At 39.0% G+C, this 72089-nt stretch overlaps 1 protein-coding gene and 1 long non-coding RNA gene across 2 annotated transcripts; both read left to right on the forward strand.

Annotated features, from left to right (window-relative positions):
- Positions 1-18295: 18295 nt before the first annotated feature.
- LOC139733260 (uncharacterized) lies at positions 18296-19597 on the forward strand. The gene has a single exon (XM_071644100.1). It carries the CDS (start codon positions 18296-18298, stop codon positions 19595-19597), a length of 1302 nt encoding a protein of 433 aa, XP_071500201.1.
- A 4749-nt stretch (positions 19598-24346) lies between these two features.
- On the forward strand, positions 24347-27939 carry LOC139733280 (uncharacterized). The gene is made up of 3 exons (XR_011711070.1): positions 24347-25085; positions 26230-26295; positions 27657-27939. It is a non-coding gene; the product is annotated as an uncharacterized lncRNA (long non-coding RNA).
- Positions 27940-72089: the final 44150 nt, after the last annotated feature.

Genomic DNA, 72089 nt, shown 5'->3' on the forward strand with positions numbered 1-72089 from the left:
GTGCAAAATGATATTCTACGTCCGAGGACGCATCTGACCCGATATTCGGCTTGTCCTCGGACGTTCGAAAAGTATGAAGTTGACACACATAACACTCCCGTCGATGCAGCAACGTGTGTGAAAGAAAAAGTTAAGAGCGCCCCCTGTGAACACACAGATCCTGGCGATCGCGCACGCGATTAAGCAGTGCTGCAGCTAGCTAGCGCTAGGGCGCTAGCGCGCGCTTCGCTAGCGATCAGCGATAGCGCTAGCGTGTAGCGCGCGGTAGTACGGTATACTGTAGGTGAAGTATGAGCAGCATGCACCGTATGGATCCGGATCGTAATGTGTGAAAAGAGGTTTGAGCTCGCCTTCGAGGACCGCTTATCAAATGTCAACGATGTCAATGGTAAGAAAACTAGCGGTACCGTCCGCAGATCTATTCATTCTTTTATGTTTTAATGTCAAGTTTAAGATCATAGTCATGGTGACAGAAACCACGATAATGTTGGTGTCCACTTGTTCCTTTGCACTCACGCACCTGTGTACAACATGAATGAAGCCTGAGGCTGAGGCTGAAGCTGTGAACGCCTGCTGCTAGTCTAAAATGTAATGGACGACGAACGACGTTACCAGCAGTTCACAAAGGAGACTCGATCCACTGCTTCGAAAATAATTAATTTAAAATTGTGGGTATTAGTCAATGGAAAAGGGGTGATGATAATCACGTAATTTACGGGTAACTCAGGGAGTCATTGGCATTGGTATGCTGAGCTGTGCAAATTTAAGTGACATGCGGCCCTCTATATTTGGAGATAGAAATCACCAAGATAATCAGCAAATTCTTGGAACATAGGTCTATATATAATTTTTTGGCATGTACACCTGTAATGATAAAATATCCTATATCCTATTTTCAGTCCATACCTTCAATTGGATCTAAATTACCATGATCAAGTGAATTTTTAACAATATTTTTCTGATCACTGCTCTTGTTCCTCTATATTAGAATTCTGATAGAACGTCTAGATCTAGAGAACGCTACTTTTCTATTGTGAGCAATTTGCACTATGCTAGACCTGAGTGCTAGGTTATCTGATGATAACCTGGCATGAGTGTTAGTGTGCTACAGTGCTTGTGGCACAGCTCTGTAGACTGGAGTTAGACTAGGCCTACAGTACAGTCTGTTTTTACACTTATGATATAAAGACTATAGGCTAGATCAGGGGAAAAATACAGGAGGGTAAAGGCGATTTGCCCCAAAATGTGAAAAATAGCCCTTGTAAGTTGCAAAAGAGCCCCCATAAATTGCTATTAGATTCAATAGAGAATTTAATTTGGAATGAACAGAGGTAGGAAAAAATAGCCCCTCGTACAGAAAAAAGAGGGTTTTTTTCCCCTGGATTAGATATGAATAGATATTTATCAAAGATATGTTTATGTTTTAGATTCTAGAGAAAAAGTGAAAAGAAAAGAAAAGAAAAGAAATGAAATGATATATTACTTTACATATAAGTATGCAGCTGGATGTTCATGTACAGCATTTCATAATCCCCTATTGACAGAGTATTCCAGGACGAAAAAAGCGGCGTGTCCGCATCTCACCCAGTCTTATGGCGGAGCATTGGTGTAAGCTGGGAAAAGATCAAGAAGGTTTCAGGAAGGTTTTTCTCAACGACGACATAGGTACACGTAGATTATCTCTTTGTAGTTTAAGGAGTGGTAGTATTGAACTGGTCAATGAAGAGGTTTCAAATTTTACTGTTTCCCTGCCAACCTGTACCATATATGAAACACTTTATGTGCTACTTGTGTCAAGGGCTACTTAAGGAGGGTAATCTTTCTCTGTGTATACCCACAGGGGATCATCCTTTGTGGGGGGGGGGGGGATGTTGAATGTCAAGCAATCTGCACGTTTATGCCTGAGGTGCATGTATTAGACTGTCCAGGTGACCTACTTTTTGCTATCTAAACAAAGTGCAATTGCACTCATTCACCGACATTGTTCGGGGGGGGGGGGGGGGGATGTACATTGGGTTTGTGGGACTTTGCATTCCTAACTCCTCTGGGATGAATTAACAACAACAACAAAGATTACTGTACTAAAAAAGCACTTTTACTTTAGGATGGTATTGTATAAGGCCTCTTGTCTTCCCCTAATAAAAAGGTTACAAAAAGAGCTAGAAATTGACAGATAAGATAGTATATATGTACGTGTATCAAAAGGCTTATCTTGCAAGAAAGCATCATACATGTAAGTCCCTGTATTTATTTAGAAATCTCAGTGGAGTCAATGACAACATTATCCACTGGAGTTGGCTAAGTCTTTAGATATGGTAAAGTTCTTATGTTATCACAGTATGAATGGTCTCAAGAGAGGTTTCAAATTTTACTGTTTCCCTGGCAACCAGTACCATATGTGAAACACTTTATATGCTACTTGTTAGAAACCGGAATGGTAAATTTGTAAAGGATGAATCACTAAGGACTGTCCAGGGAGGCAGAAATTTCTCCTTGCCAAGGGCAGCGGGCTGTACAAGCGAGGCAAATGATAATGACCACATAACGATTTAATACATGCAAGGCCATACACAGAATTTTTTTTTTTTTTTTTTTTTGGGGGGGGGGGGGGAGCAAAACACATACAAACTTTGAAAACCTGAAAACGAGGGAGCGAAGTGACTGAGCTGGTCACAAGGGTGCTTTTGCATTTTTAACAGTGAAATTTGGTGCACACTTTTGATGGATTGTCTGAAAATTTTCAGTAGAAACAAATGTCAGTTTTCAAAATTTCTGGGGGCAACACCCACCCCCACCTCATTTCTGTGTATGGCCATGATTGCTTGAAACAGTATTGTTGAAAACTTTGTTTGCCATAAGTTTTATAAAAATATAAATGTGTTTTAAATGTAGTTTTCCTTCTCCATTTCTAGGACATGGACTTGTGACCACAAGACCATTTCTTAAGGGAGATTTCCTGCTTGAATATCGTGGAGCTCTGTCCATTGCTAATGACGAAGATGAAGAGAATGTGGATTACATTTTCCATTTTTCTCACAGAAATACGGAGTATCGGTCAGTAATTTGAAATAGTATATTGACTCTTATATGTTCAGTGTATGCTGGTTGATATTTGCATGCTGTAAAATTTATTATTTTAGTGTTTTGGATAGGTCAATTCTCAACAGAGCAAATAAATGCAATCCGTTAGCTACCTACCCAAAACAAGAAGAGCAAAATCCCCCCCCCCCCATCACCAATCTGAAAGGGAAGATTTGATGCCATGAAATAGTTTACTAATTTATTTTACTAATTTAATTGCACTGTAAACAGATTTTCACTAGTTCATGGATAAATGTTAAGCACCTTATCAAAAGTCAGAGCCCATTTGGAACATGTTTTGTTAGTGTCTCTCCTGCACAGCGTCTTGCTCAAGCTCCCAAAGCTCTATGGACAGACAATAGGGGATCGGGAAAGCCGATGTAAGTAAAAGAAGAAGACGATTAAAGACGCAAGACGAGACTTTTGATAAGGTTCCTGATTCAGACATACAGACTGTGTTTCCTAAAGTGCTATGATTACTCGAAATATGGATATGAAGAATTATTCTTTATTCCCTTTATTTTGATGTGTATTGTCTGTCATATGGTACAAAGCTAACGAATGTCCTGTTTGTTTAAATGTTGTTGTTTTTTAGGCCTCTGTAGATGAAGTCTTGAGGGAGCATTAAAACATTGCACCTTTTTATCCTTCTGTCCATCTGTCCTTCCGTCTCCAAATTGGGTTTCCATGGGATATCGGTCTGATTTCAATAATTGTTGGTTTGGGGGAGACGAAACTAACATACAAAGGTCACACTTCATTATATTTACAAATTGGTCAAATGTGGTTTTCCATCCACAAAACTGATTAAATGATTGATGGATATTAGTATTTTTTGGTACATGTATATCACTTGTTGTTTTATAATGACCCCCCCCCCCCCCCCCACGAAGTCTGGAGAGTGAATTAACTTTTGCACCTGTTAGTCCGTCCATCCCCCAAATTGGTTTCCACCCGATAACTTGAAAAATATTGGACAGATTTGAATAATTTTTGTTGTGTAGGTACATCACACTAAAATACAGGTCGTTTGAATTTGGAGTCGGCAGGTCGCAACTCATTCTTTATGCGCATTGGTTTCCACACAATAAATTGACAAATCTTGGACAGATTTAAGTAATTTTTGGTTTGTAAAATATCACACTGAAATACAGGTCAAGTTCGAATTCAAAGTTGGCAGGTCAAAGGTCACAGGTCATAATATATGCAAATTTGTTTCCATGCAATAACTTGAAAAATATTGGGCAGATTTAAGTAATTTGGAGTATAGGTAGAGCACACTAAAACAGGTCAATTTCTAAATTCAGAGTTTGCAGGTCAGAGGTCTGAGGCCAGAGGTCACAGTCCTATATATGCAAATTGATCAACATTTTTGATGAACTTTTTCACACCAAAGAACTAAGAAATGCTTACTAATCACATTAACTTGGGCATCCGTGTCCTATGGACACAGCACAGCTTTTCTAGTTAATTTTTCATTTTAGTGCAGTGATTTACCATTTGGGACAGATAGGGGAGTTGAAAACTTCCAGTACTGTATATAAAGTTCCTGTTCTGGTAGGGGAATCTACACCCTACAAGCAATGCTTCTATGTAGATTCCTCATATTTCACATGTTTTATTGTCTTATAAGCTGTACGTGACAATTCATCCAGGCTTTTGTATTGTGATGTTTATGTTTTATGTATTTGTTGAAATGTGGAATATGGAACAATAAAAAACAAACAAACAAATGTTCACTCTCTCCAGGATTGATGCATCAGATAGCAATTCTTGCCTGGCAAGGTGGGTCAACGATGAACACATCCGTCCAAATAGCATCATGAAAAAGGTCACATTTGATGATAGCTTCCCCCATCTGTGCCTGTTTGCTTTGGTGGACCTTAAAGAAGGTGTTGAACTGACATACGACTATGGAGTAGAGAATTTACCGTGGCGACAGGTAAGTGAATATATATGTTTTTGTTGCTTATTCTAGTGTATGCACTTGTTAAAAGGTGGACCTTAAATGTGAAAAACTTGCTTATAAAGTAACCTAACATTAGTAGACCTTTGACATTCAAGGTAATTCCATTGTAAAAGAAAAAAAACCCTGCTGAACTTACGTAATACAGGTGGTCCTTACAGTGTGTAAATGACTAAACTTAGCTATAAAAAAAGGATCTCACTTTGATAGACAGGTCCACATTTCAGAATAAACCCTCAGAAAACGTCCTTTAGGAATATTCTGTTAAGTGGTAATTTATCAATTGTTTCAAAAAATTCCAGGGTGCTTAATGAAAAAAAAATTGTTTGCCAAACTTGATTCTCAAGTCTTCCTCCCCAATTGTCCCCCCCCCCCCCAAAAAAAAAAAAAACACAAAATGGCGACAATTTTCTGCATAAATAAAACAGTGGAGAATTAAAAAAGCGAGAGGAAGAGAAATAAGCAACTCAGCAATATAATGCCCTCAATCGTACAAGTATTTTAGGAGAGAAATAATAAATTTGACCAGTTGATATTTAAGAATATGACCGTCTTATTTGTGCAACTATGAAACTATCAAGACAATAATGAAATGTTTTATGCCTTTTCCCATGAATTGCAGTCCACTCTGGCCAAGGACACCCCAGTAAATAGAGGAAACAGCAGAAAAGATGCTCATGAAGAATCTGTGGTAAGTAATACCTGCAAAGGGTTTCTTTAGGGATCCTCAATAAATATGCTGATAGCTCAGCTATGATATGTCCTCGTTTGAATATGATAATAATTTCTGTGTCAAATTTGCAGTGTTATGTCCTCATACATTTATTGAAACAAGTTCATTGTTGTATTTGCAGTGTAATATTCTCACACATTTTTGCAAACAAGTTGTGTGTTCTTTAGTGTATCAGGGGGAGGGGCATGTCTATACCATTGCCAGCACACTGCACCAAAAGTGCAATGGAGAGAAAGAAAAAGAAGAGAAATTAGCATAGGGAGCAACGTAATGTCCTCATTCATAAATGTAAACAATTTCTGTGTAAAATTTGCAGTGTAATGTCCTCATACATTTATTGAAACAAGTTCAATGTTGCATTTGCAGTGTAATATTCTCACTCATTTATTTCTCTCCGAAACTACTTTGTTCTTTAGTGTAAAGGGAGGGGGGAGGGGGAGGGGGGAGGGGGAGGGAGAAGGGGTATGTCTACACCCTTGCCAGCACACTGCACCAATAATGCAGTAGAGAGAAAGAAAAAGAAGAGAAAAGAAGAGAAATTAGCATAGGGAGCAATGTTGTGTCCTCGTTCATATATGTAAACAATTTCTGTGTCAAATTTGCAGACCTGTGTAATGTCCTCATACATCTATTGAAATAAGTTCAATGTTGCATTTGCAGTGTAATATTCTCACACATTTATGCAAACAAGTGCTGTGTTCTTTAGTGTATAGGGGAGGGGGAGGGGGTATGTCTACACCCTTGCCAGCACACTGCTTCAAAAATGCAGGAGAGAGAAAGAAAAAGAAGAGAAAAGAAGAGAAATTAGCATAGGAAGCAATGTAATGTCCTCATTCATATGGCAATAAACAATTTCTGTGGAGTGTAATATCCTCATACATTTATTGAAACAAGTTCAATGTTGCATTTGCAGTGTAATAATCTCACATATTTATGCAAACAAGTGCTGTGTTCTGAAGTGTATCGCGGTGGGGGGGGGGGGGGGGGAGGAGGGGGAGGGGCATGTCTACACCATTGCCAGCACACTGCACCAAAAATGCAATAGAGAGAAAGAAAAAGAAGAGATATTAGCATAGGAAGCAATATAATGTCCTCATTCATATATGTAAACAATTTCTGTGTCAAATTTGCAGTTTTATGTCATCATACATTTATTGAAACAAGTTCAATGCTGCATTTGCAGTGTAATATTCTCACTCATTTATTTCTCTCCTAAACTACTTTGTTCTTTAGTGTATAGGGATGGGGGAGGGGGAGGGGGAGGTGTATGTCTACACCCTTGCCAGCACACTGCACCAAAAATGCAATAGAGAGAAAGAATAAGAAGAGAAAAGAAGAGAAATTAGCATAGGGAGCATTGTTGTGTCCTCGTTCATATATGTAAACAATATCTGTGTTAAATTTGCAGTGTAATGTCCTCATACATTTATTGAAACAAGGTCAATGTTGCATTTGCAGTGTAATATCTTCACACATTTATGCAAACAAGCGCTGTGTCCTTTATTGTATATGTGACGGGTAGGGGGGTATGTCTACACATTTTCCAGCACACTGCACCAAAAATGCAGTAGAGAGAAAGAAAAAGAAGAGAAAAGAAGAGAAATTAGCATAAGAAGCAATGTAATGTCCTCATTCATATATATAAACAATTTCTGCGCAGTGTAATGTCCTCATACATTTATTGAAACAAGTTCAATGTTGCATTTGCAGTGTAATATTCTCACACATTTATTTCTCTCATAAACTACTTTGTTCTTTAGTGTATATGCAGTAGAGAGAAAGAAAAAGAAGAGGGGGAGGAAGCAATGTATGTCTACACCCTTGCCAGCACACTGCACCAAAAATGCAGTAGAGAGAAAGAAAAAGAAGAGAAAAAGAAGAGAAATAGCACAGGAAGCAATGTAATGTCCTCATTCTTATATATAAACAATTTCTTGGATGAATTTGCTGTTGTGATGTCCTCATATAGTTCTATATTTCAATGATGAAATGTTTTATGTCTTTTTCTTATGAATTGCAGTCCACTCTGGCTAAGGAAACCCCAGTAAATGGAGGAAACAGCGGAAAAGATGCTCATGAAGATATGGAAGAATCTGTGGTAAGTAATACCTGTAAAGGGTTTCTATAGGGATCCTCAATAAATATGCTGATAGCTCAGCTATGGTATGTCCTCGTTTGAATATGATAACAATTTCTGTGTCAAATTTGCAGTGTTATGTCCTCATACATTTATTGAAACAAGTTCATTGTTGTATTTGCAGTGTAATATTCTCACACATTTTTGCAAACAAGTTGTGTGTTCTTTAATGTATCAGGGGGAGGGGCATGTCTACACCATTGTCAGCACACTGCACCAAAAGTGCAATAGAGAGAAAGACAAAGAAGAGAAATTAGCATAGGAAGCAATGTAATGTCCTCATTCATGTAAACAATTTCTGTGTCAAATTTGCAGTGTAATGTCCTTATACATTTATTGAAACAAGTTCAATGTTGCATTTGCAGTGTAATATTCTCACTCATTTATTTCTCTCATAAACTACTTTGTTCTTTAGTGTATAGGGATGGGGGAGGGGGAGGGGGAGGTGTATGTCTACACCCTTGCCAGCACACTGCACCAAAAATGCAATAGAGAGAAAGAATAAGAAGAGAAAAGAAGAGAAATTAGCATAGGGAGCAATGTTGTGTCCTCGTTCATATATGTAAACAATTTCTGTGTTGAATTTGCAGTGTAATGTCCTCATACATTTATTGAAACAAGGTCAATATTGCATTTGCAGTGTAATATCTTCACACATTTATGCAAACAAGCGCTGTGTCCTTTATTGTATATGTGAGGGGTAGGGGGGTATGTCTACACATTTTCCAGCACACTGCACCAAAAATGCAGTAGAGAGAAAAAGAAGAGAAAAGAAGAGAAATTAGCATAGGAAGCAATGTAATGTCCTCATTCATATATATAAACAATTTCTGTGCAGTGTAATGTCCTCATACATTTATTGAAACAAGTTCAATGTTGCATTTGCAGTGTAATATTCTCACACATTTATTTCTCTCCTAAACTACTTTGTTCTTTAGTGTATAAGGGAGGGGGGAGGTGTATGTCTACACCCTTGCCAGCACACTGCACCAATAATGCAGTAGAGAGAAAGCAAAAGAAGAGAAAAAGAAGAGAAATAGCACAGGAAGCAATGTAATGTCCTCATTCTTATATATAAACAATTTCTTGGATGAATTTGCTGTTGTGATGTCCTCATATAGTTCTATATTTCAATGATGAAATGTTTTATGTCTTTTTCTTATGAATTGCAGTCCACTCTGGCTAAGGAAACCCCAGTAAATGGAGGAAACAGTGGAAAAGATGCTCATGAAGATATGGAAGAATCTGTGGTAAGTAATACCTGCAAAGGGTTTCTATAGGGATCCTCAATAAATATGCTGATAGCTCAGCTATGGTATGTCCTCGTTTGAATATGATAACAATTTCTGTGTCAAATTTGCAGTGTTATGTCCTCATACATTTATTGAAACAAGTTCATTGTTGTATTTGCAGTGTAATATTCTCACACATTTTTGCAAACAAGTTGTGTGTTCTTTAGTGTATCAGGGGGAGGGGCATGTCTACACCATTGCCAGCACACTGGACCAAAAATGCAATAGAGAGAAAGATAAAGAAGAGAAATTAGCATAGGAAGCAATGTAATGTCCTCATTCATGTAAACAATTTCTGTGTCAAATTTGCAGTGTAATGTCCTCATACATTTATTGAAACAAGTTCAATGTTGCATTTGCAGTGTAATATTCTCACTCATTTATTTCTCTCCGAAACTACTTTGTTCTTTAGTCTATAAGGATGGGGGAGGGGGAGGGGGAGGTGTATGTCTACACCCTTGCCAGCACACTGCACCAAAAATGCAATAGAGAGAAAGAATAAGAAGAGAAAAGAAGAGAAATTAGCATAGGGAGCAATGTTGTATCCTCGTTCATATATGTAAACAATTTCTGTGGTAAATTTGCAGTGTAATGTCCTCATACATTTATTGAAACAAGGTCAATGTTGCATTTGCAGTGTAATATCTTCACACATTCATGCAAACAAGCGCTGTGTCCTTTATTGTATATGTGAGGGGTAGGGGGGTATGTCTACATATTTTCCAGCACACTGCACCAAAAATGCAGTAGAGAGAAAGAAAAAGAAGAGAAAAGAAGAGAAATTAGCCTAGGAAGCAATGTTGTGTCCTCATTCATATATATAAACAATTTCTGTGCAGTGTAATGTCCTCATACATTTATTGAAACAAGTTCATTGTTGTATTTGCAGTGTAATATTCTCACACATTTATTTCTCTCATAAACTACTTTGTTCTTTAGTGTATAAGGGAGGGGGGGGGAGGGGTATGTCTACACCCTTGCCAGCACACTGCACCAAAAATGCAGTAGAGAGAAAGAAAAAGAAGAGAAAAAGAAGAGAAATAGCACAGGAAGCAATGTAATGTCCTCATTCTTATATATAAACAATTTCTTCGATGAATTTGCTGTTGTAATGTCCTCATATAGTTCTATATTTCAATGATGAAATGTTTTATGTCTTTTTCTTATGAATTGCAGTCCACTCTGGCTAAGGAAACCCCAGTAAATGGAGGAAACAGCGGAAAAGATGCTCATGAAGATATGGAAGAATCTGTGGTAAATAATACCTGTAAAGGGTTTCTATAGGGATCCTCAATAAATATGCTGATAGCTCAGCTATGGTATGTCCTCGTTTGAATATGATAACAATTTCTGTGTCAAATTTGCAGTGTTATGTCCTCATACATTTATTGAAACAAGTTCATTGTTGTATTTGCAGTGTAATATTCTCACACATTTTTGCAAACAAGTTGTGTGTTCTTTAATGTATCAGGGGGAGGGGCATGTCTACACCATTGCCAGCACACTGCACTAAAAGTGCAATAGAGAGAAAGAAAAAGAAGAGAAATTAGCATAGGAAGCAATGTAATGTCCTCATTCATATATATATACAATTTCTGTGCAGTGTAATGTCCTCATACATTTATTGAAACAAGTTCAATGTTGCATTTGCAGTGTAATATTCTCACACATTTATTTCTCTCCTAAACTACTTTGTTCTTTAGTGTATAAGGGGGGGGGGGGGGGGGAGGTGTATGTCTACACCCTTGCCAGCACACTGCACCAATAATGCAGTAGAGAGAAAGCAAAAGAAGAGAAAAAGAAGAGAAATAGCACAGGAAGCAATGTAATGTCCTCATTCTTATATATAAACAATTTCTTGGATGAATTTGCTGTTGTGATGTCCTCATATAGTTCTATATTTCAATGATGAAATGTTTTATGTCTTTTTCTTATGAATTGCAGTCCACTCTGGCTAAGGAAACCCCAGTAAATGGAGGAAACAGTGGAAAAGATGCTCATGAAGATATGGAAGAATCTGTGGTAAGTAATACCTGCAAAGGGTTTCTATAGGGATCCTCAATAAATATGCTGATAGCTCAGCTATGGTATGTCCTCGTTTGAATATGATAACAATTTCTGTGTCAAATTTGCAGTGTTATGTCCTCATACATTTATTGAAACAAGTTCATTGTTGTATTTGCAGTGTAATATTCTCACACATTTTTGCAAACAAGTTGTGTGTTCTTTAGTGTATCAGGGGGAGGGGCATGTCTACACCATTGCCAGCACACTGGACCAAAAATGCAATAGAGAGAAAGACAAAGAAGAGAAATTAGCATAGGAAGCAATGTAATGTCCTCATTCATGTAAACAATTTCTGTGTCAAATTTGCAGTGTAATGTCCTCATACATTTATTGAAACAAGTTCAATGTTGCATTTGCAGTGTAATATTCTCACTCATTTATTTCTCTCCGAAACTACTTTGTTCTTTAGTCTATAAGGATGGGGGAGGGGGAGGGGGAGGTGTATGTCTACACCCTTGCCAGCACACTGCACCAAAAATGCAATAGAGAGAAAGAATAAGAAGAGAAAAGAAGAGAAATTAGCATAGGGAGCAATGTTGTGTCCTCGTTCATATATGTAAACAATTTCTGTGGTAAATTTGCAGTGTAATGTCCTCATACATTTATTGAAACAAGGTCAATGTTGCATTTGCAGTGTAATATCTTCACACATTTATGCAAACAAGCGCTGTGTCCTTTATTGTATATGTGAGGGGTAGGGGGGTATGTCTACATATTTTCCAGCACACTGCACCAAAATGCAGTAGAGAGAAAGAAAAAGAAGAGAAAAGAAGAGAAATAGCACAGGAAGCAATGTAATGTCCTCATTCTTATATATAAACAATTTCTTGGATGAATTTGCTGTTGTGATGTCCTCATATAGTTCTATATTTCAATGATGAAATGTTTTATGTCTTTTTCTTATGAATTGCAGTCCACTCTGGCTAAGGAAACCCCAGTAAATGGAGGAAACAGCGGAAAAGATGCTCATGAAGATATGGAAGAATCTGTGGTAAGTAATACCTGCAAAGGGTTTCTATAGGGATCCTCAATGAAAATGCTGATAGCTCAGCTATGGTATGTCCTCGTTTGAATATGATAACAATTTCTGTGTCAAATTTGCAGTGTTATGTCCTCATACATTTATTGAAACAAGTTCATTGTTGTATTTGCAGTGTAATATTCTCACACATTTTTGCAAACAAGTTGTGTGTTCTGTAGTGCATCAGGGGTAGGGGGATGTCTATACCATTGCCAGCACACTGCACCAAAAATGCAGTAGAGAGGAAGAAAAAGAAGAGAAAAGAAGAGAAATTAGCATAGGAAGCAATGTAATGTCCTCATTCATATATATAAACAATTTCTTCGATGAATTTGCTGGTTTAATGTCCTCATATAGTTCTGTATTTCATTGATGAAATGTTTCATGTCTTTTTCCCATGAATTGCAGTCCACTCTGGCTAAGGAAACCCCAGTAAATGGAGGAAACAGCGGAAAAGATGCTCATGAAGATATGGAAGAATCTGTGGTAAGTAATACCTGCAAAGGGTTTCTATAGGGATCCTCAATGAATATGCTGATAGCTCAGCTATGATATGTCCTCGTTTGAATATGATAACAATTTCTGTGTCAAATTTGCAGTGTTATGTCCTCATACATTTATTGGAACAAGTTCAATGTTGTATTTGCAGTGTGATATTCTCACGCATTTTTGCAAACAAGTTGTGTGTTCTGTCGTGATTCAGGGGGAGGGGGATGTCTACACCATTGCTAGCACACTGCACCAAAAATGCAGTAGAGAGTAAGACAAAGAAGAGAAATTAGCATAGGAAGCAATGTAGTGTCCTCATTCATATATGTAAACAATTTCTGTGTCAAATTTGCAGTGTAATGTCCTCATACATTTATTGCGACAAGTTCAATGTTGCATTTGCATCGTAATATTCTCACATATTTATTTCTCTCCTAAACAACTTTGTTCTTTCATGGATAGGAGGGGGAGGGGGAGGTGTATGTCTACACCCTTGCCAGCACACTGCACCAAAAATGCAATAGAGAGAAAGAAAAAGAAGAGAAAAGAAGAGAAATTAGTTTAGGAAGCAATGTACTGTCCTCATTCATATATGTAAACAATTTCTGTGTTAAATTTGCAGTGTAATGTCCTCATACATTTATTTCTCTCCTAAACTACTTTGTTCTTTAGTGTATAGGAGGGGGGAGGGGGAGGGGTATGTCTACACCCTTGCCAGCACACTGCACCAAAAGTGCAGTAGAGAGAAAGAAAAAGAAGAGAAACTAGCATAGGAAGCAATGTAGTGTCCTCATTCTTATATATAAACAATGTTTGGATGAATTTGCTGTTGTAATGTCCTCATATAGTTCTGTATTTCAATGATTAAATGTTTCATGTCTTTTTCCAATAAATTGCAGTCCACTCTGGCTAAGGAAACCCCAGTAAATGGAAGAAACAGCAAAAAAGATGCTCATGAAGATATGGAAGAATCTGTGGTAATTAATACCTGCAAAGTGTTTCTATAGGGATCCTCAATAAATATGCTGATAGCTCAGCTATGATATGTCCTCGTTTGAATATGATAACAATTTCTGTGTCAAATTTGCAGTGTTATGTCCTCATACATTTATTGGTACAAGTTCATTGTTGTATTTGCAGTGTAATATTCTCACACATTTTTGCAAACAAGTTGTGTGTTCTTTAATGTATCAGGGGGAGGGGCATGTCTACACCATTGCCAGCACACTGGACCAAAAATGCAATAGAGAGAAAGACAAAGAAGAGAAATTAGCATAGGAAGCAATGTAGTGTCCTCATTCATATATGTAAACAATTTCTGTGTCAAATTTGCAGTGTAATGTCCTCATACATTTATTGAAACAAGTTCATTGCTGTATTTGCAGTGTAATATTCTCACACATTTTTGCAAACAAGCCGTGTGTTCTGTAGTGCATCAGGGGAGGGGCATGTCTACACCCTTGCCAGCACACTGCTCCAAAAATGCAGTAGAGAGAAAGAAAAAAAAAGAGAAAAAAAAGAGAAATGAGCATAGCAAGCAATGTAATGTCCTCATTCACATATATAAACAATTTCTGTGTCAAATTTGCGGTGTAATGTCCTCATACATTTATTGAGACAAGTTCAATGTTTCATTTGCAGTGTAATATTCTCACACATTTATTTCTCTCCTAAACTACTTTGTTCTTTAGTGTATAGGGCAGGGGGAGGGGGAGGGGGAGGGGGAGGGGGAGGTGTATGTCTACACGCTTGCCAGCACACTGTACCAAAAATGCAGTAGAGAGAAAGAAAAAAAAAAAGAGAAAAGAAGAGAAATTAGCATAGCAAGCAATGTTATGTCCTCATTTATATATATAAACAGTTTCTGTGTCAAATTTGAAGTGTAATGTCGTCACACATTTATTGAAACAAGGTCAATGTTGCATTCGCAGTGTAATATTCTCACACATTTATTTCTCTCCTAAACTACTTTGTTCTTTAGTGTATAATGGAGGGGGGAGGTGTATGTCTACACCCTTGCCAGCACACTGCACCAATAATGCAGTAGAGAGAAAGCAAAAGAAGAGAAACGAAGAGAAATTAGCATAGAGAGCAATGTTGTGTCCTCGTTCATGTATGTAAACAATTTCTGTGTTAAATTTGCAGTATATTGTCCTCATACATTTATTGGAGCAAGTTCAATGTTGCATTTGCAGTGTAATATTCTCACACATTTATTTCTCTCCTAAACTACTTTGTTCTTTAGTGTATTGGGAGGGGGGAGGGGGAGGTGTATGTCTACACCCTTGCCAGCACACTGCACCAAAAATGCAGTAGAGAGAAAGAAAAAGAAGAGAAAAGAAGAGAAATTAGCATAGCAAGCATTGTAATGTCCTCGTTTATATATGCAAACAATTTCTGTGTCAAATTTGCAGTATAATGTCCTCATACATTTATTGAAACAAGTTCAATGTTGCATTTGCAGTGTAATAATCTCACACATTTATGCAAACAAGTGCTGTGTTCTGAAGTGTATCGCGGTGGGGGTGGGGAGGGGGAGGGGGAGGGGCATGTCTACACCATTGCCAGCACACTGCACCAAAAATGCAATAGAGAGAAAGAAAAAGAAGAGAAATTAGCATAGGAAGCAATGTTATGTCCTCCTCATATATGTAAACAATTTTGTGTCAAATTTGCAGTGTAATGTCCTCTTACATTTATTGACACAAGTTCACCGTGCATTCGTGATGTAATATTCTCACACATTTATTTCTCTCCTGAACTACTTTGTTCTTTGGTGTATAGGGAGGGGGGAGGGGGAGGGGGAGGTGTATGTCTACACCCTTGCCAGCACACTGCACCACAATGCAGTAGAGAGAAAGAAAAAAGAAGAGAAAAGAAAAGAAATTAGCATAGGAAGCAATGTAATGTCCTCATTCATGTGTAGACAGTTATTGTGTCAAATGTGCAGTGTAATGTCCTCATACGTTTATTGAAACAAGTTCAATGTTGCATTTGCAGTGTAATATTCTCACACATTTATTTCTCTCCTAAAATACTTTGTTCTTTAGTGTATAGGAGGGGGGGGGAAGGGTGTGTCTACACCCTTGCCAGCACACTGCACCAAAAATGAAGTAGAGAAAAAGAAAAAGAAAAGAAAAGAAGAGGAATTAGCATAGGAAGTAATGTAATGTCCTCATTCTTATATATAAACAATTTCTTTGATGAATTTGCTGTTGTGATGTCCTCATATAGTTCTATATTTCAATGATGAAATGTTTTATGTCTTTTTCTTATGAATTGCAGTCCACTCTGGCTAAGGAAACCCCAGTAAATGGAGGAAACAGCGGAAAAGATGCTCATGAAGATATGGAAGAATCTGTGGTAAGTAATACCTGCAAAGGGTTTCTATAGGGATCCTCAATGAATATGCTGATAGCTCAGCTATGATATGTCCTCGTTTGAATATGCAAACAATTTCTGTGTCAAATTTGCAGTGTTATGTCCTCGTACATTTATTGAAACAAGTTCATTGTTATATTTGCAGTGTAATATTCTCACACATTTTTGCAAACAAGTTGTGTGTTCTTTAGTGATTCAGGGGAGGGGTATGTCTACACCATTGCCAGCACACTGGACCAAAAATGCAATAGAGAAAAAGAAAAAGAAGAGAAATTAAGAGAAATTAGCATAGGAAGTAATGTAACGTCCTCATTCTTATATATAAACAATTTCTTTGATGAATTTGCTGTTGAAATATTTTATGTCTTTTTCCCATGTATTGCAGTCCACTCTGGCCAAGGAAACTCCAGTAAACGGAGGAAACAGCGAAAAAGATGCTCATGAAGATATGGAAGAATCTGTGGTAAGTAATACAGTCAAACCTTGTTATAAAGAGCACTGATCTAACAAACTCTTGTTATAACAAGGTATTTTTTCTGGTCCCAACTCTTTGTATTCTATTGTATTTTATGCCCTGATATAACAAAGTTTTGAGAGAAAGAAGTAATTTCTCTGGTCCCAAGCACCTTGTTATAACGATGTTCCACTGTACCTTCAAAGGGTTCCTATAGGGATCCTCAATAAATATGCTCAAATTGCTTACGTTGTAGTAGTGATACATGTATGTCCTCGTTTTAATATGTAAACAATTTCTGTGTCAAAATCCATCCATAGAGATGATGCAGAAAATACCAAAGTTTAGGTATGAAACATATTTAGGGTTGACCATAAGTATGTGGCATTGAAAGTAAATTGAGACTTCTCAGACTTTCATGACATTTCTTCTGTTCCCCAATGTTAATTAAACATGTAAATAATTTGTTTCCCTCCCTGTTTTCTTTTCATTAAAATTTACTTTTCCCAGGGTTTGGTTTCTTTCAATTGTTAGATAACTAAGTGTGGTCTATCAGTAGATTCTAGTTCCGTGGGGGGGGGGGGGGGGGGGGGGGGGGGGGAGGGGGTGCTGTAAAAGAAAGAAGCAAATATTTAAAGATTGATGTGTGTTGTGTCTGGTATCATGTCATAAAGTGACTTATAGAGATGACTCTTTATGGGGGGTATTAATAGAAATAGGTGATAATTATGAGGAGACATTCCTCAGCTATTTTCAGATCCAGCTTTGCTTGGCAAAATATTTCATTTTGATTATTGCATTTGCATTTACTTTGTGTTTTATTTGTTTCCATAGGAAGAAATAGATGATGATGATGATGATGCTGACCCAACATGGGTGAATCCAAGTGGAGTCAGCAGTGATGATTGTGATTCTGATGTCTTTCCATATCGCTTACCGCGTACATCCAGAGCAGCTCATCCATATGAGGCTAATACTAGTCAACCTGGCTTTACACATAGGTCAGAATCAGAAAACTATGCTGGAAATCAAGAGATGGACATACCGTGTACATCCAGAGCAGATCATCCATATGAGGCTAATACTAGTCAACCTGGCTTTACACATAGGTCAGAATCAGAAAACTATGCTGGAAATCAAGAGATGGACATACCTTGTACATCCAGAGCAGATCATCCATATGAGCCCAATACCAGTCAACCTGAATCAGAAAACCATGCTGGAAATCAAGAGATGGACATGGCAGAGAAACCTCAGGATATCAAGGTTCTAACAGCAAATAATGCAACTGGAAGGAAGTGGGACAAACGTCACTTTTGTGTCTTTTGTGAAAAAGACACACCAAAATTTGCCCGACACATTGAAATGCATCATTCCAATGAAATTGAAGTGAAAAGAATCATGGCACATCCAAAGAAGTCAAAGAATAGGCATAATTTACTTGAGATTTTGCGCAATAAGGGCAACCATTCTCATAATCTTCAAGTTCTAAGAGAAGGAAAGGGTCTGATCATTCCTTACAAACGACCAACATATGAAACAGCAGTGAAAGACTTCTTGCCTTGTACTCAGTGTTTTGGATGGTTCATTAGGAGTGACCTATGGAAACACAGAAAGAAGTGTGTTGGAAGCGAAATAAAGGAATCTGGAAGTTTTCAGTCTCAATGTTCCATGATGCTGCCAATGCCAAAAGAAGTGCCTGTAAGACTTCGGGATGAGGTCTTCCGTCGAATGACTCATGATGATGTTAGTTTGGCAGTGCGGCATGATGATTTAATCATAAAGCTAGGTGCACAACTTCTGTCAAAGTTCCAGGATTCAGAAAACCATTACAACTATGTTGGACAAAAGTTGAGGGAAATGGGTCGGCTACTCCTTCAAATGAGATCTATAAGACCAGGCATCAACTGCTTGTCTGAGACCATTGACCCACAGGTGTTTGATGATGTGGTCAGAGCTGTCAACAATATAGCAGGCTTGGATGAAAGCTCAGGGAAGTATAAGACACCTTCACTAGCGCTGAAAGTAGGACACTCACTCAAAAAGTGTGCCAGGATTCTTATGGCTGATGCACTGAAAAAAATGGACACAAGTCAGAAAGAAAAGGCTGAACAGTTTGGTGAACTGTGCTCTATTGAATGGGCTGAGAAAGTTTCAACAGGTGCCCTCAAGACTCTGTACGCAGCAAAGAGGAACAGACCAACAATAATTCCTTTGTCATCTGACATACAAAAGGTGCACAAGACCATCCAGGGCCAGGTGCAGGAGTCAATGGCACACATCACAGCAGGTTCTGTAAGCAGGGAAGATTTCTCCAAGTTGGGTCAAGCTATGCTTGCCCAGACTGTCCTGTTTAATAGGAAGCGTAGTGGAGAGGTGGAAAGGATGACAGTAGAAAACTACAAAAAACGTACTGGAGAAGTCAACAAAGACGTTCTACAGGGCCTCAACAAGCTTGAAAAGGAGCTTTGCAAGAAACTGTCAAGAGTTGAAATACCCGGAAAGAGAGGGAGAACAGTTCCTGTGGTTCTGACGAAGGGAATGAAAGAAGCACTTGATGTTTTGGCAGATGAAAACGTTAGGCAAGATGCTGGAGTCCTAGAGTCCAATATGTACCTGTTTGCACGCCCAGGTTGTACCACACCGTATAGGGGTTGTGATGCTGTGAGAAAGTGTGCTCAGTCGTCTGGAGCAGAACATCCAGAAAACATCACATCCACTCAGCTGAGGAAACATGTGGCGACCATGTCCCAGATATTATGTCTGAAGGACAATGAACTGGATGTACTCGCCACCTTTATGGGCCACAACATTCAAGTACGTAGAGAATTTTATAGATTGCCCGAGAACACACTACAGGTAGCTAAGATCGCAAAAATACTGCTGCTAATGGAAAAGGGACAGATGAGCGAGTGTTCTGGGATGTCCTTGGACAGTATCAATGTCAATCTTAATGGTGAGTACAAGTATTCTTAAACATCTTTATTCCAAAACACTTTTCATTCTGATATACGAGTACAACATTAATCCACAGAGGCTTATTCATATACTGTATGCTGGAAGTATACATTCACCCGCATGTTCCTAGAGTTGTGGTAGTACAGCCCAGTGTAGTGAAAAAAATATCCTGGTTCATTCGATGAGGAAAAGGGAGGGGGAAGGTATCTAGAAACCCATGGAATGATTTTTGATCCAGTTTAGTTCTTTAGATCTATTGACAGTCACAGTAACACAGAGGTACAAATTTCAATGTCTGGGAGTATGACATCTTTTTAAGACATTGTACAGGAAATGATCACACCCACTTTTCGAAAGAGTGCTGAAAGGCAGTGTTTTAGTATTTTTCTTGTAAAATATGCATAGAAGAAAAACATACGTGAGAGAGAGAGGTGTGCCACTTTTGTTTCTCATTCCCACTCAGTTTCTTCGACTCTTTTTTCCTGTAGTAGCGTTGCAGCTCATCGCAGATATGTTGATTCAGTTGCATTTGTTGCTGAGCTTGTTGTTGTCTGTACTGGCTGATCTGACTCGGTTCAACATAGTCCATCAAGTCAAGACTCTCCTTGATCTTCCTGAAGAGTTCATACTTCTCACACCCTTGAACCAGAATGTAGAACGTCTCTTTGTCCTTCTTCGCCTTCTTTGAGAAAGATGTAACGCCCACCACTAATGTCACTTTGCTCCAACCTCTCGAGGGGTTTACTATTTCTTCTGAGGTGCTTTGGACCTCTCAAAGGCTTTCTCTTCCGTTTTCCAATCCCTCCCTGGGCAAGCGCACACCCTGACATCCAACACCTGACGTCCAAGGATATTCCCACTCTTGTTGTCTAGTGTGGAGACCAGCTGGATCTTTCTCCTGTTGAGCCCACCTACACATGATGTAAAACATTTGAAGGTGAAGAGGTACTTGGAGTACTCTGTGCCCACTTGAGGTGCGGTGTATAGGGCCACAAGGCTGTGACGTCCAGAGGAGAAATCTGTATAGTAGGCTGTTGAGGGATCATTTAACATAATTAGAATGACAGCTACTGAAAGTGCCACATACCGGAGAATTGTGCTTTAAGTAGGTCAACCTTTCTGAAGTCAACTGTCTTTCTAAAATTTGAAACATTGGACAAACCCCCTCTCCCAAGTCTCTCATCTCTCTATTTTCACTGCAGAGTCGTGTGAAGAAGACGATGCCCCTGATGGAGATGTTCAAGAAGATGACCAGTCAAGTAGACGTAAGTTTATTTAATGGGCAATTCCACGATAACACTGTGACACTTTTGATTAGATTTTCACTCAATAAATGTAAATAATAAACAAACAGTGAGACTTGAGAACAAAGTTTTATTGTGTATCTATGACTATCATCACAAGCAACTTTGAAAAGAAAAGAATGAATAAAACTTCACAGTGATAAATGAGTTATGAGCTATTAATTAGTACCATAACACCATGACGCAAAATGGACATGGATATTTGCGCACTTGATTTTCTGTCCAAACTCTGTGAAGTTAATGAACATTTTGAAAACATGGTAATGTTGAATGGGTGTATCAGAGACTCAATGACAATAACCAAGTAGAACCCAGTGAAAGAAAATTTTGATTGACAGTAGAATTGTGACTTAGATTATAACTAAGTGCACAATAATACCGTGACTGTAACAACGTGACTTCAACAAAGTGTGTACAAACTGTATGTAAAATCTTATTGTCGTACTCACAACTCATATATTTTTCCCTGTAGGTAGTTAGAAGCAATCATTTACAGTGAATGTTTGACATAGCTGTGTAACACGTCAAGATAAAACAAGACATGATTGAAATTATAAATCACTAATAAAAAAACAAAATAAGGTAAACTTTGAACTGTAACACTGACACTTTGATTAGATTTTCACTCCATAACTGTATTAAAATAATAAACAATCAGTAAGACTTGAGAACAATGTTTTATTGTGTATCTATGACTATCATCACAAGCAACTTTGAAAAGAAAAGAATGAATAAAACTTCACAGTGATAAATGAGTTATGAGCTATTAATTAGAACCGTAACACCGTGACGCAAAATGGACATGGATTTTTGCGCACTTGATTTTCTGTCCAAATCTGTGAAGTTAATGAACATTTAGAAAACTGGTAATGTTGAATGGGTGTATCAGAGACTCAATGACAATAACCAAGTAGAACCCAGTGGAAAGAATTAATTGACAGTAGAATTATGACATAGATTATAAATACATGTTCTGTAACACAGTGACTGTGACACCATGAGTTCTGAAAAGTGTGTACAAAACGTATGTACAATCTTATTGTCATATTCACAACTAATACATTTTCCCCTGTAGTTAGTAAGTAGCGATCAATTACAGTGAATGTTTGACATAGCTGTGTAGCACTCCAAGATTTAAAACATGACATGAATGAAATCATAATCCACTTATAAGAATAACAAAATAAGTAAAACTATGCACTGTAACACTTGTAAAATATGCATAGAAGAAAAACGGACGAGAGAGAGAGAGGTGTGCCACTGTTGTTTCTCATTCCCACCCAGTGTCTTCGACTTATTTTCCTGTAGTAACGTTGCAGCTCATCGCAGATATGTTGATTCAGTTGCATTTGTTGCTGAGCTTGTTGTTGTCTGTACTGGCTGATCTGACTCGGTTCAACATAGTCCATCAAGTCAAGACTCTCCTTGATCTTCCTGAAGAGTTCATACTTCTCACACCCTTGAACCAGAATGTAGAACGTCTCTTTGTCCTTCTTCGCCTTCTTTGAGAAAGATGTAACGCCCACCACTAATGTCACTTTGCTCCAACCTCTCGAGGGGTTTACTATTTCTTCTGAGGTGCTTTGGACCTCTCAAAGGCTTTCTCTTCCGTTTTCCAATCCCTCCCTGGGCAAGCGCACACCCTGACATCCAACACCTGACGTCCAAGGATATTCCCACTCTTGTTGTCTAGTGTGGAGACCAGCTGGATCTTTCTCCTGTTGAGCCCACCTACACATGATGTAAAACATTTGAAGGTGAAGAGGTACTTGGAGTACTCTGTGCCCACTTGAGGTGCGGTGTATAGGGCCACAAGGCTGTGACGTCCAGAGGAGAAATCTGTATAGTAGGCTGTTGAGGGATCATTTAACATAATTAGAATGACAGCTACTGAAAGTGCCACATACCGGAGAATTGTGCTTTAAGTAGGTCAACCTTTCTGAAGTCAACTGTCTTTCTAAAATTTGAAACATTGGACAAACCCCCTCTCCCAAGTCTCTCATCTCTCTATTTTCACTGCAGAGTCGTGTGAAGAAGACGATGCCCCTGATGGAGATGTTCAAGAAGATGACCAGTCAAGTAGACGTAAGTTTATTTAATGGGCAATTCCACGATAACACTGTGACACTTTTGATTAGATTTTCACTCAATAAATGTAAATAATAAACAAACAGTGAGACTTGAGAACAAAGTTTTATTGTGTATCTATGACTATCATCACAAGCAACTTTGAAAAGAAAAGAATGAATAAAACTTCACAGTGATAAATGAGTTATGAGCTATTAATTAGTACCATAACACCATGACGCAAAATGGACATGGATATTTGCGCACTTGATTTTCTGTCCAAACTCTGTGAAGTTAATGAACATTTTGAAAACATGGTAATGTTGAATGGGTGTATCAGAGACTCAATGACAATAACCAAGTAGAACCCAGTGAAAGAAAATTTTGATTGACAGTAGAATTGTGACTTAGATTATAACTAAGTGCACAATAATACCGTGACTGTAACAACGTGACTTCAACAAAGTGTGTACAAACTGTATGTAAAATCTTATTGTCGTACTCACAACTCATATATTTTTCCCTGTAGGTAGTTAGAAGCAATCATTTACAGTGAATGTTTGACATAGCTGTGTAACACGTCAAGATAAAACAAGACATGATTGAAATTATAAATCACTAATAAAAAAACAAAATAAGGTAAACTTTGAACTGTAACACTGACACTTTGATTAGATTTTCACTCCATAACTGTATTAAAATAATAAACAATCAGTAAGACTTGAGAACAATGTTTTATTGTGTATCTATGACTATCATCACAAGCAACTTTGAAAAGAAAAGAATGAATAAAACTTCACAGTGATAAATGAGTTATGAGCTATTAATTAGAACCGTAACACCGTGACGCAAAATGGACATGGATTTTTGCGCACTTGATTTTCTGTCCAAATCTGTGAAGTTAATGAACATTTAGAAAACTGGTAATGTTGAATGGGTGTATCAGAGACTCAATGACAATAACCAAGTAGAACCCAGTGGAAAGAATTAATTGACAGTAGAATTATGACATAGATTATAAATACATGTTCTGTAACACAGTGACTGTGACACCATGAGTTCTGAAAAGTGTGTACAAAACGTATGTACAATCTTATTGTCATATTCACAACTAATACATTTTCCCCTGTAGTTAGTAAGTAGCGATCAATTACAGTGAATGTTTGACATAGCTGTGTAGCACTCCAAGATTTAAAACATGACATGAATGAAATCATAATCCACTTATAAGAATAACAAAATAAGTAAAACTATGCACTGTAACACTTGTAAAATATGCATAGAAGAAAAACGGACGAGAGAGAGAGAGGTGTGCCACTGTTGTTTCTCATTCCCACCCAGTGTCTTCGACTTATTTTCCTGTAGTAACGTTGCAGCTCATCGCAGATATGTTGATTCAGTTGCATTTGTTGCTGAGCTTGTTGTTGTCTGTACTGGCTGATCTGACTCGGTTCAACATAGTCCATCAAGTCAAGACTCTCCTTGATCTTCCTGAAGAGTTCATACTTCTCACACCCTTGAACCAGAATGTAGAACGTCTCTTTGTCCTTCTTCGCCTTCTTTGAGAAAGATGTAACGCCCACCACTAATGTCACTTTGCTCCAACCTCTCGAGGGGTTTCTTCTGAGGTGCTTTGGACCTCTCAAAGGCTTTCTCTTCCGTTTTCCAATCCCTCCCTGGGCAAGCGCATACCCTGACATCCAACACATGACGTCCAAGGATATTCCCACTCTTGTTGTCTAGTGTGAAGACCAGCTGGATCTTTCTCCTGTTGAGCCCACCTACACATGATGTAAAACATTTGAAGGTGAAGAGGTACTTGGAGTACTCTGTGCCCACTTGAGGTGCGGTGTATAGGGCCACAAGGCTGTGACGTCCAGAGGAGAAATCTGTATAGTAGGCTGTTGAGGGATCATTTAACATAATTAGAATGACAGCTACTGAAAGTGCCACATACCGGAGAATTGTGCTTTAAGTAGGTCAACCTTTCTGAAGTCAACTGTCTTTCTAAAATTTGAAACATTGGACAAACCCCCTCTCCCAAGTCTCTCATCTCTCTATTTTCACTGCAGAGTCGTGTGAAGAAGACGATGCCCCTGATGGAGATGTTCAAGAAGATGACCAGTCAAGTAGACGTAAGTTTATTTAATGTATCTTAGAGTTACACCTTGTTTGCACACCATCCTATTACTGATATTCAGTTACTTTTATATTTATATTGCATCTGGCATCATTTCTTTTTTTTAAACAACTGTGTCCTCATGATATTCAAATTAAAAGAAGTTAAATGTACCTAGAAATACATCTACTGACATCACAGATATTTAACTGGTTAGTGTAGTGTTTGGTCAGTAATCCATATCTCAAGGTTTCTCAAAGGAATTTGTGTCTTCCAAACTTCTTTATTATATATTCTACTTCATTTTTTGCCAATAAAGTATTTCATGAAAACATTGTACTTCATGAAAATATGGGTGTATGGTGGGTATCCCTATGTCTACATGTAACATATCATAAGCTGAAATTGAGTAAACATGTTATTAGTAATGTGTCATGCTTAATCTTATTTTGCTCTTTCTGTTATCTTGAAGAATGTATGCATGGCCTAAATTTTGTATGCCTTCGCCCACCAAAGGTGGGTGCTGGAGGGATTATGTTTTCGGGTTGTCCGTCCGTCAGTCTGCTGTCTGTCCGTCCGTCGCGTTTTTGTTCTCGTGATGACTTCAGAACCATTTGACGAATCAACTCCAAACTAGGCTCATGTATGCATATGGGAGGAACAATGATCTGATTAGATGAGTGGGTCTCAAGGTCAAAGGTCAAAGGTCATAGAAGTCATATACATAAAAATGGGTTGTTCTCACAATAAGTTAACCATTTGACGGATCAACTTCAAACTTGGCTCATGTATGCATATGGGGAGGAACAATGGTCTGATTAGATTTGAAAGTCATGAGGTTAAAGGTCAAGGTCATAGATGTCACTGTATACATGAAAATTGCCCTTTCTCACGATAATTTAAGAACCATTCGATGGATCATCGTCATATATGGCTGACACGGTGTCATTTGAATAAGACCAATTTCCTACTTTAAATGTATCCTGATACATTTCCCATAATTAAAAGTGATATTCATGCACACTGGAGTGGTATGGTGCCATGGTATATTATTTGTAGTAATCTCAGATATTAAATGCAATAAACAGCATTAAGTTGTGTGGAGTGATTTAGTTGGCTATAAGATTGTACTTTGTGTTGCAACTATTTTTTTTTTCTAGAGCCCTCAGATGAGAGGGATGGAACTAAGTTAAGCAAGAGCCATGGAATTGGAAAGAGATCAAGAGGTAACTATTAGTACATATTTTTCTGATGGTCCTATTTCAACTTGGAAAAAGTTAAAAGCAAAGAACATGTATTTAGAAAGTTTAATAGAAAAGTACGAATGAATACAAAGTAGTCCAATTAATATCTGGGGGAGGGGAAATGCTTTTTCATTGGCTTTTAAAAGAGGTGCAAAAAAAGGCACAATAGAGAAAGAAAAAGAAGAACGGAAGAGAAGTTATAAATTCAACAATGGAATGTCCTCCTTTGTATAGGTGAAAAATGTCTGTGTCATATTTGCAGTTTTGATGCCCTCATACTTTGTGCGAACAAGCACTGTGTTTTTTCTTTGCTGTTTAATGTCCTCATACATTTATGGCAACAATTTCTGTGTTACATTTCTGTGTAAGGTCCTCGTACATTTATGCATACTAGTTCTGTGTTTCATATGTAACATTAATCCAAACAAGAACTGTTATTTTTGCAATGTAATATCCTCATGCATCTATGGAAATAAGTTCTGTGTTACATTTCTGTGTAAGGTCCTCGTACATTTATGCATACTAGTTCTGTGTTTCATATGTAACATTAATCCAAACAAGAACTGTTATTTTTGCGTTGTAATGTCCTCATACATTTATTGAAATAAGTTCTGTGTTACATTCACAGATGAATGTCCTCACAAAGTTGTTCAGTAAAGTACTGTACTACATTAGGAATACAGAATTTCTACACAGACACATGAAATTTTGTCCCAAATATTTCTCTCGCCTGCATAGTAGAAGCGAGACATAGGCGCCGTTTTTAAATGGCGGCGTCATCGACATAAAAAAACCTAACCTAAGGTTAAGTTTTCGAATTTTTAACATAATTTAGAAAGTATGCACATGCACATTCTATACAACTTTTAGGGATATTAAAGAATTTGTGTGATATTTCCATGTCACAAAGTCAAGAATGTTGCCATGAATTGCATAATGCAGGGGAGACTGCCAGTTGCACTCCACTTGTGCTAATTTATATGATTTTTTTTTTTTTTTTAATACCACAGCCAAACTAAATTTGAAGGAGGTGTATAGGGATCAGCGTGTGGTTGGTCGGCTGGTCCGTCCGATGCAAATCTTCTTCCTCAGTTTCTGGGCAATGCTCATAAAATTTGGCACACACATTGGTCTTATGGTGAAGATATGCAAGACCTCTTTTTTGAATGTGTCAGAAACTGCATTGCCATGGTAACGGCATATGGCAATAAATCAGGTAGAAATATTGCGGATCGAACTACTTCCTAATTTTTCAAGCAAGACGTCATGTTTTAATGTGTTGGAAACTGCATTGCCATGGTAAATTAATGTAGGATATTAATGGGTTGTTTTTTTCTTCCCAGAGCTCTCAGATGAGAGCGATGGACCGTGTGGGACTATGAAGCCAAGCAGGAGCCATCCTGTTGCAAAGAGATCAAAAGGTAACCATTACATGTAGTTCATATTTTGCTGGTAGTCCTATTTTAAGGGGGTGTATTTACTTATCTCTCGGTCAACCCAAAGGTGGTGCCAGAGAAATTGTTTTTAGGTTGTCCATCCATAGATCCATCAGCTTAACCTAATCTCAAGAACTGTTTGAGATTAAAACTTTGAACCTGTTCAAAGCATGTATCACCCTGGGAAGAAAATCTGGAGATCTAGAGTATGAAGGTTAAAGGTCACAGGTCAAATTTAAAGAAATTTCAGGTTATAGCTTCTTTAACCCGTTGCCTATGGGAACCGGGTGGGCCCTGTACAAAGTCTATGGGGATTTACAGAATATAGTAGTGAATGGGTTAATATGATATGTCAAGGTAGTGAAGAGTCAAGACAACATACCTGTCGCGCTATGTTCAGGTTTATAATTCTATCACAGTTAAGTTACGTGTGAATACACAGAAAGTTGACTCAGACGTGAATCCATTTTGTTTGTATTAATCTTGAAGACCTTATTGGAAGCAAAAATTTGAATTGACAAATTAAACACTAATGGAATGCTTGTAAGCTACAAAATACAACAATGCAAGTTTCATGCATTTTCACGGATTGCCAGCCGAGTATTTACTTTAGAACTCAAATTCACAAGCTCTGAAGATGGGCTGTATTGCATTGTACATCAGCCAGAATTCTCTGACATCGTCTCATGAGAACTAAGGTGTGATTACTTGCGTTAGTATTGTGTCTGTTTACTAGCCGGTTTCACGCAACTTGCTACAACCAATGACGTCACAGGCTTTGGAAAGGAAAAGACGACTGGTTTTTGCCATTTCTGGTCGCTAGGAGGTGCATATGAAAATTGTGACTGTAATTAACATATTTGAGCATTATAGATAAATTTCTTCTTACATTTAAGTTCTTTAGCTCACAAGCTTTCTATTGATTTATAATAAGCCATTCTTTGAGGTTCTACTATAAAAAATTCAAATTCTTGATGTGAAAAATAAAAAATAATCCATTTTTTCAATGTAAAACCAATGTAATCACAGCCTTGCTCTCTCATGACATGATGTCAGATAATTCTTCTTCTTCTTCTTCTTCTTGGTAAGCCCACGTCCTTCACTGGAACATGTGAGGGGTGCAATGAAGCCTATATTTGAAGCTCGCATATTTTAGTGTTGCTGAAGCAAAATGCTCAGCTGGTAAGCGGTGAAAATGCACGAAACTTTCATTGTTGTATTCTACTTCTTAGCTTTCTACTGATTGGTTTTGCTTCTGAAATGGTCTTTAAAGAATACTGCATGGACAAATTACCGCCATTTATTTTGATTCTTTTACCAAGCTTAAAATACACCACACTATTAGTAATTCAAGTGGGACAATATAGGGGTTTGAAAAAGGTCAAGTGAAAAAATGATGAAATAATACCTACCAACTGTACCTGTTTGACAGAGACAGTCCCTATTTCTCGGGTTAACAGGAAGAGCAAATTTCACCCTTCACAAACTTTTTTTGTAAAAAAAAAAAAATAGATAAAAATTTGTCCATAGTAATGTATAGGGAATTCAGGAATGTCCCAGTGTTTGACATTTTCTGAATCATTTGTCCCAGTTCCTTGGTTCCATGGTTTGCACGTACATATATGTGACATCTGTACATTACTAAGTAAAACAGATTTTGAAAAGTTTTCAATTTTAGTCGAATTTTTGCATCACATGTGGCTGTCCTGAAGTTATCAAATACGTACGTGAATTCTTTTCACTCACCTACAAAAGCTCTTCTTTTCTTTTTCTTTTTTTCAGCTGAACGTATTACCTGGACAACAGCCCAACAGCATGCTGTGGACACATTCTTCAAAACAAATTATAGGACTTTCAAAGTCCCAGGGAAAGTAGAATGCATTGAGTGTCAAGAGAAATATCCTGTACTTGCGAAACTACCCTGGACTAAGATTAAATACAGGGTTTATAACATTATCAAACAAAAGAAACTAAATTCTCATTGAATTCCTCTTAACTCAATGAGGAAAAGAATACAAGAGCTATATATGTACACACACAAAGATATGGGTCGCAATTATTAGGGATCACCATGATGAAAATCATAGCTGCAAGAAATGGTTATGTGTATAAACTTCCATTGAATTATCAAACCATGAACAAACATTCCATGCACAATTGCAAATGTTTTGCATGACTAATTGTATTTTCTAAGAAGGTGTGAAAAGAAACTCATCACATGACACTTGTGAAAGGTAAGATATCATAAATTCATTGCTGAAATAAAACAAACATCACAATTGTATCTATCCTTCCTAAGAAGTATGGAAGTTATTGACATTAGATCTGCATGTTATACCATGGACTGCAATGGATTATTTGTAATCAAAGAGAATGTGTGTGTGTTTGCATTTAATTTTTTTAACAAAGTGTATAAAGGAGGAAAGCGTCCACTTGTGCAGTATACTACATCCACATTTTATAGATGTATTGTGCATTACTTGAAGCGGACATGTTTTTGTAGCATATCTGATATCTGTCCTAAGTATATTTGTGTCAAAGGTCAAACAAAATATTCTATATTTGCCCATTATTTGTCAATAAGCAATCATTGCCTTCACAGGAAGTGAAGAGGAAATAGAAGAATAAGGCATTCACTTGATTAGATTTAGGGTGAAATTGGCCTGAGGTCAAAGGTCAAGGTCGGATCATGAAATTTATCCGTTTACCGCGATAACTCAAGACTGGAACGAGCAAATTTCCCCAAACTTGGTGCAAGGATGAAGTGTGATGGGGCAATCACTTGAGTAGATTTGGGGTGAAATCGGCGAGAGATCAAAGGTCAAAGATCATGGTCAAATCAAGAAATTTATCCGTTTACATGATAACTCAAGACTGGTGGGAGCAAATTATCCCAAACTTGGTCCAAGGATGTTGTGTGATGGGGCAATCACATGATCAGATTTGGGTTGAAATCAGCATGAGGTCAAAGGTCAAAGGTCAAGGTCAAAGCAAGAAATTTATCCGTTTACATGATAACTCGAGACGGGAAGGAGCAAATTTCCCCAAACTTGGTCCAAGGATGAAGTGTGATAAGGCAATCATTTCATTAGCTTGTTAGTTAACTCAGCTGGAGGCCAAAGGTCAAATCATGAAATTTATCCTTCAATGCAATAACTTCAGACTGGAAAGAACAAATTTCCCCCAACCTGGTCCAAAATGATGAAGTGTGATGTGGTAATCACTTGATTAGCTTTTGAGTGAACTAGGCCAGAGGTCAAATTTCAAAGGTCTAGTGAAATGCTCAAATTTCACCCATTTTCCACGTTTAAAGTGGCTCCATGTACTGTCCTGAAACTCTTTTTGTGAAAGCCCATTGTCTACAACATTGCACTGTTTGCATCGGACGCTAGGGAGCGTTGCTCAGGGAGACAAAATGTGTCAATACGATTAGGTTGTGAATTCAATTTTGTTTGTGTGTTATGCATGACGTGCATTTGATAGTTATAGGGACTACTTTTGAAATGTAGGAGAGCCCTTGTATTTGTTTTACTTTTTGACAATTCGTAGCTATTGTGTTTGTGTGTGTTACGATGGATATCGTATCGTTTTATAGTGGGATTTCTGGAATATAACCCGGATTTGGCTGGCATTACTGTTGGACTTGGTGGGGATGAAGTATAATGTTAATTCCCAAAATCTCAAAATGAGGCTGGGAATGCACTGGAGAAATACGGGCCAATTATTAGGAACAGTAGGGATTACCTTTTTACCTTTGCTTTTCTGTTAACCTCACAAAGAGACTGGGATGGATGCATTGGTAGCAGAGAGGGTTGGCCTTTGCGTTATAAAATTTATCTGTATGTTGCAATAGTGGATTTTCATTTCTTAGTAGTTTACTAAGATATACGTCCCATTGCATGAGAGCTTACTGATATAATAACTTTGCCATTATATTAAGTACATGCACCATGGAAAAATTGATTTTGATTGCTTGCTGAGCTCTGTTACCATGGTAGTTACCATAATGGCAACGTTACCATGATAGTATTTATGCAACGGGACCCTGGAAAAAATCCATTGGGCATTACTGACATTATTTGTTCCTTTGTTTTGTTATGGTTTTTTTATTAGGGTGTGTAGAGGTACCGTAAAATAAATACTTATCAATTTCTTGGTGCTTAAAGAGACACTGTGTACAGTCATTGGGTAAATGCTATGAAGATGATGTGATTTGTTTGTTAGGGATACATGTAATGTGCAGATTTATGTAGGTAACTAAGGTTTGTGGTACAGGGAATCCAGAATTGTTGGGATCAGTTAGGTAGCACTTACATAACTTCTTTTTCTCCCTCTCTCTCTCTCTCTCATTTTTAGGTAGAGGGATAGAAGTTAAAGAACAGAACATTAGCCTTGCATAAGTTTAAAAGTGGATATATGCAACACTAATTTTTCCCCTTGTGTTGAACCAATTATATGTAGTTTGCACATGAGAAAGTATGCTTATGTACCAATGTAGTAATCTGTTTAACTTGTCATTTATAATTTCTATGCTAGAGATGAATATTAAAAAAAGAAAAATCGGCCCTAGAAGACAAAGATTCTAAAAATATTTTTTTGGTTGATTTATACTATGCTTTTTGAGTTCTTAAAATAAATCCTTGGTCGTGGACAACAAAAGCCATCACCTGGGCATTTTTTTTTTTTTTTTACCCGATTTTTTGTAGTTGAAATTTAACGAAGTCCTTCTGTAAAGGGGGTTTTCAGGTTAAGTTACTTCTGTCCTTTCAAGTGAAATGAAGAGGTGATTTCTGGAGATTTTTGCATTCCATCAAGATTTTGTACATGTAAGAGAAAAGTTGTTTATACATTATGAATGCCTGACAGCATGTATGTCAAGTTCCTTCTTCCCTGTTGAGTTTTATTAAAAAAAAAATTGTTAGAAAACAATCTATATGAATATTTGTAGTGGATGAATTTGCTTGTATCTGAATTCTATAAGTAAAATGGAACCTTGTTATGATAATCTCCTTATGATAGCTAAAATTACCTAATGTAAAATGCATTTATATTACTGCTTTTTTGTTTTGTTTTTTGTTTTTTTTATAAAGAACTGGCCCAGGGCCTAAACGTACTTGATACACGTTACACAGAATGATTTTTTGTTCCTTTAAAGTATGGTTCCACCTTATTGAATTATTTCCTCATCTATTTGGCTTTTATTCTTTCTTTCAGAGGTGTTCCACTGTTAACTGAATCTCTGTCACTTGTCTGCTTGTCTCTACGAATAATTCTGAAACAGGCCAAAGCACAATAACTGTATTAAAATCTTAGTCTTATTGCTGTTCACTGGATTGCAGTAAGAATATTAATGATGATGATGTTAATGATAATAGCAATAATATTCAAGATTCAAGATTCATTTATTTCACTCATCAGTATAAAAATACATAAAAGTGCACAGTTGCACATGATGATCATACATAATTATAAAGTACATACAAATCTGAATGAGTGAGAATCGAGATGAAAGATCATAAGGAACTTGGCTGTTTGACCCCAAAGTCATAAAAATCATACCAGGATTTCTGGCATTTACAACACACACACACACACACACACACACAAAGATGAAGAGGGGCTGGGTTGCAGAGAGAAGAGAAATGAGAAGAGAGAAAAGGAAGAGATAAGTGAAGATGAGAGAGAAAAATAGAGTTTGGAAAATTGAAGAGATTATAAAAATGATAAAAAGAAGAAGACCACTGTGTTGTTTGAGATAATAATAGCAACAATAATAATAATCATAATAAAGATAATACCAAAAGTACTCTTTTCAAAAGATACGAAGTCCATGGTACACCAAAATAAACAAAACAGTACAATGAGAAATTTAAAAAGGGATTAGAAAAGATGCTTGTTTCCAGATACACGTACTTCTTGAATGTTGTGAGAGTTAATAAAACGAAACGTATGAGGACATTAAATTGTATAGGAAACACATACCGGGTTTGCAAAAGCTTTCGAGGACATTGCATTGCAAAGGTAACACATATCAAGTTCGCGTAGACTTATAAGGACATTAAATTGTACAGGAAACACAAACCAAGTCTGCAGCAACGTATGAGGACCTTACATTGTACAGGTAATTTACACAGACCGAGTTTGCATGAATGTATGAGGACATTGCATTGTAAAGGTAACACAGATCATGTTTGCATAAACTTATGAGGACATTAAATTCTATTGGTAACACAGACCGGGTTTGCAAAAGCTATCGAGGACATTACACTGTATAGGTAACACAGATCAAGTTTGCATAAATGAATGAGGACAATGAGTTGCAAAAGTAGCACATTCCAGGTTTGCATAACTGTATGAGGACATTGCATTGCAAAGGTAACATAGATCAAGTTTGCGTAAACTTATGAGGACACTCAGTTGTATTGGGAACACAAAACGGGTTTGCATAAACGTATGAGGACATTTCATTGTATAGGTAACACAGACCAGGTTTGTAAAAACATTCGAGGACATTTCATTGCAAAGGTAGCACAGATCAAGTTTGCCTAGATGTACGAGGACACTACACTGTATCTATAACACACATATCCGATTTACAAAAGCGTTCGAGGACCTATCATATGCGTTTAAAAAGAACATTTGTATGAATATTTATGAATGTGCAACATTATTTTGGAAAGGAAACAAAGTACGTAGGAGGACGTACAATGTAAAAGTGATTTACCAAAGCCCTATTGCATTATAAGTTACGATTAAACACTCAACAATAAAATTACCGATCTTTAAAAAGTGAGGCATGTTGGAGATTTTACGACTCAAAAGGGGGGCATGTTCAAGGATATATTTTTCAAAAAAAGCGACCCATCTGAACGGCACAGGCCGGTATACAATATTAGGCGAGTGCTCCCCCTAAAGAATAATAATAATAAATGGACATTTCATTATGCTTTTCAATGTATAAATGCATAAACTGTAGCTATTGACCTTAGTCACAGAAATCTTATTTTGTTAGAATAGCAAGTTTTAATCAAACAGAACCCAGGTTTGCATTATAATGTCTGACAAATGTAATTGTGTGTGGTTGACCTCTGTCGAATGTTGAAACATAAAATGTTAACATCAGAGAAAGCTATCTCGGACGTATACCAAAACGAGAAATCATGTCCTCTGATGTATAGGTCTATGATTATTTTGTAAACTTAAAAAAACGCGCGTAATCTTGTGAGCGTCGTTAAAGGCATTCTTTTTTATTATGAGTCTTTTAACCGTATGACGATTGAGAGCTAAATAACATCTGTCCTCAAGAGGAGGTAGTTTGTCATGGTCCTCGGACATACTAGGCATGTACGTATGCGTGTGTGTGTGTGTGTGTGTGTGTGCGTGTGTGTGTGTGTGTGTGTAAGAGAGAGAGAGAGAGAGAGTGGGGGGGGGGGGGGGTGGCGGGGGATCGAACTCAACGGAATCAAAAAGTAATTACGACAGTGCAGAGCGCAGTGACATACAAGTACATTATGCAATTCAGCCACACAACGACATTGAAAAGTGATTAATAGTTCGAAGTTTATTCATAGCCGTACACAAAAATCTAATCCGAATGATTAAGTGTCAATTCTGTAATGATCAAATTGATATTTTTTTTTTATATTACTGATGTAATACTTTTCTAGCTGTGCGAGCTGTCTTTAATATTCAATGGGCATATATACCGTATTTTGATTTTGTCATACTCTACTAGTACGAGTAGTAGTACGAGTAGTAGTAGTAGTAGTAGGAGGAGGAGGAGGAGGAGGAGGAGGAGGAGGAGGAGGAGTCGTAGTAGTAGTAGTAGTAGTAGTAGTACGTCCAAAAAAAAGTGTATGGAAGGGATTATAGAAGGCAGGAGATGCAGAGCACGCCAGTGCAGTGTGTGGTGTAAATGAGTGGACAGGAAAGAGTGTCGATGTAGTAAGGCGGCCATGAACAGTACAGAGTGTGGAGGTCACAAAGTACACTGTATCCGATCGCGATGCAGCGAGATCATTATTTTTGAATCTGAGGTTCATTTACATGAAGCCAATCACAGCGATCCAGTGGCGTGAGTAGTGATGAATATTAATGAAATGATCACGCGGTGACCGATTGCCCGAAAACCTATTAGCCAATCAGAATGCGGTATCCTAAAGTGCGGCACGCGTTAAATACAGTGTATCAGAGGCAGATTCCGTCAGCAGCTAAGGAATATGAATATTGCAGAGGTACCTATGGGAAAGTTTTTCCAATTGGCTAGATATTTTACATGAATACAGGGGCGTCACCAGCATTTTTTCAAGGGGGGTGCGTTTTGACACTAAAATAGTTACGAGATTTTTTTGGACAGACATTTGGAATATACGAAGCTCTCAATCCCTAGACTTTTACTGTTTTTTTTTTAGGGAAACCAAGCGGGGAAAGGGCACCGGCGTAACTAGGATTTCATCTTGGGGGGGGTGGGGGGGGTGGGGGGAGGGGGGTTAGTATGCGAGGGAGCGAGCAAGGGTGGGGGAGGGTGTAGAAGTGCCGGAGGGGGGTGTACCCCCTATAAATGGATTATGGAATGACGGTGTGAAACGACAAATTACTGGCAACGATATCAGGAGAATGGCATAACGACTACATGCGAGCGAGGGGAGCGAGCGAGCTTGAAAATCTTGACATTTTACAGTCCAAGAACTGCCGTTTGTAGCCATATTTTTGTGCTTTGTAAATTAAGGGGGGGGGGGGCGCGTACCGGGCGCAACTGCTGGTAATTACTGGCAGCAACATCAGGAGAATGGCATAATAATTAAATGCGAGCGAGCAAAGAGAGCGAGCTTTGAAATTTTGACATTTTACAGTCCAAAAACTGCCATTTGGAGCCATATTTTTTCGCTTTGGAAATAAAGGAGGGGTGGGGGGCGTAACGGGCGCAACTGCGGGTAATTACTGACAGCAACATCAGGAGAACTGCATAACAATTAAATGCGAGCTTGAAAATTTTGACATTTTACAGTCCAAAAACTGCCGTTTGTATAGCCTTATTATTTTGCTTTGGAAATTAAGGGGGGGGGGGCGCACCGGGCGCAACTGCTGGCAATTACTGGCAGCAACATCAGGTGAATGGCATAACAATTAAATGCGAGCGGGCGAAGAGAGCGAGCTTGAAAATTTTGACATTTTACAGTCCCAAAACTGCCATTTGGAGCCATATTTTTTCGCTTTGGAAATAAAGGAGGGGTGGGGGCGCAACGGGCGCAACTGCCGGTAATTACTGGCAGCAACATCAGGAGAATTGCATAACAATTAAATACGAGCGAGCGAGCGAGCGAGCTTGAAAATTTTGACATTTTAAAGTCCAAAAACTGCCGATTGTATAGCCATATTTTTTTTGCTTTGGAAATTAAGAGGGGGCGCAATGGGCGCAACTGCTGGCAATTACTGGCAGCAACATCAGGTGAATGGCATAACAATTAAATGCGAGTGGGCGAAGAGAGCGAGCTTGAAAACTTTGACATTTTACAGTCCCAAAACTGCCATTTGGAGCCATATTTTTTCGCTTTGGAAATAAAGGAGAGGTGGGGGCGCAACGGGCGCAACTGCCGGTAATTACTGGCAGCAACATCAGGAGAATTGCATAACAATTAAATGCGAGCGAGCGAGCGAGCGAGCTTGAAAATTTTGACATTTTAAAGTCCAAAAACTGCCGTTTGTAGCCATATTTTTTTTTGCTTTGGAAATTAAGGGGGGCGCACCGGGCGCAACTGCTGGTAATTACTGGCAGCAACATCAGGAGAATGGCATAATAATTAAATTCGAGCGAGCAAAGAGAGCGAGCTTGGAAATTTTGACATTTTACAGTCCAAAAACTGCCATTTGGAGCCATATTTTTTCGCTTTGGAAATAAAGGAGGGGTGGGGGGCGTAACGGGCGCAACTGCGGGTAATTACTGACAGCAACATCAGGAGAACTGCATAACAATTAAATGCGAGCTTGAAAATTTTGACATTTTACAGTCCAAAAACTGCCGTTTGTATAGCCATATTTTTTTGCTTTGGAAATTAAGGGGGGCGCACCGGGCGCAACTGCTGGCAATTACTGGCAGCAACATCAGGTGAATGGCATAACAATTAAATGCGAGCGGGCGAAGAGAGCGAGCTTGAAAATTTTGACATTTTACAGTCCCAAAACTGCCATTTGGAGCCATATTTTTTCGCTTTGGAAATAAAGGAGGGGTGGGGGCGCAACGGGCGCAACTGCCGGTAATTACTGGCAGCAACATCAGGAGAATGGCATAAACATTAAATGCGAGCGAACGGGCGAGCGAGCTTGAAAACTTTGACATTTTACAGTCCCCAAACTGCCGTTTGTAGCTATATTTTTTCGCTTTGGAAATCAAAGGGGGGGGGGGGGGGCGCACCAGGCGCAACTGCCGGCAATTACTGGCAGCAACTTCAGGAGAATGGCATTACGACTAAATGCGAGCGAGAGGAGCGAGCGAGCTTGAAAATTTTGACATTTTACTGTCCAAAAACTGTCGTTTGAAGCTATATTATTTTTTTTTTCTCTTTGGAAATTAAAGGGGGGGGGGGGGACCGGTGCGCCCCTCCCCCCGGATCCGCCACTGTAGTCAAGGGTGTGGGTTTATGTTCATGACTGGGGGAGCTATGACCAGCGAGGTGGCGTCGTGGAAAGGATGTCCAAAATCTGCACTTTAGAGCATTCCCTAAACTAATTGTGTTTGTTTGTGTGTGTGTATTATATACATGGAAAAGTTAGGAATTAGCCCAGGTCAAGTCTTTTTATTGGCAATGCAAGACATTTAGTATGTAAAGCAACACTGCAAAATCAATGATCTCGCTTTGATATAACGAAGCGTGAGGTACAAAGGTGTACATTCTACATCACATTGCGCAACATTATAGCGACTCTTCGTTCGGATGTACTGAGTACACTGCGCACATCCTGCTTATAATATGCAGAATGCCAACCAGGAATCACGCTAAATCACAATCTTTTGTCGCGTTCGGGTTTTTTGAACAATGTTTCACACTATATACCTATTTAATTATGGTTTAAAGAAATCATAGAAAAAATATCTTATTTCTTGATCACCCTTTCATTCAAAAAGCAGTTTACTAACACTTGAACTACTATTTCGGTAGGTTTTGTTTGTTTTTTTTAACCAGCGGATTGGGAGGGGGCGCACCCCCCCCCCCTCCGTAGTTACGCCACTGCTTTTGGGTGAAATAATTGGACAGATTTCTTAAATTCTAACAAAAAAGCAAGAAAATCTTTTCATCGCGGGAATTATGATTATGTGGGGTGGGGCAAACGGTGCGCTTGCCTTCCAATATTTTTATGGGGGCAACATTTTTGTTTTCTTTCAAAAGCAAGAAAATCTTCTCATTACGGGAATTATTAATTATGGGGGGGGGGGCAAAATTCAAATATGCTTGCCCCTCCAATATTTTTATGGGGGTAACATTTTGTTTTTCTGTCAAAAAAAAAGAAAGAAAATCTTCTCGTCTCTGGAATTATGGAGAGGGGGGGGGGGGTGGGCAAAATGATATGCTTGCCCCTCAATTTTTTTTTTCATTTTTTTTTTTTTATGAGGCTAAGGCTCGCTCTTGGGCTGGCAATATGGATTGGTCAGAAGTAACGTACATAGTCCCTACATACTTGTAAGTAGCACACGTACATGCAAACGTGTATAAGTGCTCCGTATCGCACGGATGTACGATACGGTCGATAGATAGTAAACACTGTAGAATACTAATAGATATGTATAAAATCAGTGCTGCCAGAACCAGGGGTGCGAATTGTTTTTGCCGACGATTTGTGTGTGTGTGTGTGTGTGTGTGTGTGTGTGTGTCCCTGGTGTCAAATATCTAAAAAAAATAGAAAAGAATAATTATTTTGCGTCCGGCGTTGAGGTCGCTCGCAGACTGATTTTTTTCTTCTTCTTCTTTTTTTTTTTTTTTTTTTAAGGATCTGAAGGGGGGTGCGTTCGCACCCAACGCACCCCCCCTGGTGACGCCCATGCTAGGTCGTAAGGTATGTAAGTTCATAGATACTCCGAGGGCTTGTCCGCACGGGCAATTTACTCCCACCGGCTAGTCGTGGTAGCGAGATACTCCTGAGAAAACTCAGGAGTATCTCGTTCGGAGGAAGAGGTCGTGGTAAGTTCCTCCGATCGGAGAAAGTTACCACGACCTTGTCCAGACGAGCACTACTCCGACCTATTCTCCGAAGTTACTCCGACCAAGCTTCCTCCGACCCTTCCTCTGAAGTTACTCCGACCAAAACTGCCTCCGTCTGAACACAACTGCTATAGTGGTCCTTGCGCACATAAAGAAGTGTAAATGAATATAAAAGAACAATATCCATACATAATTACACCGAACAGTAGCCATGTTCAGACTTATTTCTAGTCGGAGTAAAATTTCATGGCGCAGCAATTAAAATTAAAATCTATACTTATCTTACCACGACCCTGTGTCCACACGACGGTCGTGGGAAGAAACTCGGACCAATTACCACGGCCTTCGCGGGGATCACCGTGGATGGTCGGAGTAACTTCTAGGAGTGGTAGTGCCATGCACGTCGACCATACGATTGTTTTTTTTTGTTTTTTTTTACCGGTGGCAATTACCTTCTCCATTCTTACTGATGTAAATTTCTGAACGCTAGCTTCTTCGTCGCGATCGACTATAGGTTAGAATATTGCACTACACGCGCATGTGTACTCGCAAAATGTCAACACTGCGATTTGACCCCGGAAGTTTTACCTAGGTCGGGAGGTATGTAAGTTCAGAGATACTCCGAGGGCTTGTCCGCAATTTACTCCTACCGGCCAGTCGTGGTAACGAGATACTCCTGAGAAAACTCGGGAGTATCTTGGTCGAAGGAAGAGGTCGTGGTAAGTTCCTCCGACCGGAGGAAGTTACCACGACCTTGTTCAGACGGGTACTACTCCGACCTTTCCACCGTAGTTACTCCGACCAAGCTTCCTCAGACCTTTCCTCCGAAGTTACTCCGACCAAAACTGCCCTCGTCTGAACACAGCTAGTGATAGTGACCTACAGGTTCACATACATAATTATTCCAGTAAAGTAGCAATTTAATTCCATTACAACTTGCTTAAAAGCTTCACCTGTGTGGAATGTATGAATGCTTTCTTCTTTTGTTCTGCTTCATTGGGCATCCGTATCACGCATTCTTTATGTGAAGATGATATGTCATTGTCTTCGTTCATTGCGATTTGTAATGGGTTTTGAAAATGTTCTTATTCCATATCTCAATCACAATAAATTGTGAATATTTGCATCCAGTATGACCATTCATAGTTATATCATGTTCAATTGCTTAAAAGAGACCTGCGGATGATTTTCAGATTTTTACATTTGAACAACTATATTATTGATAATACTGCGTGGGTTAAGAGTTTAAGAATTTATTCTGATTGGGATGAATTCATGGCAGCTTAACTATTAAAATGCATTAGTGGGGGCATTAAGGAAGGCCGAAGCAGAACAAAAGAAGAAAGCATGCATAAATTCTAAACATATGTGAACTTCTTAAGCAACCGTATTGTAATGGAATTACATCGCTACATTTCTGAAATGTTTGAGCCTCCTGTATCACCATCCTTGTCCTGTGTAATTTTTTTTTTCAGAGTATTGGTTTCTGTGATCAATGACCATTTTCAGTGCCACAAATCCATACAAGGTGCTGTCGATTTATGTAGAACATGATGTTACATTATGATAATTATCATGAAAAATGACCACTTTGTTAACGAAATGAACATTTCGTTACGAAATAGTCCATGCGACATTAGGCGCCCTATACAAAACTACTGTCTTTGTCCTTGGTTTAAACCATGGTTTCAATATGTATCACCTTCGTGAATTCGGGCCATTACGTGTACACGCATGTTATCATATTTTGTACATTTGTACATTGCTTTAAACCTCGCATACCCGAAGTGGGGTGATTGAGTCAATAAACTTTAAAACTTTCAAACTTTTACTGGGTCTCCTCAGTACCTTGTATAAAGAGAGTCTGGTGAACTGCTAAATTGGCCGCCATGTCGTTGCTCAGAGTACGAGTATTACGCGTTAGAGGGCTAGCGTGTACGCTCATACGTAATAATGAAAGCACACCAATAAAAGAATAGGGAACAATGGGCTCCGCGTATGAGCGCACGTTGGTAACGACATGGCTCCACAAAGATCATAGGACCTGTTTTGACCAATCACAGATTTCAAAAGTCATAAGCCGAAAACCGAGTTGGCCAGACTCTCTTTATAATATAAACGGCACTGTGTCTCCTATACGGAGTGCTCCCTCAATCGTCCTCCACACAAACAAATCCTCTTGGATTGCTACCAACAGCAATGAATTCCACATCTCCGCTTGAGGCGTCCTTTCTCACCGCCAGGATCTTCTTCCCTGCGTTTTGGAGATTATCTGCGAGCAAAAGACAAAGTAAAAAAAAAAAAAGAAGAAAAAAAAAGATAATAACAGATTTATGTTGTAAAGCAATTTGGTGACCTCAAATGTGTGTTGCCAAAGCTTAGAATATAGTTACAGTTAAAATCACATCTGCAGACATGGCAGAGACCAGATTTGATTTGCATGTACTGCTCTTTCCTTCTCACCCCTTTCTCTCCCTCTCTTCTTGTTTCTGTCTCTGTCTCCCTCTCCTTCTCCTCCCATGGACATGTCTTGTTCTTTATCCCTCCCCCGTCTCTCTCTCTCTCTCTCTCTGCCCTGAACTCTCCTTTGTTAAAAAAAAAAAAAAAAACTTTTCCAGGTAATTGAACAATAAACCCGCTCCAATATTTCATTTAGAAGATATCTCGAGTAATCGGATACATTCGCCTTAAAAGAAAAAAAAAACAACAACTATCCCCCCCCCCCCCGAAAAAAAAAAAGATTTATATTTTGCTGAAACATTACCTCATATTGATTAATGCTGTACGGCATGGGGACGTTGTTCAAAAACCAATGTGCAAAAGTTACAAAGGATGCAGAATAAATATGCGCTATTAGTGTTATACACCCAGTGCTCTTTGCTTACCACAATAAAACTGGCTCAGTATTGAAGAAAGAATCAAGCTACAATATTGCAAAGTCACCTTCAACATCTTTCATAATCTGGTACCTACCTATTTAAACCCTTTGGTTATTTGTGTTAACATTCGCCCAATTACTACAAAGCATCATAATTTCTGAATAACACAGAATAAAAGTACCCGAAAACAGAATATAAGAAACGTTCTTTTTCTTACATCGGTAGCTCTCTTTTCAACAAACTCCCCATTGCAGTTAACTGTATTCGTCTCAGAATATATTCAAAACAAATTGTTTAAGATTTATCTGTATGCTTTAAGTTTGTTCTTTTTATCCCATGAATACAACATTTTTTTTTTCACTGTTGCACCCACTGGACTTTTTGTGTTTCTTTTTTCCTTTTTGATTACTCTACTCCTTTTCCAAATTGTCAAGTAAGCAACTGAAAAGGATAAGTTAATATGTGGATTGAGTGAATGCAGCAATTATAGTGGAACACATAAAGTATTATATAAGTGAAGTTTAAGGAAAATCAGCCAATCCGCTAAAAAAAAAAGATGTATATCAATGTTCAGTACCAGTATGGCAGGATGAGAAGACTATAATTATACAACAGTGATTGTGACGACACTGCAGAACAATGATATGCAGGAAATAATATTTCCTTCATATAATCGTTGTTGTTATAAAGGTTATTCCAACAAAAATAAAAAATCATCTTTTGGGAAAAATGGACAAATTTTTGACATGTTACAGACAAAATAAGTGCTGCAATTACCATTTCCAAATCTGAAGAGAGAAAATCTATAGTCCATTCATTATGCCGGAAAATTAAATTTTCCAGCATATATTATGATATTGAATTCATATCGACAAGAGATTACAGGAAGAGGAAATCAATATTAACATTTCAATGATTTTAGGGATGTAAGACAATGTCCATTCTGGAAAATTCGCCAATTTTCTCATTACAAATCCTACAGGATTAGCCCATGCGGGATTTATAATGCACGCCGCCTTCAATACACACGGTGATAGGCAATGATCAAAGCAAATTATGTTGTTGATTTGTCAAAGCCCCGTGGGCGAACAAGCGTGGAATATAAGTCACTAACAGAGATCCATTCACGTTTATTATTTCTTATTAGATACCCATGCAGTTCCATCCACTCATGTTTCTTACTCTTTCGCGAGCTCCGTTGTATGTAACACTGTATTTCTAAGAAGATCTGTGTTGGTCGAATATGTATTGGTAACACGTGGCATTCATTGTCTTAGTTATACTAGTACTTCAAAGTCTTGAACTTTATGTACATGTATTTATAATGTATGCACTTATGCTCTTCGTAGCGTACATATGAAGAGTTTGTTTGCAAAAACCGATAATTCCATATTTGTCAAATGGAGATATTTACGATTAAAGGTCAAGAAAAATAAAGAGAATAATAAGAAAAATTTGGCTTCTTTTAACCTTAATTTAGAAAATATACTTTTTCATGTAGTGACCAATATATCATTTAAAAGGTATTATTTTGTACTTTTTGACAGAGATCGTACTTCAAAATCTTCAAAAATGGACTTATCGTTTTTTGCAAACAAACCCTTCATATATACTATGACCCTGCACCTCAAAACAAACACAAAGTCGCCAGACATGAAGAGCTTGCTTCCAAAAGGCGCTAAATCCCTTGAAAAATGATGGATTTAGCGCCCTTCGGAAGCAAGTTCTTCATATATATATATATATATATATATATAATTAAATATATATATATATATGATAAAAACCTAAAATGGCAATAAAACGTTTTATCCTGGCGAGAAAAGCGCATATTTAGAAACAAGACACCAAACAGGTTAGTCATCGCATTCTTCATCAGCGACCAGGATATTATTATTAGTACATAATACATATGTGTCTGTATATGTATATATAGGTCTCTCTCTCTCTCTCTCTCTCTCTCTCTCTCTCTCTATATATATATATATATATATATATATATATATATATATATATATTATGTATATCAAGGACACACTTTATTTTCAGATACCATGTTCCCTGCACCTATTCTTGCCAATAAAAAACAAACAAACAAACAAACAAAAACAAACAAAAAACCATATACTTTAAATGCACAGATAGAGCTCATAAAATACAATTTCGTTTTGGCTCTGGTGAAATGAAACTCCACGTGAGCTAAATGTGTATTTCCTGTGCGTAATCTCGTCATGTGCATTAATGGTTTTGGTACGGCCCGTCGAAAATAACTAACAATTACACAAGTATTGACAGACTTATAATTACCAGGAAATTTATCCTCGTAGAGTGAAATTAAAAGACGTCGTTTATTCCCGTCCCCTTGAGAGCACAGCCATTCCCCAGCGTCATTCCGATCCAGCCAATCCCACTTCAAGGTATCATTCGCTGGCCAACAGCAGTGACAATCCAGCAATATTTCGTCAAAGCCACAGTTATGGTTGGCAAAGGCGAGCAGATTGAGAAGATAGCTCCGGTTTTTCGGCACGGGCACTTTTCCCCCAGAGAGATCCGCGCAGTAATCATATGCTTTCGATAATGTATCGTATCCGCAGGAAGCATTATTAGGAAGCGCTACCAAGAGTCAAGAAAGTCGAGAATAAAATGATAATCAAGGCGAAACTCTTTCTGGGTTATTTCAAACAAGGCTTTTGGAAAAATGCACCACCATGTATCACGCTTAATAACAGTTTTGATATCTTTCAGTTAGCTGGAACGGACTCAGGAAATTACTGCTGGTGTCACAGTGATTAATTGAAATCCCTATAGCTGTGCGTATGGCTTCATACTGTCCCGAAATTGAAAAATATTTTCAATTCTGTGCGATTACGGAAATTGTCAACAACGATGGTCAAAAGTCGATAAAAGCCGATTAACATTTAAGCATGTCTGGAGGGAAGTCCTGTAGTCTCTGCTGTAAAAATCTATACAATCCTTATTTCTATTTGAATTCAATGAAAAAGGCATTAAAACGTTGTCTAATGATGACATGGAGGATCTCAAATGCTATAGCAGTGGATAATTTGCTAAGTTTTGACCAGCTAAAAGAAAATATTTCCAGGAACATTTTTTTTTAAAAACTTTTGTAGTTTGTAGGTCTAAATCATCAGTGTTTTGCCCTGTACAATATACCAGCCCCAGCACAAGATTCATTTAAAGAGGTATATTGCAAATACACTTGAAATTTCAAACTGTTTCAATTTTTTCGAAAGATAAACTCTCGAGATCTATAAATAAACATTCGTTTCTCACCCTATATACGTAATTTTGAAGAAATAACATGACAAACATTACATAGCAGTTTCAGAGAGCGATTCCTCGCCAATATCAGAAATGGCTTCAGATCTGATTTTATGCAGAGACGTCATACGTAGGAAACAACGCAGCTGGCACGCATCGACCGAGCAGGGGCGTCACCAGCATTTTTTCAAGGGGGGTGCGTTTTGACACTAAAATAGTTACGAGATTTTTTTGGACAGACATTTGGAATATACGAAGCTCTCAATCCCTAGACTTTTACTGTTTTTTTTTTAGGGAAACCAAGCGGGGAAAGGGCACCGGCGTAACTAGGATTTCATCTTGGGGGGGGGGGGTGGGGGGAGGGGGGTTAGTATGCGAGGGAGCGAGCAAGGGTGGGGGAGGGTGTAGAAGTGCCGGAGGGGGGTGTACCCCCTATAAATGGATTATGGAATGACGGTGTGAAACGACAAATTACTGGCAACGATATCAGGAGAATGGCATAACGACTACATGCGAGCGAGGGGAGCGAGCGAGCTTGAAAATCTTGACATTTTACAGTCCAAGAACTGCCGTTTGTAGCCATATTTTTGTGCTTTGTAAATTAAGGGGGGGGGGGCGCGTACCGGGCGCAACTGCTGGTAATTACTGGCAGCAACATCAGGAGAATGGCATAATAATTAAATGCGAGCGAGCAAAGAGAGCGAGCTTTGAAATTTTGACATTTTACAGTCCAAAAACTGCCATTTGGAGCCATATTTTTTCGCTTTGGAAATAAAGGAGGGGTGGGGGGCGTAACGGGCGCAACTGCGGGTAATTACTGACAGCAACATCAGGAGAACTGCATAACAATTAAATGCGAGCTTGAAAATTTTGACATTTTACAGTCCAAAAACTGCCGTTTGTATAGCCTTATTATTTTGCTTTGGAAATTAAGGGGGGGGGGCGCACCGGGCGCAACTGCTGGCAATTACTGGCAGCAACATCAGGTGAATGGCATAACAATTAAATGCGAGCGGGCGAAGAGAGCGAGCTTGAAAATTTTGACATTTTACAGTCCCAAAACTGCCATTTGGAGCCATATTTTTTCGCTTTGGAAATAAAGGAGGGGTGGGGGCGCAACGGGCGCAACTGCCGGTAATTACTGGCAGCAACATCAGGAGAATTGCATAACAATTAAATACGAGCGAGCGAGCGAGCGAGCTTGAAAATTTTGACATTTTAAAGTCCAAAAACTGCCGATTGTATAGCCATATTTTTTTTGCTTTGGAAATTAAGAGGGGGCGCAATGGGCGCAACTGCTGGCAATTACTGGCAGCAACATCAGGTGAATGGCATAACAATTAAATGCGAGTGGGCGAAGAGAGCGAGCTTGAAAACTTTGACATTTTACAGTCCCAAAACTGCCATTTGGAGCCATATTTTTTCGCTTTGGAAATAAAGGAGAGGTGGGGGCGCAACGGGCGCAACTGCCGGTAATTACTGGCAGCAACATCAGGAGAATTGCATAACAATTAAATGCGAGCGAGCGAGCGAGCGAGCTTGAAAATTTTGACATTTTAAAGTCCAAAAACTGCCGTTTGTAGCCATATTTTTTTTTGCTTTGGAAATTAAGGGGGGCGCACCGGGCGCAACTGCTGGTAATTACTGGCAGCAACATCAGGAGAATGGCATAATAATTAAATTCGAGCGAGCAAAGAGAGCGAGCTTGGAAATTTTGACATTTTACAGTCCAAAAACTGCCATTTGGAGCCATATTTTTTCGCTTTGGAAATAAAGGAGGGGTGGGGGGCGTAACGGGCGCAACTGCGGGTAATTACTGACAGCAACATCAGGAGAACTGCATAACAATTAAATGCGAGCTTGAAAATTTTGACATTTTACAGTCCAAAAACTGCCGTTTGTATAGCCATATTTTTTTGCTTTGGAAATTAAGGGGGGCGCACCGGGCGCAACTGCTGGCAATTACTGGCAGCAACATCAGGTGAATGGCATAACAATTAAATGCGAGCGGGCGAAGAGAGCGAGCTTGAAAATTTTGACATTTTACAGTCCCAAAACTGCCATTTGGAGCCATATTTTTTCGCTTTGGAAATAAAGGAGGGGTGGGGGCGCAACGGGCGCAACTGCCGGTAATTACTGGCAGCAACATCAGGAGAATTGCATAAAAATTAAATGCGAGCGAGCGAGCGAGCAAGCTTGAAAATTTTGACATTTTAAAGTCCAAAAACTGCCGATTGTATAGCCATATTTTTTTGCTTTGGAAATTAAGGGGGGCGCACTGGGCGCAACTGCTGGCAATTACTGGCAGCAACATCAGGTGAATGGCATAACAATTAAATGCGAGCGAGCGAAGAGAGCGAGTTTGAAAATATTGACATTTTACAGTCCTAAAACTGCCATTTGTAGCCATAATTTTTTCGCTTTGGAAATAAAGGAGGGGGGGGGGGGGCGCACCGGGCCTAACTGCTTGTAATTACTGGTAGTAACATCAGGAGAATTGCGTAACAATTAAATGCGAGCGAGCGAGCGAGCTTGAAAATTTTGACATTTACAGTAAAAAACAAACTGCCGTTTGTAGCTATATTTCTTCGCTTTAGAATTTAAGAGGCGCATCGGGCGCAACTGCTGGCAAATAATGGCAGCATTATCAGGAGAGCATAATGATTACATTCGAGCGAGCGGAACGAGCGAGCTTGAAAATTTTACATTTTACAGTCCAAAAACTGCCGTTCTTAGCCATATTTTTTCGTCTTGGAAATTAAGGGGGAGGGGCACCGTTCGGAACTGCTGGCAATTAATGGCAGCAACATCAGGTGAATTACATAACGATTAAATGCGAGGGAGCGGAGAGAGCGAGCTTGAAAATTTTACATTTTACAGTCCAAAAACCGCCGTTCTAAGCCATATTTTTTCGCTTTGGAAATTAAGGGGGGGGGCGCACCGCGCGCAACTGCAGGCAATTACTGGCAGCAACATCAGAAGAATGGCATAAACATTAAATGCGAGCGAACGGGCGAGCGAGCTTGAAAACTTTGACATTTTACAGTCCCCAAACTGCCGTTTGTAGCTATATTTTTTCGCTTTGGAAATCAAAGGGGGGGGGGGGGGGGGCGCACCAGGCGCAACTGCCGGCAATTACTGGCAGCAACTTCAGGAGAATGGCATTACGACTAAATGCGAGCGAGAGGAGCGAGCGAGCTTGAAAATTTTGACATTTTACTGTCCAAAAACTGTCGTTTGAAGCTATATTATTTTTTTTTTCTCTTTGGAAATTAAAGGGGGGGGGGGACCGGTGCGCCCCTCCCCCCGGATCCGCCACTGTAGTCAAGGGTGTGGGTTTATGTTCATGACTGGGGGAGCTATGACCAGCGAGGTGGCGTCGTGGAAAGGATGTCCAAAATCTGCACTTTAGAGCATTCCCTAAACTAATTGTGTTTGTTTGTGTGTGTGTATTATATACATGGAAAAGTTAGGAATTAGCCCAGGTCAAGTCTTTTTATTGGCAATGCAAGACATTTAGTATGTAAAGCAACACTGCAAAATCAATGATCTCGCTTTGATATAACGAAGCGTGAGGTACAAAGGTGTACATTCTACATCACATTGCGCAACATTATAGCGACTCTTCGTTCGGATGTACTGAGTACACTGCGCACATCCTGCTTATAATATGCAGAATGCCAACCAGGAATCACGCTAAATCACAATCTTTTGTCGCGTTCGGGTTTTTTGAACAATGTTTCACACTATATACCTATTTAATTATGGTTTAAAGAAATCATAGAAAAAATATCTTATTTCTTGATCACCCTTTCATTCAAAAAGCAGTTTACTAACACTTGAACTACTATTTCGGTAGGTTTTGTTTGTTTTTTTTAACCAGCGGATTGGGAGGGGGCGCACCCCCCCCCCCCCCTCCGTAGTTACGCCACTGCTTTTGGGTGAAATAATTGGACAGATTTCTTAAATTCTAACAAAAAAGCAAGAAAATCTTTTCATCGCGGGAATTATGATTATGTGGGGTGGGGCAAACGGTGCGCTTGCCTTCCAATATTTTTATGGGGGCAACATTTTTGTTTTCTTTCAAAAGCAAGAAAATCTTCTCATTACGGGAATTATTAATTATGGGGGGGGGGCAAAATTCAAATATGCTTGCCCCTCCAATATTTTTATGGGGGTAACATTTTGTTTTTCTGTCAAAAAAAAAGAAAGAAAATCTTCTCGTCTCTGGAATTATGGAGAGGGGGGGGGGGTGGGCAAAATGATATGCTTGCCCCTCCATTTTTTTTTTCATTTTTTTTTTTTTATGAGGCTAAGGCTCGCTCTTGGGCTGGCAATATGGATTGGTCAGAAGTAACGTACATAGTCCCTACATACTTGTAAGTAGCACACGTACATGCAAACGTGTATAAGTGCTCCGTATCGCACGGATGTACGATACGGTCGATAGATAGTAAACACTGTAGAATACTAATAGATATGTATAAAATCAGTGCTGCCAGAACCAGGGGTGCGAATTGTTTTTGCCGACGATTTGTGTGTGTGTGTGTGTGTGTGTGTGTGTGTGTCCCTGGTGTCAAATATCTAAAAAAAATAGAAAAGAATAATTATTTTGCGTCCGGCGTTGAGGTCGCTCGCAGACTGATTTTTTTCTTCTTCTTCTTTTTTTTTTATTTTTTTTAAGGATCTGAAGGGGGGTGCGTTCGCACCCAACGCACCCCCCTGGTGACGCCCATGCCGAGCTAAATGTGTATACATTCTCCACGCGAAAACGCACATGAAAGATGTTACGTGGATGTTTATTATCTGGCAAATTAATGCAGTCTTAGTGTGTTATGTTCCGATTTCTATTGTTAAGGGAATTATCGTTTCATATTATGTTAAACCAGGAACAAGGAAGAAAAATTCAGACGTGTTCTGACTGATTTTTTTTTCTTCCCGATTGACATGCAACCCGACGAGTGTTGCCTGGTTCGCTTCGTGCGGTATGTGTCTGCGTGTGGCCAAACATTCTTTGCACCTTGGTATGCTGGGGACACTTCAGCGATGAATGTTCAGTGTATTGATAAATCTGCGACCATGAAGAAGTAATGCGTTTCCCTTGTCGATTTGATAGTTAAAACTAATTCCAGTACCAACAATCAATTAAAGCGCTAACCATCGCATGTTCTACACAACGGACTCTTTTCACAACCAAGCCCGGTTCTGCTACTACACTGTATCTGGTACGAGTAGGGCGGTAGTAGTGGAGTGCTGCTGTACGCCTTGTTGCACCTTCATGCTCAACTGCAGCTGAGCCTGATGAGGCCGACTCTTCAACAAGAACGTAAGTTCCGGTTTCTGAGGAGCACACATTTCAACAGAAAAACGGATCAGGGTATATATGCCTACAGAACCATGGTATCTGTCTCATGGATTTGGATTTCTAATTCAATGTTGGAATTGTAAACGTCGTAGAGACAAACCTTACTATATCAATTTGCCACTGTACTATGAATGATAGTTTGGTCCACTACTTATTACGCCGGTCAGTAAAGTGTCAGCAAAAAAACGCCCCCAAAAGAGCGTTTCAGCCTTAAAACATCAGTTCTAGCGGAAAATCTAGGCCTAATCTATTCCTAATTGATATTTGGCTTAACGATTTTGTGAATTGATTGAAAAAAATAGTAATATTTTTTTTTATAAGACTAGTCTCTTAGCTGCCTTTCAAAAACACAGCACCATTCAATATTCAACCTCTATGTGTCACACTGCCACTGCGCCTATAGCGTGAGGCCTAAGTTACACACAGCTAATAGCACCAACACTACGTTCACAGCCATGTTCACAGCAGCACCTGACTTGAAGTGTGCTGTGTCTTTTGAAGACAGCTAAGAGACTTGTGCAAAAGAAACATTTTTTCCCGGAATAATTCATAAAGTCAGCAAGCCAGACGTCATTCAGGATTAGATTAGTCTAATATCGTCCACTAGAGCTGATTCAGAAAGGCTGATAACGCTCTGTTCAGGGCGTTCTTAGCTGAAAATTTACTGACCGCCGTGATATTGGATCCTACTATAGAATCGTAGTGCTCAAGTGACACGAGAGGATTTGTCTCTACTATCCTGGACTGTTCCAACGTTAGATTCGAAGCCCAACGAGAAGAGACGGCTACCATCAGTGTATTGGCCTACATACCCTTGTTTTTTTTTTTCTCTCTCTCTCTTTTGAGGCATAATTATGCTCCTCTGAAATTGGAACTTACGTTCTTGTTGAAGAGCCAGTCTCCTCAGGCTCAGCTGTCCAAAACCTTAGCGAGATTCCCGTGGTTTTAGAGCGTATCATAATCGCTTCACGAGCGCATTAAAAGCGTCGCATTTGTAGCTCTGACGGGGTAGCAACGCGTAAAGCGATTGAACTCAAGCGCATCGAAAGCGGCCCCATCGCCTATAACCGGGGGGCCAAACGCTAAAAACAGAGGTCGAGTTGCACTCTCCCTACAAACTAAGTAGACCTCGGGGATCACTCGAAGAGTGACGAGTGATCCCTATAAAAGGCAGGGCTCGACACTAACGGTGGTCCGGTGGCCCAGGGCCACCACAAACCGTTACGCACGTCGGGCCACCAAAATGTCAGAAATGAAGAATTTGGTGGCCTGATCGAGGTCGGATATTTGCCTTTGGGCCACCAAAAATAAAAGTTAGTGTGGGGCCCTGCCTAAGGTCACTCTAAAATGAGTGAAAATGAACATTTTCACTCAAAAGTCACTCCACTTTCACTCTAAATTCACCGTTTTCTGTTATTCACTCCTCACATCAAAAGTAAAAACTTCCACTCGATTTGTTTTTTCTTTTTCGGAGAGTAGAATATCACTGTTAAAAATGTGTCCATAAAAACCTAAGACGGTTTAAGATAGCACAACAGACAAAATTGTATCAAAATCGAAATAATTCATTTAATTTGGCGCAATGCACTATGTCAACTTTGATGGATGTCATCTTGATTTGTTGTTTTTTTTTTTGAGCGGTTGATCTAAATTCTGTCTTAAACTATCTATAACAAGATTGGTGCCAAGTTTCAAGCTACTACCTCTATTTGATTTTTTTTTTTTTTTTGGCTTCATCTCATCTGCTTCAGAACAATCTACTTTGAAATAATAGCGATCAGTATCACCTGAGCTACCACTTGGTATGAAAAGTTAGTTTGCAGGTACAAACCCTAGTTTGTCAAAGAAAAAGTCTGCATTTGCCAAGACTACTACACGCACCACTGGCACTGCTACGAGCGCCAGTGCCAGTGGTGCGTGTAGTAGTCTTGGCGCGCACAGACTTTTTTACGACCAACAAGGTTTTGGTCATAACTAAAGTGGCCATTTTTACATAGTGAGTTTTCAAGTTTGAGACATTATAACTCCTGAACCGAAAATGGTACTGACACCTAATTTTCTCCAAATATTATTTATATGTCAAACAAAATTCTTGAAACGTTTAAAGATAATCCTTCAGTTTTTCTGTGATTTATGCTGAATCAAGCATTTTCATTAATCTCCTTTTTTCAGAAAAATATCAAAAAATGAGTGTTTTTTCCTTAAAATCTCAATCAAATTATCACAATAACCCACAAAAATGATATCAACTTGTAGAAAATTCTATTCTCTTTCATATGACATCAAATTTGTTGAAGTCTGATGTTTCAATCAAATTTTATCTTTCAAATAACAAATTCAGTAAATATGGCGGCCATCTTGGACGCCATCTTGGATTTGGAGGCTTTCGCAACAAATTTTTTGAGGTAGACCAGTGGAATGTTGTTTGTTACAATAAAAACTTGAAAATAAGGATGTTGTCTACTTAGTTTGTAGAGAGAGTGCAACTCACTCGTTAAGTAAGCGACTTTTTGGGGTTTGGCCCTCCGGTTACTATGAAAATTATTACTTTTACAGTACACTGTATTACTTAACAGACACCAACCATGAACGAAAGAAAGTGATATACAAGACCAGGAAGATGGACATATTAAAAGAAAAGCGCATAAAATACATTTTCCACGCACACTAAGTACGAATCTACTGTGTTTATTAAATATTGTTTGTTTTCATATAGGCCTACCATTAAAAGTCAATGCGAGTCAATTAAGTTGTAATCTTTTCAAACATATCTTCATAGAATTATTTCATTGTTGGATACGATTTGTAGTTTCCTCGTAAAGCCCGATCTTTGATATAAAAACAAACAAACACACATACATTATACCCTTTTAAAGATGATAAAAAGTTTTGGTACCTCAAAAGTTTCCTTGAATTTCCTTGTCTTAGTTTGTGTTTCAGGTTAAAGTACGTTGTCTGTGAGAATTACTCGCCCGAAAGTGCTCTCATGTCTTAGTAATCATGCAATAATGGTTTCGTACCAGAGCCGTTGCGGTACCGCGTCGATAACTATTGTATACGAAACCACTGACTGCTACCAGCAGCGTGCAGCCCATTGTACGCATAGCTAACTGCAACCAGCAGCCCCATACGCATAGCGTAATGGGGCTTCGCATTGTAGCATTCAGGATCATGACAGACTTAGTATCGCGGGTAAATGTCAATTTAAAATCCAAAAACTTCTTCGATTTGAAGACTTACCAATTAAGTTGAAGTATTGAAAACAGGCTTCGAACAACGTTTGGTTCTGCCAATAGTCCCTTTCTGTTCGAATTGATGACTGAATGTGACTCCGTCGAGAGGACCTTGGGAGAGCTACATACACTGAATACTACGGCCAGCGCATGCGCACACAAACATCTTATCCGTTCATGGATTTGAAATTTGTGCGCATGTGATGTGTTCCCATACACTGGCTGTAGTATTCAATGTATGTAGCTCTCCCAAGGTCCTGTCGACCGAGTCACATTCAGCCATCAATTCGAAAAGAAAGGGACTATAGGCAGAACCAAACGTTGCCCGGAGCCTGTTTTCAATACTTCAACTTAATTGGTAAGTCTTCAAATTGAAGAATTTTGGGGATTTTAAGTTGACATTTACCCTGCGATACTAAATCTGTCATGATCCTGAATGCTACAATGCGAAGTCCGATTACGCTATGTGTATGGGACTGCTGGTCGCTATGTGTCACGATGTGACTGAGAGTGCGAGTGTGGAATGTGTGAGATTCCTTTGTTCAGGCAAGCCATCAGGTGGGAAATGGGGACAGCAGGCGTAAGCAGCATAGAAAGTTAGAATCGGGCAAGCCAGGTGGAGAGAAGTGGTTAGGGAGAAAGGACAGTGTGGAAGAAAGAGGGAGGCTCAGTGGAGTCAGGGTAGAATGGCTAATGTAGAAAGGGAGAGTTGGTAGGAGAGAATAGGTATTTGGTTAGGGGGAGATAGTTGGGATAGATAGGTTTAAAGCCAAAAGGAGGAATTAGTTGGAAAGAAAAGGGACATGTAATAAAAAGGGGAAAGCTAGTTGGAACCAGTTTAAGCACAGTAGGGTGTGGAGTTATATTAGAGGCGACAAGGAAAGTAAATTTGGAGGGAAAAATCAGTTGGATCTGAACATCTGTCAGAGCAAGACATGCTCTTCTAACTCACTGGTGATAGGAGTAGAGAGGTAGCTGATCGGCCTACAACGCAGCGCTGCATTTCAGGCAGGAGAGTCATGGCACAGCAGCCCCACGCATTAGGGCAGGGCACGCGCAAGACATGCTGCAGGCACTGACAACAGCTGAAGTCTCCTCCTCACCATTACTTCAGGGTCTGAACACCAAATCAGACGTAAGTAGTTTTGTAGCTGTATTAAGTTGTTTTTGCAATATTCTGAGTTCGTCATTATTGTTATATATATATATATATATATATATATATATATATTTGTATATAGAGATTTATGTTATGTTCGCTGGTTCACTATAATATGTGGATTAATGAGGTTAAAGTAAAGATTATGTTGTATGTCAGATTGGATAATAAGGTTGTATAATGATGAAATAGGATTTGTTTTAGTTTGGCAAAAGGCAGGCCAAGTCAGCAGGTGAATGTTATAGGTGGAATGTTTAAATTTACAGCGATATTTGTGGATACAGTATATTTTGCTTTTCTATGGTTGTATCAGGAAAATACAATCCAGGTTTTGTTGTTCATAACTAAAGTGAATGAAGTTAGAAGTTTGTTAAGTGATAAGTTAGGATGTAATTTTGGTTGCTGAAGGATTTAAAGGTTAGTTATAATGAGAAAGGTTTATATGTTAAGTGAGTTATGAGTATATACATGGCGATGGTTTATTTCTGTAGTATGTATATATAGGTCTGTTTGTCATGGTGGAAGTATACAGGAGCATTATTAAGTATAAGGAAGTATTGAACTGTGGTTCATGATTGATATTACCCTGTGAATATATAATGTTATGAGAGGTGGTTATAATGTCCCCTTATAGATCGACACTGACGAGCTGGGCTCGATGTCATCGCTAATACGCTCGACGTCATCGCTAATACGCTCGACGGAATCCTCACTACATCGACGGAATCATCGTTATCTCGACGGAACCATCGTTATCTCGACGGCATAGCAAATACGCTCGGCGGAATCACCGTCAGGTAACTCAACGGCATCATATTGACGGCATCACCATTAGCTCAACGGCATCTCGGTTAGCGTGAGGGCAATTCCCGCTACCCTGACAGAATTCCCGTACCTTGGTAGTCCTCCGGTGCAAGCGGTGGCATCTCGGTCGACACGACGACAACTCCCGCCAGCCGGACGACATCCTCGACATCGCGATTATCCAGGCAACTTCTGCATTACCGCACAGACTAGTTCACACCCCCCCCCCCCCCCCCATTCCCGTCGGACAGTATACATTGAAACCACACGTGCGCACAGTAAAGTATTGAACCACAGGTATTTTATTCAACCCGGGTCTAGGATGTGTTTATAAGATTAGTCTAGGATGTGTTTACATGAGGAAAGGATTTATTAGCATATTATATTATCTCATTGGATTGCTCCTGAACGTTTCTATAATTTCTTTGGTGTAAATAGGTTTTTTTGTGGGAAAGTATTGTAAAAATATATTTTTTTTTGTTCATGAAGTTTTGTTGGAAAAATAAATAGCATAAGAGCTGCATTTTTTTGTTCAGTAAACTCACGAAGTGTTGAAGTGTATTAATCACAGTGTATCTCATAGCAGAACCAGACTTATCGTCAGTCGTAGATAAATACAGATCTTAGAGCTGACACTATGCGTATGGAGCTGCTGGTCGCAGTTAATTGCATGATTACTAAGACATGAGAGCACTTTGGGGCGAGTAAGTCTCACAGTGTTAGTAATATGAAAAGTACTGTAACCGGTCCTGAAACACAAACTAAGACAAGGAAATTCAAGGAAACTTTTGAGGTACCAAAACTGTTTATTATCTTTAATTGATATGATGTCTTATAATAATGCAATTTCACATCAGGTTCTAACTGGTGTGTTCTAGAATGCTAAGATGTATGGGTGAAACCATATTCTGCATGTCCATGTTGGTTTGACACTGACATTTGACTGAAGAAATTCATTCATGAAACCCATTTTATACCCCGATCGCTTGAGATGGTAGCATAAGCCCGGCGTAAACGTATCACTGTCGCTCTGGTCATATCACTGTTGTGATACGAGGTCTTGACAAGCGTACGAATATAGAAATAAAGTCGGTTCGATCGGCGAAGCAGCGCGTCTTGTCGGCCTAGAAATGTGGCAACAACGTGGCAGAGTCGTATTATCATCGTGGCACTATCGCCTACAGCGCAGGTTGAGCATGGAGAAACCGTCGTCTAATAATCTCTTCGGAGGCCAAAATGGAGACGGACGGCGATCGTGCCACGATTTGTAAATTTTTCACAGATCGCCATGGTCGCCATGGTCGCCATGGTTGCCTTTCTAGTGAGAAGGGGGCCTGACCAGGGCGTACCGCAGCACTGTATAACACTAAAATTTAATGTAGAACCGGGCTTGGCGATGAAAAGAGTTCGTTGCGTAGAACATGCGATTGTTGGTACTTTAAACCGTTGATTGCTGTAGTAAGTGAATAGTTTTGACCTTAATCGAAAGGAGAAACCTGTCTCCTCTTCATGGCTATAGATTAGTCAATACATTCATTTTTGAAGTGTTCCAAGAATACCAAAGAATGTTTGGCCACACGCAGCTTTGCACTCCGCATGTCACGAACATCAAAATAATGCTATGAATCTGTTATTGTGGTCCCTTTTGAAGATTATGGTTTCCTAAACGTACTGTAGAAATCGGAGCATATCACATTAAAACTGCTTTAATTTGCCAGAAAGAGAGAGAGAAAAAATATCCTCAGAGTAAAATATTTCATGTGAGATTCGCATGGGAAGTGTATACACAGTTAGCTAGGTCGATGCGGGTCACCGGTGCTGTTTTCTACTTACGACGTCTCTGCATATCATTATCATAAATTAGATCGAGAGCCGATGTCCGATTTTGGCGAGGAAGCGCTTTCTGTGAACTGCTATTATTTCTTCATAATAACGTATATGTAAATGTTTTACACTAGATGTAGAAAGTTTATCTTTCGAAAAATTGAAGCACTTTGGAATCTCATATGAACTTGCAATCCCTCTATAAGCATTTGAGCGGTTGATTATATGTAAATGCTTGTGATTTCTTTTTGTTCTTTTTCGCTTGTCCGTAGGGATCTCAGACGACAGAAGCTACGGGATGAGAGGTTTTTACATTTTTCTACCTTGAAGGAGAAATTATTGTTTAGCTCCTTTAGAATTAGAAGCTGAACTTCGCTCAACCGTAAGTAACATCTTTACTCTTGGAAGGAACATCCGGGAAATTTTCAACAATAGGTGTTTCATGGAACCTGACTCAGCTTTCATTTTTTTTTTTTTTGCTTTCCCTGCAACTGCGTTAATTCTTCTTGTTGAAAAAAAAAATGCCAGTAAGTCAATATCATTTATTTAGTCTGATTGTGTGAAGGCGGTGGTATGTGTACATCTTTTTTTCTAAAGGGTTAAGCACCAAATAGGCACGTCTCCTTGAATTCAGCACTGCTCAGTTCAAGATCTCCAACATACCTTGACGTTCCGCGTAGACGTGGTGAGGATCACAGCCATAGTGCAAGACACCCACATAAGCACTCACCACACACACACACACACACACAAGCCTCACAGGTTATAATAAAGTGTGAAATCTCTTAGCAAATGTGCTGCTGCATTTACCACTAATTTGGGGTATGTTTCAGATAATATAGGGGTAAAACTTTTTTTTTTATTGCTGATGAATGAAAGAGGAAAGTTATAGTGAATTAATAATGAATATCGTTGGCCATAAAACGGACTCAATTTGGTTTTAAAGACTATCTTGTGAAGCTGGCAGAGAATATAGATAAAATACATGCAGCCAAGACAAAAAAATGTACACGTTTCTAAAATTCTTGCTCATATAATTTCGGATAAAAACAAAGAGTGGTGACACTGGACCACCAGGATAAGTCGAGCCTTCATAAATGTAAAACATTCATATACTTATGTACATGTGTTGTCAGTTACGGCCGGTGAGGCGAAGAGACACTGGTACCCTTCCATCGTTTCATTACAAGTCTTTCCATTAGGGCAGGGGTCGGACATGCAAGCTGTTGGAGAGGAAATAGTAGAAAAGACATAAATAACTACATGCATTTTAATCCCCCCCCCCCCCCCCCACACACACACACATTCACACGCTCAAAGCACAAGCTCATTCGCAGGGCTGGACGTTTGTTATACCCCAGTTACACAGTGCCTTAAATCCCCTGTCACACTTTGATGAATAGGCCCACCGTAAGAGGAACGGGCGATATTTTGCTCATCCGTTATTCAAATCGTCAATCCGGTGGAGAAAGTGTAAGGTTTCCGTTTTGAAGGAGAGTACATGCGCGGTTTAAAACGAAGAAACACCGCACCTGGGGCGCTTGTGTACAGGACAGTGGAAGGCGTGCAAACGCATAAGAAACGAATTCACATGAACCGCGTGCCCACAGGACAAAACACACGAGGAACAAATGAGTAACGCATGAAACGTGTATCGGAGGTCAGACATCCGTTGACGTTACGGCTATCGGGCTATGAATATTCGCATGATCTTGCAGCGTCCACTACTATGGACCGGTTCTGCCTCTCTACCTCTATACTTAACTGCACATCTCATCAGCTTCCATCAATATGTCAAAGGAATGAAAGGCCAAGACTTAGTTTTCTCCTCAATGTGGTGGCTACTAGTTTCTAGACCTTTGACACCACTTTTTTCATTTTGGTCCCAAATATCACTTACATGCAGATTTACCTAAAGGTTTCTCACTTTACACGAAGTCACTTTCAAGCCTGCCCAGGGTTACTTCACATATTTAACCTCCTCTGTCAATCTGTGTTTTTTTTTCTTTTTTCTTTTATTTCGTTTTAATTTTTTTAATGATGATTAACAGCTGCTGGATCAACATTGTTTTCTCTAAAAAAAAACATATATTCTTCAATGAACTCGTACATTTAACTGCATTTAGAATATCAATATCAGGAATACGTTTTTTTTTTTCAGTTTGGACATTGACTCAAGGTTTCAAGCAGTCTTTATTTCCTCTCAAACAGTTTTTGTTATACATCAAATCAAATGCAGCACAGTAAGATGGCTCATTTAAATTTCCTAATGCTATTCGAACCTACATTGTGGGTTTTAATTTTGATGGCTTCTACTCTTTTCCCACTTTTAACTCGAAGTTCACTCACAACTTTTAATCTGTGAATATCCAATAGTTTATCTCAGCCGATGCCCAGTGACATTGAATATGCTTCATCGGCCCATGATAGCGAACTGATCAAGGCTACCCTTCTTGGTGGTAAAAGCTACAACTAGTGTATTATAGGTGGTAATGATGCTTCCCTCAATTTGTTCCTCATTATTTGCAACATTTTTCCAACAGCTATGATACTAAACTAAAAATTTTGCTTTTCCGAAAGATTAGATGTCCTGTCACAGAGGGGTTAGAAGGTTTTCCCCCATATGATGGTCCCTCCGACCTTGAAGCATATAATGCATTTTGCTTTTGTCTTTGATGTGCCTCTCACCTTCTCACATGAAACACAATATTTGCATGGTATATTCGGGAAGACTTAGCAAAGTAGTTTGAATTTGTTTCGCCTTTGTGTCTATGACAATTGGTCATACAAACCAAATTGCCTACATCTCTCAGGACCAAGCCACTTTCTGGACCACACCTGACTTCTCTGTTACTTGCGTTTCCTCTTTCAGGCGGCAATATACTTCTGGAAGACCATTGTGGCATTATGCAGATTCAGATCTGCCTGCGGTAATGCTGCCCTGTATCAATATAAGTAGCTTGGAACCGGTGGCAGTTCATAACGACAGAGAGGCATTAAATGAGAAGGGAGACGTCATACGGCGTTTTAGTATGCCCTTGCGAGAGTCTGTTGTAGCAAGGGTGGTACATGATGGTAGATATTCGTTAAACATCAGGTTCATTTCCTGTTCATAATCAAATGATAATGTGACCGTGCATCTCAATACGAACAAAAAGTCGCACCCCTTGATTTTACGTGAGGACTCAAAAAAGGGTGAAATAGGTCAACAAAGTCAATCTAGAGTTTTTCATATTTTCTAAAAGAACTATCTTTCTTTGATACATTAGTCTTTAGTTTGGGATCATCACATGAATGGGAACGTGCGTTTCCCGCAGTTTTTCTACAACACATTTTTTGGGGGGGGAAATAGAATGATCGGGTATGTCTTAGATTCCCCTTTCCATTTCTTGAAATCCTTTACACATTCTTCACTTTCAAGTCTAAAAACTTCTGAAAGGATAACCCTACTACTTGGAAAGTTGGCAGTGATCATGGACAGAATATGTTAATAGACCATGCTTAATTTCACCTTAATCTGATAATCTCTTCATTTTTGTTGCTTCGATGGTGTACATCTTTGTTTGGTCCCTTTCATAGCGCAGCAAGCACGGCTTGGTAAAGATTAAGCGCTTGAATAGACCCTGTACCTCAGAGCCTATTTTCTCAGTTCACACTTTTCCAGAATGTGTGCTTTCTTTCTAGTATTTAGTTTGATTAGGGGAGTCCATTTGAATTGAGTTGCACATCATTTTAAAGCTTAGAGTCTGCTCTTTAAGAATCTGCCCTCAACTAAAAATCCATGTCGGGCTACTTTTTGTTGGTTTTGTGATGCAGGGTCGCATAAAGTGTGGGTGTGCTGTAGGTATCCTTTAGATATGCTGCAACCGTCACTTATGGCCGTCCTGTCCGTTTATCATCCGTGACTACATGCGTTTTGCCCGGTAGTTGTCATGTGGCTATGCCGTGGGCATGCGTTTGATGTGCTGTACATAGCCGTTCCATCCGTTCCATCTCTTACAGCAACGGACTTTACTGGAGGCCTAGCGGATGGAAACGCGCGGAAAACGATAAAGTACTGTACAGACACAGGAGAAAACGTGCAACTATAGGACAAGGGTTGGATCGCGCTATCCGTTTTTGGCGAGGAAAAACTTTGTGCATGCACATAGTTTTCTGGCCGCTCCGACGGAAACCACGGGAATATAAACGTCAATCCAAAGGATAAAAAAGGACATGAAACGCATTTTAACGGATATCAATGGATGCAAAAAATCGGCATTCGTTTCCCATGCGTTTGCCTTTAAATATCCGGCAAAGTGTGACAGGGGCAGTATGTAGACGTAACTGTCCGTAACTCATCCGTAAAGAAACGCAAAATGACGGCCCCAAACCTGCGAAATATTGAAATGTTTAAAACTTCGCAAAGGGACTCCACGGCTGCAGACTTACGCAAGTAACCGTAACTTAACTTAACTATCCGTAACTGAACGTAACTATCGGTAGCTTGGACGCAGACCATCCGGGAAAAAAAAATCCGAAATCAACCTCAAGTTAACGTATATCACAAGACTTAGGTCCGCTTACGGACAGGTACGGATGGTACAGACAATTACGTTTTCCATTTTCCACTCCCATGGGAACAGAGGCTAATGGGAAACCACACCACCCGTGTTTTCAGGCTACAACGCTTGTACCTGAAGGAATACTACAACACAGTCGGATCGGTAGGGAAGCAGAACTGAATGGTCGAGTTTTTTTTCCCCCACAAATGGAAATTTTAGATGCCACCAACATACAGCTAACATCGGTTAACCATCGATTTTGATAAACCTGTTCTTCTTGCAGTCTTTGAATGCACATTGTTCCAAAAAAGGTCAGTATATTTTGTAGGGGATGAGATGACAGCATTATATTTATTTACTTTCCTGATCGGGAAGGGTGTAGGATAGCAATAAACTATTATACAATGAGAACGATTTTTATTGTCTATAGGCTTAGCCACTTTGGCCACTCCATGGGATGTCTGTTCCATCGTTTATATTGTATTTGGGTAGGGGAGGGGGGGGGGGCATTATTAACAGTCTCCTAAACATAATCCAGTTAAGTCATGGATATCGATTCACAATCACAGCTTGACCAAAGTATTTTTATTTCATGACTGTAAATTATGTTTTCTTACTCTATTGTTATCGATCGATTTACCTTATCGATCAATACTATGAACCTTGTACATGTATGATGTATATCAATATTTGAGTTGCACAGTTCAAATGCAAACTTCAAGTTCGAAATTTCATTTTTTTTTCATTTATTGCTGTAATACAAATTAAAGCAATACCACAAGTCTTCACAACTAGTACGTGACTTAATTTTAGTTTCCCCCCAGTGTACAATATAAGACATTCCGATACGTGATGACCTTGCTGTCATAAATACCCTGACTGTGCTGGCATCGTCAGAGAAAACTACATTTTCCATAATTGTTCTTAACAATTAGTAACTATCCGTAACCATCCGAAAATATCCGCAACTCTTAGTAGATATTCGCAACTCTCCGCAAGTATTCATAAGTACTCGGAAGTTCACGCAAGTCGATAAAACAAATTACGTATCAATATGATTCGTAAGATTATCAGCAAGTGGGCGCAAGTATCCGCATCTGGTCGTATCTATCCGTGTCGCTCGCATTTCCCCCGTTTGTTTTGTAAAATTTTCTGCTGACGGCAAGGAATCCGCGGGAGTCCGCAAGAAAAAAAAAAAAGATTGATGCATGGTTTCCATTTTGTGCTTTTCCGTCATCTTTATTTCCACCGCCAAGGAGAATATGTTTATGCCGGCGTTGGTTTATTTGTCTGTCTGTTCATGGACCCTAAAGGGTTCCATGGTCTGTTTGTTTGCAAAATAACTCAAAAAGGTCGTAGATGAATTTTGATGAAGCTTTCAGGCGAGAATAATTAATGTATAATGCAAACAAGCAGACAGAAAGAAGCAACGCTGCTTTAAAGGGATCGTGTAGTTTTGGTTGAGACCTAACTTAAGGCTTCTAACATCCTGTGGTTAGATAACGAGAAACATTTTAATATGAAATATGAATGATCATGTAATTCCAAAAGGAATTCACCGTTTCTTTGATGAAAATTGGTTTGGAAATGACTGTGATATCCAAAACAGAGTGATCCTAATAAAAGTGGGGACCCACGTTTTATTACAGTCTTTTTTATGAAATTTGCTTTCCTCTTTCCTCCTTTGAATTCCTCTTAGAATCATGGCAGGCGGAACCGGGAAGGGGAGGCTCTAGTCTGGGCTCCGTCCCCTTTTCCTTGGTGCGACCAAGAGAGGGCGCAAATTTTCTTATTGCGATAATCGAGAGACTGCGCGCCCAATAGCTCGGGTATCGCAATCCTCGGGTGTCACGCCCTCATACGGCTTGTCGCGTACAATCACGGCTACGAGTAAAAAGAGTCCAGAAGCTAGACTAGGGAGGCTCGGGCCCCTACACTTTTTGTGCACCATACAAAGGAATACATAGGGTGTCATCACTTTGCCCCCCGCCCCACTTTTTAAACCCAGAAGTACGTAAGTGGCACTAAAAAGAAATAGATAGAGATCTTGGGGTGTGATCGCGGTAAGGTTATGTTATTCCATGAATGCCCTTTATCTCTTTTTTTTTTTTTTTTTTTTTTTTTTTTTTTTGCTTGGCAACTGAAGAAACCCGGAAGTGGAAGGGGAGAGATGAGCTGAGGACGTTTTTTTGTTTGTTTGTTTTTTGTTTTTTGCTTGTTACCTTATCAAACCTGGAAGTGCCCCCCCCCCCCCCCCCACCCACACACACACACACACACTTTTGAAAACGCTCCGCTGGCCCTGAGAATGGTATGCTCTGTACTATTATGAGTGATTTCTTGATACCTAACAAAAAGTTAAAAGCTCAGTCCTCATCTCAACCAATACTATACCATCTATTCACATATTTTCTCCTTGACGGAGGTAATAAAGTTTGTGGAACAGCAGAGAAAGTAAAGTATACTATCAATAGAATTACTTTAAAGTTCCGATGGTGGATCGCATGGCATTATGTTATTGAGAAACATAGCAGGAATCAGGAAGCTTTATTAAAGGGTTCTTCATCACTGGAATATAAGTTTATAATCGATTGTTCATGTGCATAGAGGTGTAATGGCCTGCTTGGCGGAGGTCTCCGAGTATCAATAAACCAAGAATTGCTGGTCTTTTAATCTGTAACCCTGCAAATTTGGGTCCTCGACTGTTGAAGTCGGATATCCGACTTTATTTTCCTCTGGCCATATGTAATTTACATGACTATTATGTAATATAATTTTTTGTTTGGTCGATTTCCAAATAAATGCCATGGTGGTTGCATTTTGCGTATGCGACAGAAGGGTTAGAGGCCATCAAGCTATCCGGTGTGATCCTCCCCCCCCCCCCCCCCCCCCCCCGGACCGCCATTCCTGTCTGAATGTCTGTTTAATGGTGTTTAACCCATTTGGGAAGGTCTGATTTTGCTATAACGCCATAACCCATAGACACTTGCTCGACTATACTCTGCACTCGTCCTCTTAGGATTAAAGTTCACCTGCTTAGGTTTCCGTATTGTACTACCGCCATAAGTCAAGAAATGAGAGCCGAGTGTTTATATATTAAAGTAAATCTCCGTATCCTAAGTATCTTTACAGACAGGTGAAGATGGCAGGCATTACAGACGGACAAGTACAGGTAAGTGAGAAGTAGAAATCTATCATCACAGCCTACTACGGTATACAAACGTAGAACAAAAACAACAATACCCGGGTAAGCACAATAGAAGTTCTCCATTCCTCTGACTTCTTGTGGAATCGATGCGTCATTAAGGGGATGATCACGTGACACGTATTTAGGGGTCAGTCTGACATATTTGCCATTTGCTCCAACGGTGATGTTAGGGCACATGTTTTCTAACTGTTGCTTGATGTTTGGACACATGTGACCTTTTGCACAATAGGTATCTAAGGAATCAAAAGAAAAAAATGAACAATCAAACCAACTGTAAGATAAGAATGTGTCAAGAGACTCAATAGCTATCCTTAAAAATGTCTTTGAAGCTAAACAGAAAAGCACAAAGTATTCATATCAATAGAGGTTTTCCTCTTCCTAAACCAAAATTAGGCCACCCCCTAAAATGATTGTTCTTATTTGCTTGGAGACTTCGGGGGCAACCTGTTGGCAACTAGAGTATTGCTGGTTACGTCACGTGGTGGTCGCAGAGACGTCTCCACGATGTCCTTTGCAGGGTAATGTACTTGATCCTGCTGAATGAACGTAGCAATCAATGCCTTTCATCTCTTATTTTTATTCAATGAAATGAATGCAGGAAAGAATGTGCTCAACAGAGATTGCAGCGATGTGAAAAAGAAACCTTACAAATCAAGAAGCTGGAAAAAAGTAGGTTTCGTACAATTCACCTCAGATGGACAATAACTCAGCGATCTGCAAGAATAGTGACATAGGCAAGGTGTTAACGCTAAGCCACTTTGTTTTGGAATAAACATTTCATGGAATAAACCATGTATTCTTGACCTAGCCGACCTTTGAACACCATGTACACTTCAGTCCCTCAAATACAGTATAAAATTATCGTAATTCAGTCATATCGCCATGTAATCTTTTCTTCTGTATGGTTCAATATTATGATAATATGAAGGGTTTGTTTGCAAAAACCGATAAGTCCATTTTTGAAGATTTTGAAGTACGATCTCTGTCATAAAGTACAAAATAATATCGTTTAAATGATATATTGGTCACTACATACATAAAGGTATATTTTTGAAGTTATGGTCAAAAGAAGCAAAATTTTCTTATTATTCTCTTTATTTTTCTTGACCTTTAATCGCAAAGAGAAAATGATCCTAGATACCTCTGAAGCACGCAGAAAAATAAAAACAACCTGCTGTGCGTGAACGCATAATTGCAAAAGGTCGTAAGAGCCCTCTTCTCTCCAATCGCAGTTTCAATGTTTTGCTTTGCATATTTCTTATCATGGATTGTGACTTGGGCATCCAAAATCTGCAGACCCTTTCCTCCGCCGGCGGTGTAGTGCTGTCATAGTTGCCGCGAAGTGGACGAGATCTTGAGTGCAAGATCAATGATGAGGTTTGTGGCTCGGGTTCTCGATCTTGCCCGCAGTGGATATGCCTCAAGACAGGACACTGTATCACCACTCTCTCATCACTCAGCTGAGTGATTCAGCATAATTTTCAGATTTGTACATTTGAAAAACTATGAATATTTAGTCGTATTGAGTACAGAGTTTCAAAATTTATAGTGATTGGGATGAGGAATGCGAATGTTTTCGAAACTTATAACGACTTGCAATAATATGGACAAGGAAGACGACATAACAGCCTCTCCATGAGCATGGATGAAGTGGGGCTCAAGGAGGCAGAACAAAATAATAAGACATTCATAGATTCTACACAGGTGAACTGGAAGCGAGCGGTATTGTAATAGAATTCCACTGCTACATGTCTGTGAAGCTTTTATGTCATCAACACTGTTCAGAGTAATTTGTCTAAGATTTCCATAGTCATGGTTTCTCCGCTCAAGGGCCATAATAAATTCTACGAAAGTAATAGATACATGAAGCTGTTTATGTGAAAGTATAAAAATCGTCTGGTGTAACCCTTTAAGTTGTTGGTCCAAGTATGGTAACTGTCTGATGTCTGATTAAAGGCATCCAAGGATAATTCCTAAATGGCTGACTATGAAATATTAAAGAGCGCGCAATTCTGAGAGGAATTAAAGTTTACTTGATGAAAAAAGGCTAAACACTTACCCAAGCCCTAAAAAGATATAAAAAAAGAGCAACAGCAAAGAGTATGATTGAGCGGAAATTGGTAATGAATTGAAAATTTTACTGGTAGAGTATGAGAAAGAAAGATCTTCGTTATCTCTTTTGGGCTTGGGAGAGTGTCGTAACTGATTCGTTAAGATAAGCCTTTTAGGATATGATATTGACGTCACGTCGAAATACGAGTCTACAAAGGTAAGGTGCTGCTATAATATAACATTTATTGCTTTACAGGCCAATATACGGTTCTGACGTTATTACGCTCTGTAAACGAAAGAATTGCCATAAGAAACTTTTCAATAGCAAATTGAAAAGTTGTTTGTATCATTTGACACATTATTATGACCAATCCCGAATTGGCTTTTAATACTTTCTCAATCTCCTGCTACTCGATGTTGTAAAGTGTTGATGTCCTTTGACACATAGCGCCCTCTCTAGCGAGAGCTGCATTTACTGAGGTCAGTTGCTGCAATTCAGTTCTGCGCCTTGGTCGGCTGCCACTTGCCTGAAAATGGCGGACTATTCAGAGAAACATTGGTGAAATCAACGTTCCCTTTAACATATTAATGTACGAAACATAAAAAGGGGCACTCCTATAAATATGCCAAAACGTCTATTAACTTTATTTTAAGTACTGTGTCCTCTTAAAGGGTGTGTACAGTTCTGGTCGAGGTGAAGATTTAGCTTTTAACGTTTTGTGAGATATTCAGAAACCACTCTATGAGATGTCAAAGAGCATGCAGTTCTAAGGGGTATCAAAAGTTTATTCGATGAAAATCGGTTTTGAAATGGCTGAGATATCCAAAAACAAAGTGAAACAAAGAGATACTAATAAAGTTGGGGCATGTCGCCTTTTATTATTAACACTTTTTTGGATATCTCAGCCATTTGAAAACCAATTTTCATCAAATAAACGTTGAATCCTTCTTAGAATTACATGCTCTTTCATATTTCATAAGAGGCTTTTCATTATCTCACTTAGGAATGTTCAAAACATGAATCCCTACCTCAGCCAGTACTGTACAGTCCCTTTAACTTTATTACTAAACTATTCAGCAGCTATCGGACATTGATTAAGTAATCATCAGATGACGAAGACCTCCCTTCTTCGTAACCACACCTCGTGCATTTGACACCTGAAAAGATGGTGAGGAAGGAAAAGGACGACAAGACAAATGTACTTGGTCGACAAAAAATGCAGGATTGGTTATCTGCCCTTCTTTTGAAGTGGTGATAGGAAATCATAGCGTGCGCTCTTACACACACAAAAAAGAAACACTTAATTTCATGTTGATTCGACGTAGTTATTGATATGTAGTTACTGGAGCTTAATAATGAACCGAACAGACGTGAGTTCAACATTTAAGTACATTGTTGTTCTGATAGTAGTATACGAAGTGGGGGAGGTTGTAGGAGAGGTTCTCTGCCCTCAGACAATGATTTTATTTTCTTGCATTTTTGTGTTGTTTATGGTGCGATTTGGTGCATGTTTTGGCATTTTATTTTTCAAATTGAAACAATCCCTCTATAAGATAACTGTTAAGGTTATGGTAGAAGATTGGTTTAGATTACACTTTAACAATATGCCTACAAGGATATCATTACATATGAAGAGCTTGCTTCCAAAAGGCGCTAAATCCATTGAAAAAGGATGAATTTAGCGCCTTTTGGAAACAGACTCTTCATTTATTTTAAGTATTTATTCTTATCATGAATATCAGGCCCCAGGCCAGTAAGACAATCATAGAGAAGAAAACAAAACAAAACAAAACAAGAACACGACTTCCCACTGGTGGCGGTCTTGTGTAAAAGGGGGGCTGTAAGGCGAAATAATTAAACCAAAGCTCTCATTATCCATCTGTTTGTTTTGCCTGACGTCATAATATCAACATTTCAATACATGGACTCCTTGACGGATCTTGAGTTGCCTCAACTTTTCGAGAAATTTTCAAAATTTACAAACTGTTCTTCTCTTGTGAACCTCTCTTTTCCATAGAATTACAAAATAAAGTTGTATTGCTTACTTGTTTATTTGTCTGAAACCAAAATTACTAACATTATAATCGTATTCATGTTTTGTTGAAAATTAAGTTATTCACAGTTCCTTAAAACATAATGTATTAACATAAGCGTTATGTGTATTGCTTTGTTATACTTGTACGGAAATGAAATCACTTGAATTGAAGGAAAACATTAACCGAAGAAGTATAATACTCCCTGGCAGCGAGCTAGGACTGTGTGTGTGTGTGTGTGTGGGGGGGGGGGGGGTGGGGCACAAGGGTGAAAAAGCACGTTTCGTTAGAAACTGATAGCAAATCTGTTGTCAAACTTTTCTTTTTAGCCCAAGTTACTTTGAATGCAGGAAGGAACGGTCTGAAAGGTAGAGAAAAGGAAAAGAATCATGCAAGGACATGATAGTAAGTATACATCGTATGCCCATATGTGCATGCATTTATCAATTTTTTTTTCCTTCTCCCCTTAAAAACATGAAAGCAGTTGATACATAGGGTCCACTGAATCTGTGTTCAGATAATTGCAATCGTCTGCCGTGCGTCGATCCGTTTTAATGACGTGGGGGAGAGGGAAGGGGGTGGGATGTATTGTGCGAGGGAACGGAGAGACTGAGCCGGGGGATATTGTAGGAGGAGCGTGTTCCTTCTCCCACACGATTATGATTTTTCATTTTCAGACCTGAAATTCAGTGATATGGTGCAGATCCCCCCCCCCCCCCACCAATTAACTCAATTTAAATCAAATGTTATTTTCAATATCTTATTTTTTTTTGTCGATACAAGTTGAAGGAAAACAAAACGTACGATTAATTATTACAACAACGGAATTATTGTGTCAACATACAAACCGCCATAGCTTCTGATCATTCGAGCATTTACAATTAAGACGAGCACTGTACTGGGGCTTTCTATACCTCAGTTGGTAGAGCGCCGGGCTGGTAATCCCTAGGTCTCGTTTGCTCTTCGTTCACTTTCCCACCAATACATGATAAAAATTCCTACATGCCACTGTTGATGAAACACTTTGAATATTTTGTTGTTCATAGAAAGAAAGGAAATAAATAGGGCCTACTCAGGGAAATGTTGATAGATAATTCGCGGAATCTCAATACTTATTGCGGCTGTTGTAATTGGGTATAAGGTCTATTGAGGCTGGTTCGGAGCGTGTGGGAGCATAATAACCCCTTCTAAACGAGGGCAACTTGTGTATTTTGAAAATTGAATTACCTCGTATGAGTCGGATAAAATTTTATCAGACCCTTAAAAATACAATGTTGTTTTGTTGTTTATGCTGTTGTTGATTCGCATTCTATAATAAAAGTGTATGCCAGTAAATTCGCATTGGTTTCCACCAAGGCAACCTTGGGTATTCTTGTTTCTATGTAGAATGGTTCAGTATACAAATTTAAAGGTTCGGGGTTTTTTTTCAAGGAAAATGATCATTCATTTGATATAAAACTTCCTCGTTGTTGTTGTTGATGATGTTGTTGTGGAGGCGGTGGCGGTGACAAAAGTGAGATTGAATGAAACGAGGCGGAACCACAAAGAGATACGTGGGACAAGTAGGCCTAAATGAGTGATGCCTTTCCGGATACGTGCTGTTGTTCAGTTGGCCTGACAAAGGATTCCATTTATTTGGATTCAGTTAATGAGAAAATCAGCCATCTGCGAATGAATCGTGTCCTTAATATGGCAAGCCAAAGGGGAATATATTCGTCATTTGTATTTATATTCATCTCTGAGAAAATATATTCATCTCTGAAGA

The sequence above is a fragment of the Diadema antillarum genome, unplaced genomic scaffold (assembly GCF_040938485.1).
Source record: "Diadema antillarum isolate AM-2024a unplaced genomic scaffold, OU_Dant_1.0 seq00000466_RagTag, whole genome shotgun sequence".
NCBI lineage: Eukaryota > Metazoa > Echinodermata > Echinoidea > Diadematoida > Diadematidae > Diadema > Diadema antillarum.

Coding starts and splice junctions, on each gene's coding strand:
- LOC139733260 (XM_071644100.1), top strand. CDS start 18,296: ATGCTGCCAATGCCAAAAGAAGTGCCTGTAAGACTTCGGGATGAGGTC.